The sequence below is a fragment of the Leptosomus discolor genome, chromosome 1, assembly GCF_034619465.1.
Source record: "Leptosomus discolor isolate bLepDis1 chromosome 1, bLepDis1.hap2, whole genome shotgun sequence".
In the NCBI taxonomy this organism is placed as follows: domain Eukaryota; kingdom Metazoa; phylum Chordata; class Aves; order Leptosomiformes; family Leptosomidae; genus Leptosomus; species Leptosomus discolor.
In genome coordinates, this window is record NC_141391.1 from 129486003 (window position 1) to 129556802 (window position 70800).

The window sequence follows — 70800 nt, forward strand, 5'->3', positions numbered from 1 at the left end:
TGCAAACTAGCACCCTGAGCTTCTTCTCAGTCTGAAGTCAAAAGAGGCTTCTCACGGGCTACCATGGGACATCTGAGTCTCTAAGCAGGGACTAACTGTGCAACTGAATACTTAAAAGCAAACCAGTTTGAATCCTTTCACTGCTCATTGCCCAATGCGTGTTATCCAGCATCTGATATGGTTGAATGGATGTGTTCCCTCGCAGCATCTTGGTCATGGAAAAAGATGCTATGTAGGCTTTGGGTTAAAAGTTAGCTAAAGCTGGAAGATCATGGGGAATAGAAGAGCTTGAGGGTGGGCCCCAATGTTTCCACTGGCAGGAGTATGCTGTCTATCTCATGTGCACCACCTTCAATCAGCTAAGGTTCACCTGAAAGGGAAGTTAGGCCCAGACACAACCTGGCTGCAGATGTCTGGAACTGGCCTGGATTCTGCTCTGGTGTTTCTTTGGGGTTAAGACCAATGGTTTGGCTCAGTGCCATGATCTTCATCCTCAAAAGTTTGGGCTCAGACCTTGATCAGCCTTTCCAGAAGTTCAGGAACTCGTGAGTGTTGATGTCCTGTATCAGATCACCTGCACTTACCCAATCTTTGGCCTGAGCTTTCAAGAAGAAAGAGGTTCAGACAGGGACTGTGGTGTTTGGTTTTGCATTGCATTGCCAGACAAGAACATCCTGTTGTTATATGGAATCACTGAAAACTTAAACAGCATCCCTAAAACCTTCCTCCCCTCCCAAAGCTTTTTGCTGCTCCTAGCAAAACTTGCAGGATTGAGTGGTCTTGTCAGAGTAGCTGCAAAGGGCGTTGTGTTTAATAAAAGGACTACACTTTACAGTGGCCTTCCCTATGTCTTGCAGTGAAATTTGGTCTTTGGATGTTAAGTGCTGGGCCGATGAGCATGGAGGGTACAAACTGGCTCCCTGTGTCCCTCTGGCAGTGAGCAGGCAGCCACTTTTCTCCTGCTCTGGGACACTTGGAGCAGATTCCCTGCAGATTCCTATTGTCCTTACTAAGGAGGCATGATTTGCAGCGGTGCTGGGTGCCTGCAGGTGCCGCCCACCACAGGGGCAGTCCCAGTGGCTCAGCACCATTGAGAATCAGGCTGGGGGGTCCGGGCAGGGGCAGGGGGAGCCGGGCAGCGGGGAAAGAGGAGCAGTGGTGCTTGCTGACGCTCAAACGCAGGTCTTCTGATGGAGGGACCTGCCTGAGGGGGAGGCCTCTTAGCCCCCACAAGTCAAACTGCACAGAGTCACAGTTAGTCATCGTCATCGTCATCATCGTCGTCGTCGTCATCATCATCATCATCGTCATCATCGTCGTCGTCATCATCGTCATCGTCGTCATTGTCATCATCTTCTGTATTTATCTTCCCAGAAAGCACGTCCTCTATCCAGTCTTCCAGCTCCTCGGCTGTGGGCAGGTCATCGTCGTCTCTGATCTCCATCCAGATGCTGTCAGCCTGTGGGGACAGGTGATGGGGGATTAGCCACCCTCAAAGACACAGGGAAGAGATGGGGTTCACTGCTATTGTGTGGGGGTAAGGGTTGGACCGTGAGTGGGATGCAGGGGTGGTGATGGCATTAGCTCCCTCCCTGCCACAGCCTGAGGGCAGTCTCAGCTGCAGTGTCTCTCTGCCCACACATTGGGATTACCACTTCCCCCTGAAGTGCTATTGCTTTTGACTAGGAGCAGTCAATGGGTTTACGTGAGTGTGCGGTACTGTTTGCCCTGGGTTAGACGTGTGCCCACTGCCTTTTCTTCTGCTGCGTTGCCTACACCTGTAAGCAAAAGCATCATCCACCTGATGCATTGTCCTCATCCTGTCTGGCCAGTTTTGTAGACGTCAGGTCTACATAAAGAGACCTATGCCAGCTCCCCCCGCATTACCTCAGTTCACAGGACATCGTGGCATTTCCCTCCTTCCTTCCAGAGCTCTTTTGGGACCTTCTACTTTGAGCCTTTATACCCTGCTGTTAGAACCCTTCTCCCTAGCCTCTTTTACCATCACCTTTGCTCTGGACTTTCCACACATGATAGTGGTTCCTCCTGTTGGAAGAGCCTTTGCTTGGATCATCTCAACCATACTCCAGCTGAAGAATGGTGAAAAACACTGGTGCCCTGGACTACAGGTGTCCTGCTCTTTCTCCCTAGCTGTCTGCACTACTTCCATAAACTGGAAGGGATGGGGGGGATTCAGTGTGAACATGCTGTCTAAAATGCAGCAAGAAGATGCTGTCTAAATTGTGGTTGTTATCGAGCGACAGGAAGCATAGCTGAGATGGTCTCTGAGGCCTGGAAATGAAAGGTTTTCTCTGCTTTGCTATAGGTTCCTTGGGTAAATGGCTGAGTAAGGTCCTTTCCCTTCACCTCCATAAAATAGGATCAGCCTCCTATTTTGCAGAGGTGCTGTGAGGTTGTCTCATTCAGCATTTGATGTTGCAGAGGCAAGTGCTTTTCATATGTCAGAAGGTAACTACCAGCTTTTGCAAATGCACCCAACTTCTTTCCTTGTCTGTGGTACCTAATTCTCTTTGATTCATGGCTTTCTAAAAAGCCAGACCAATTTCTGCTGAGGGAAAGCTGTTTCTCCCTTACAATATTTTCCTCCTAAAACACCAAAACGGTAATTAAAAAAGAGCCACAGAGAGGCATGCAGCTCTTGCTTCATGCAAGAGATCCTGTCCCCAACCTCAGGACTGTTTGTGTGGCAAAAAGTGACACTTTTAAATAACGGGAACAGGGGTGGGCCCATTGCACCTACAGAAGATGCTGTGCAAATAAAGCAGCAATATTTTGTAGAGTGTCATGGCCCTAGTCCTGAGCCACTACGATGTGACAGGCCAGTGGGGGCTGCTGGGAGCTCTGGTGTTTGTATTGGCAGGTTTTTAGAGAAATGGTGGGGTCACAGGGGTTATGTCTACTGAAGCCAACAGCAGTGTTTATTTTTGCTCTGTTTATTTTTACTCCACTTTGTACCTGTGTAACTTGGCTCAATGCAGTGATGTAACACTGAAATAACGAAATGAGCTCAGTGTTTGTTTTAGATATCACCCGTCAACCTAGAACTTTCCTAAATCTGTCTCTTGAGGAACAGAAAACAGACTTAAGAGACATGAAATAAAAACTGCAAATACTATAATCAACAATGTGAAACATTCACTATATCAAAGCCAGATAATGCATGAGTTTTTACAGTCTCTGAGTGACTGCTGGATAATAAGACATATGTCCCTGCCTAATACTGCTTTCTGTATGACCCTTTGGCACTGACAATCCTACTTCCATGAATTTCCATTGATAGCTGTTTAATGTAGCTTTGACATGACTTAAACATGGCCAAGTGCAGTAAATATAATGAAGGGAGATACTAAGGACTAGTAACAAGGGCAAAAGATTGGAAGACTTGGGCTGTATTTCTGGCTTGTCTGTTCATTTCTCTCATGATCTGAAGTGACAGATGCTATCTTGGAGGGACTCTTTATCAGGAAGTGTGGTGATATGATGAGAGGTAATGGTTGCAAACTGAAAGAGGGGAGATTTAGATTATATGTTAGGAAGAAGTTCTTCACTGTGAGGGTGAGACACTGGAACAGGTTTCCCAGAGAAGCTGTGGCTGCCCCCTCCCTGGCAGTGTCCGAGGCCAGGCTGGATGGGACTTTGAGCAACCTGGTCAAGTGGAAGGTGTCCCTGCCCATGGCAGGGGGCTTGGAACTGGATGATCTTCAAGGTCCCTTCCAACCCAAACCATTCTGTGATTCTATGATTCCCTTTTGTCTCTCCCTTGACAATTCTGCTAACAAGCCTTAACCTACTGGGTCCTCTAATTTCTCTAGGTGTCTGTCCCATGGTCTGGCAGATGCTGCCCTGTTACAGGTAAAGCACTTCTCACATCCAGCCAGTGCTGCATCTGCTCCCTGATCCCAAGCCAGCCTCTCATTCCCCTCAATATGACGGGCAAAATCCAGGGCCTCTGCTTTCTTCATAACACCATCACTTTTATCTCCCTACCATGTCTCCCTTCCTATGATCTTTCACAACTTGCTACAACAGGAGACACAGCTATCTAGTATACCCTAATTATCCCTCTTTTTCTGGGGATGTACATGAAAGAGGACATGGGGGCCAGAAGCAAGGTCACTGGTGGGGCCAGGACCAGCGCCCAGCCCCGGAGAGTTGGTCTAAGTCCCTCTCTGCTCTCTTCTAATGAAACATCAGGTTTCCATACAGCTGAAATTTCAAACATGAAGTCAAGCACCAAATTACAAACACTTCTGCAGTGAAGAGATTTCAGCTTCCAGAGACACTTACATACCCACACAGGTTCATTTTAAAGACATTAAAACACCCAGTGTTTAAACATCAAAAATAAACTTAGGTAATAAGTGAGCTGGGCTGGAACACATCTCATTATGTGCTCTCTGATCATCTAGACTGTTACTGTCAGCAAAAGAAAAAATTATTTCTCTCCATAGTTGTGTCAGGGCCATGATGCACGCTACATTGCACTCAACAGCTCTCCCCAAATCTCTGCTGTTGGGGCTTGGATGGGTCCCTCCCCCATCTGCCTTAAAAGCTCACAGTGTGCCAGCAGCCTGACATCAGTCCTATGGCTTGCTGGCTTGAAGGCAACCATAGTGTAAATGGTAGCTGCTAGAAAGCTGGCTTGATAGCACAGCTGTACGTGCTGTGGGTACCACCACCACTGTGGCTGTGCCAAAGCAGCACCTGCCTGTGCAGCTCTCCCTCTGCAGCGCTGCCAGCTGCGGGACAGTGTGGAAACCCTTCACTGACACCAGGCATGGGGTGGATGCGTCTCCTCTTCCCACCCAAATCCCTCCAGTACTTCTTGCACATCAGTGGCTGAGAAGGAGGAGGGCCTGGATGAACCCCAGTATACCCTCTTTGCCCCAGCACGATCCCTCCATTACCAATTTATGTCATACTCTTATTAATGCTGTATATTTATTTGGTTTATTTCAAGCTGTGCAGTTTCTCCCTGTCATCTGTTGGGGACCGTCTTTCGCTTCTACGCTCAAGCTGTGCCATTCTGCTTCTGCTGCAAAAACACTCTCCTTTTTCACCTCTTCTCCCCTAAGTGTGGCTGTCTTTCCCCCTACACACACCCTTTTACTCCACAACCCCACCCCGATTCACTCAGAGCGGGGCATGGACAAAGGTGCACACTGTGGGTTGGAGTGGAAATGTGAGACCTTGAAACCGAAACTGGACAAAATCCTGAAGCGCAGACCACAGGGGCTGGTCCTGTCCACAGCATATGTGGTTTGTGTGCAACTTGTCAGCAGAAGCACGCTCAGACTGAAGCCCTGAAGCTCAGCATCAGAGGTATTACAAACCCTGCTGCACGTGGGAATGATGAGGTCTTTACACATTTTCCTGTGGGAAAAAGCCTGGTCTACCTGTACTTAACAGCAGAAACCCCACTGATTCCAGTGGATCTCAGATCCCATCCTTTCTAGCACCCTAATCTTGGGATTGCTGGATTTTCTGGGCACATGCTACTTACGTCTGTGACGTTCACCACCCCGATCTGTGGTCTGAACAGGTCAATCTTGAAGGTCTTCTCCCAGTAAGTGATCAGCTGCAGGAGTGAGAAACAATGCTCAAAGTGTGTTTCCAATACCTCATTGCATCAATTCAGCCAGCCGGGCTGCAGTGTGGGGAGCATGCATCGATGAGTGTGTGGGAGAGAGGAGAGGCTGAACACAAGCTTGGGCTGCCACACACAGCAAAGGAGGGTGACGACTTTGGGCATGTTCCTAAGACACACCTTGATGGGAGGCAGACCTGAACGAGCAGCTCGCAGGGATCGCCCACGGTCCGGTTTCCTGTCCTTCCCTGTCCCAAATTCCCCGGGGCAATTCCTGCGCTTGTGCACACACACACATACCCCCACATCCATGAATTAAACCAAGAAAGGCAAAGAGCCCCTGCCACTCACCAGAGGAAAGTCGTCGGGGTCAATCCAGACAATACTCAGGTCGGGATTATCGGTGTTGTCCCTGGCAACCTGCTTCAGGATTTCCAGGAACTCAAAACCATCTGAAATGATATACGAACTGCTGCAGCTCTCTCCTGCAAACATGCAGGCACTTTTTGCTTGTGGGGTTTTCAACTTCCCTCGCCCCCCTATGCATAAAGGCATTGTTTATAGTTCTCATTAAAATGCTGTCTCCCAGCTCTTTCTTCTGATAATAAGGCTTTTAATTTCAAGCATCCTCCCCGGGTATTGAAATTAGTTACACATGAATTAAGTCTCGTAATCCTTCCATGGAGTGGAACAATGTCACTATTTTCTTGTGGCGAGAGAGGAACTGAGCTCCCGAGAGGCCAAAGCTTTTCGGCATGCTGATGGCGCTGGGAAACACCAATGCCACGGCTTTTCAGGAGCTGATGCCCGTGGGTTTCTCGCATGCCCATCACACACCTAGCCCTCAGCACTTTCCCGGAGCCACACAGCAAGATGGATGCAGAGTTACAGAGCAAATCCTGGCACTGAGATGGAGGGGTTGACTTTTTTTCCCCAGCCAGCCCTATGTTTATATCCAGAATTTGAATCCCAGTTAGCACACTGGTTAGTGTAAACACCCAGAAGCATCCCAACTCCCCATCCCAGCAGGCTGGGGCTCCACATCCCAGCCAGGGCATGGGGCTCAAAATGCAAACAAAGCACATGAAACTACTCTTTCTTGAGTGGTGGAGAGTCATACAAGGAGGAAAACAGCCTCCTACCTGGGTCGTCTTCTTCAGCGAAGGCCACAATGTGGATTCCTTCCATGTCATCCTCCTGGAAATAACAAAATACTACTGATGGGCCAGGGAGGGAGGACAGAGCCCAGGTGGTTGCTGGAGACGAGGAGCGGTGGGATGTCTTCAAACGAACAGGACGATTGCAAAGGAAGGCTTGACTGGAGCCCCACCACAACAAAAGAAATGGGAGCTGAGGCGAGGCTGAGTTGTGGAGATATTAGGCGTTGAAGTGGGTAGTTTTGGTAGCATTGCTGAAACCCTTCAGCTAAAAATGAGATGGACACTATGATGACAAAGGCAAGGGAGGTTCTGATGGTGTGGGGCAAAACCTTGCCTGTGGAGAAGGTCAAGGGCTCTCTAGTATGGGAATATGGGCTCATCCTTCATGCCTGAGGCCACCTACCCTCCTAAATTTGCAACTGTCAGGGGATGGTTTGCAGGGAAAAAAATAACTACCTACTGCTCAGCCCCCAAACATGCTCCTTTGGGGCTATCAAAGGAGGTTTCCTCACAATATGAGAGGCAAGGTAGCTCACTTGGGCCCCTTTTGGGAGGCGAAGGGTCCCGGCTCTAGGTGAAGGTTTCTGTGAGTGGTGAGTTGAGTGGGAGGCTCATTTCGGGGCTCCAGTGAGTAGAGGACAGAAATGATGGCCTGGTGGACTGCTTTTCTCCATGAGACACGTGAGTAATGGCTAATGATATTGGCAAAGGCCAATGGATCTGCTGGCCAGTTCATCATCTGCCTGCTATGAATGTCATCTCTGAATTATTCCACGGATTGGATTCGCCTTCCTCATCCACTGACGGTCCCGGTTTCCATTTCAATTGGTTTTAATGCAAGAAAAAATTCCCATCTAAATGCTAATTTCTTTTCCCTTTTGAGCCCAGAGGTGACAAAGCCACCATCAAAAACTGAAAGGAAAAAAAAAAACCCTGAAAGATTAAGTGGAAAACATTATCTTTAAAAACAATGGTGGATGCTGGGCCTTTGCTGGCGTCTTCAGGGAATACATTTTCACCGGGGCATTCTAGGCAGATTTATTTGGGATTCAGACCACTTACAACTGGCAAAATCTACACTGTTGCTTTTTCTCTATATTTGCCAGCAGCATTGTCGGACAGCAAAATTAAAAAAAAAAATATATATATATACGTGATATATAATAATATATATAGCTATATAATATAGTGCTATTCTGACCTTCAAGGCAGCAAACAAAACTGGAGTAACTCCAGTGAAGGCATTGAGGATGTCCTGAACTTGCAGCGAGATCAGAATCCAGCCTGTTGTCTCCTGTAGGTACGAACACCCTGCTCGTAGTGGAGGCAAGCTCTGTATTCCCAGGCTGCTGGTAAAGCGAACATCCCACCGCTGACAATTCACACTTTTCCTGAGGTTATTTTAGAATATGTTCAGCATGAAAGCAAAACCACTGCATATGAAATTTGGGTCCCACTGAAGCCCCAGGAAAAACCTTCGAGGAACTTCAGTGGACCTAGGAAGCTATCTTCTATACAGAATATGTATTTCAAAACAAAATGAAAAGCTATCATGCCTAAGTGACTCATAACTCCTGGTTCAGTTTTATTACCCCTCGCCTTGTTGTATTAAAGACTCCCAAGGTTTTTGGGCCTTCAAAGTCCCACAGCATTTCATATTACATGGCCAAGCAAGCAGGCAACTGAATGACATTACAAATATGCCGAGCTTTTTGGAGGAATGACTGCATCTTCCTTAGTGCCTGTAAAGCACCTGTTCAGCTTTGTTTTTCAGTGTTCAGCTGGCGCTTGAAGGTCCCTGACTGGCTATTAACATTGTACTTATTCACAGCAAAGGGAAAATTTGTTATACGCGATTTTTCTTTCATTTTCACCCTTCTCTTCCTCACTGTTGCAGATCAGGAGAGTCCTCTCTGTGTGATCAGTGCCAAACTGCTGGTTAGTTCTTCACAATCGCTGACTTGCGGCTTGCTCACACTGTGAGAAGTGCAATCAATGCAGCATTTGCTCCTTAATCTATATAATTAACTGAACTGCCTGCCCTCACTTGCATTTTGAATTGTACAACTGCTCTGGTACAATTTCCATGAGTCATCTGTCCAGTACAATCTCCATAGTTTGCCCAGTGAGCAGGCCACGGAAATCACCCTACCACCAGCAGCAACGACCATTAGATGAGACAGAGCACCCTTCCATAGCTGTATCGTGGCTACTACAGAGGCTCCACACCTGCCTGGCGCACTTGGTTAGCTTTCCCTGTTCCCTCTATGGAGCAAATGGGACTCAGCTCAGGTGTCCACCACTGTTGAGCAAAGCATTTGAGCAAAGCATTTGAACTCAGGCACTGGGCATGACAGTCAAGGCTTTCCCTTCTTCGCAGAGGAGGGAAAGTGGCTTTGAAGGAAAGGAAAGATAATGTTTTGCCCAGCCAGAGGCTGGAGCTCTTGAGCAGCAGTTTATTGTTGGAAGCTAGCAGGGGATGCAAGGCTTCCCACCCACACGTGCTTACCCATGTCTCAAACATGTCCTCCGGGCGCAGCTTCCGCAAGGTGGCCCTGAAGGGAAGACAGAAACGCTCTTTGAGAATGTGTCCAGAACTGTCATACGTGATGCTGACAGTCTTGTGGAAAAGGTCACCGTGGCACATTTGATTGGTGGCTGGAGTCAGTGCTGTCGGCCCCCACGTTTTGAATGCAAGTACAGGGGCACAGTAGGTCAACTTATGCTTTTATTTATGGTGATAAAACCCTGCCCTTGCCCCCACTACAGTCATTGCAGACGCTATTTATGCTTTGGAAGATGAGATGCCTCTCTATGCTGGGATGTGCTGGTGAATTAGTCCCACACATGGCAGATTGTTCTGTCTGTGCTGAGAGCATGAGGTGACCCATTCACTTCTGTCTTGCAGTCCCTGGGACATTCCTAATGGGCTTTGTTCCCCTTTTCTCCTGGTTTTACCCCAGCATAATTCCACCACAAAAATCCTTCCAAACACTACTGAAGCGAAGACAGAATAACATCTGGGAAGAAAAATTTAGATCTTAATAACCACTGGCAAGAAAATTTAAACCATAAGACTGGCTAAAGCAATTTTTTTTTTTTGAGAAATAGGTCCTAAAGTACAAAAAAAAAATTAATAGTAAATATTTTCAAACACATCTGTAACACCAAGCCTGTCAGAGAGCCTGGCAGGCTGAGAGGTGACTGGGGTGTTAAAGGGGAACCCAAGGAACACAAGGCCACAGCAGACAAGCACAAGTAATCCTTTGCACCTCTGCTTGCTGTGGCATCAGGTGTTCAGGGAGGTTCCCCCAGCAGAGACGGTCTCCCTGGCTGACCAGCTCTGGGGGCTGCTGCAAAGAGAAGTGTTGGTCGATGAGGTCTTAGAACAGATCGGTAAAGGGAGTAACAGCATGTTGCCAGAACCAGTTGGCATCAATGAAATGTGTAACCTATTGCTCCAGCTAGCCTCGCTACCAGAGCAGTGGAAACAAAAAGCATTTTTTAGAGGTTCCTAAATGACCTGAGGAGCTACAGATCTGGAAGGGCAACTTCCTTATGGGCACAATGCTACCAGCAAAAGTAGAGTTAACAGGCATTTGAAGGAATATGACATGATAGCACAAGAGATGTATGGCCTTTAAGAGGAAAGTCAGGGCCATGGTTCTACTGGAGTTCCTAGAGCAAGTCAACGAGTGGGTGAAGGTATGCTGGTCAGTGCAATGAGTTGCTTTCAGAGGACCATTGGATAAGATCTCTTACTAAAGGTTCTCAGAGAAACTGAGATGCAGTTAGATCAGAGGGGTGGTCCTCCTGTGGATTAAGGACATTGGAAAATGAAGGGTGGATAGGAATTAGCAGTTTTCATGAGAGAGAGAATTAACCAATTAAGATTCATAGCATATGCTTTGGCGTTATCATATGCATAACATATTCTCACCTGGTCTGATAAAGGTGGGAAATAGGAGTATGGCAGCATTTGCTTATCATATCCAATTCTTTGATGACAAACACAGGCCTGACTATGAGGAGATACAGAGGGAACTCCTGAGACTGAGTGTCTGCATGTAGAAAGTAACACACTCGCAGAAAACCAACCCTGACTATACAGGTGCAACAGTGGGTTCTAAATTAGTTATAACTGATTATTGCCTCTCAGGAAAGGGGCCCAGGTGTCACAAATTGAGAAAGCAGCAGCTCCAAAGGCAAAAAGAAAGTTACAAACAGCTGGGAAAGGACTAAGGAGCAAAACACCTCATACCGTTATGGCAACAGACAGCTATGCTATGCACCTCCTTAGTGAATGTATGTGTGATTCTGGTCATCCCATCACAGAAATGATATGGAATAACTGAAAAAGGGACATGGGAACATGGCAGGGGTGAACGAAGGTATGGAACGATCTCTGTTTGGTGGAGATCAAACAGATAAGAACTCTTTATCTTGTAAAAGAGGTGACTGAAGAGGGATTTGGCAGAGGGTCTGAAAAATTTGGAATGGTTAAAAAAAAAATGAATCAGAGAATGGCTATTCATTGTTCCTCTTATCACAAGAGCTAGTAGGCGCACAGCAAAATTATTAGGTAGCAGGTATCAACTGAACAAATAGGAATGCTCTTTTGATGCAATGCATAATTCAGCTGCTGAACTCATTACAGATGGATACTTTCAGCATCAAAATAGAAATGAGATAAAAAAACAACTATAGAGATTGAAGAAGTAGCCATTAAGCACAAGATCAGGCATACAATTTTTGACCCAGCAAGTCTCCTCATTGCTGATTGTCAGAAACTGGAGATTATATCAGGTGAATACATATTATGTGCTTATGCATACTTGTAGCCAGCTCTCAAGATGCTTTCCCTAGCTGTTCTCTGGGGGCAGCTCTTGGAGAAAGGAAACGTGGTGGGAAGGATTTGATTGCACCCACATATACTGATTCCTGTGGAGTTACTCCAGATTTACTCTGGTTACTTCCCTATGCTGGAAGGAGCGGGGTAAGTTGGGTTTAGGTGAGTATGGGGGAGAAGAATTCAGCCCCCACATCACTACACCACAATTACAGGGAAAGAGAATGGGTGGGTGAGGGAGGGGTGTGTGGGGGAGGTGTCCAACCACAGCCTTTGCAGCCATAAACTCAGAGGCCTCTTGCTGCAGGCAGAGGAACTACCATATAATTTGTATTTGTGCAACTGAGTGCAAAACCTGGGCTGAGACCTTGGAGTCGCGGCGCCTGGCCTCCATCCCCAGCTGGACACCCATCTGCTGTGCAGCCTTGGGTGAGTCACACCACCGTGCTGAACACTGGCTTCCTGACCTGCTCGGGAGAGGAGGAATTTTCCCACCACCACCTGCAGATGCCCAGGGAAGCATCAGCTGAGAAGCTGCATACAGGCTCCTCCTGGGCACTTGCTTCAGCTCCTGTCTTGAAGTTGCAATAAAAGCTCATCAAATCCCAATTTCTGTGCAGGGCTGGAGGAAGAGGTGGTGAAGCCTGTCTGGGCACATCATCTGGGAGACCTTTTTGGAAGGGTGTTTTAAAGCATGCCAAAGGCCCTGGGTACTGCTGAGCACTGGGAGCTTTCCCCAGTGATGCGACAGGCCTTGTTGCTGGGGATGGAGAGGTGGCAGCGGGGCTTTGTACCTCAGCAGAGGGATAGCCCCTGCTTGCTGGCTGGAGTGAAGTGAGAAAGTCTGCTGTGTGAGGGGGAGGAGGCGAGTGGTCCTCTACACCTTCCTGCAGAGGAAAAGATCCTGGTAAGTTGTCAACAGGGAACCAGCACGTAGCGGCTGCTGAAGTTTTTCTCTATAGGCCTGATCAACTCTGTGTCTCACTAATTCCACTCCAAGCCTTTGTCTTTAGGTCCTTTACTGGTGGCAAGGCAAGAAGAAGCACTTCTGCTCCAAGAGACTCAGCATTAACTGCTGGGAACATATTGCTGTCACCCCAGATTTTTCCCCTACCTTGTCAGCACGTTGACATGTTTGGGATTTGAGGCACCCGATTTAATGAAAATCCTTTTAATTCCCCTCTGAGTCTTGGCACTTGGAAAATACACGTCCCACCCGCTTGCTCCTACCAAGCAGTGCATAGCATCTTGAAAGATGTAGGACTGGTGGGGTTTCCACTGCAACATTGTGCTGGTGGAGAGCTTGCCTTATTAGGCTACCATTTAGTTGATTGTGTTTAATCAGCCTCCTGATGCTGCTGCTGCTCGACAGAAAGAGCTTGGGAAAAAAGATGGGAAGAATTGAAGTCAAGAAGTCCAGCAGGTCAGCAAAGTGACCTGCGAGTACATGGGAGATAGAGGACCCCTTCATATTTTGGGAAAAGCAGTGATCTGTTTCCAAATCTGGTGACTCGTGGATTCAGGAGATAATGTCCTGTCTCTAAACCCTGTGTGTGAACAGAAACCTCCAGCTCAGCCCAATTTGGGGTCCCCTAACTATATTGATGGCCCTGCTTTTCTTGAACTCTTTTTTGTCGCTTGAATGACTGCTGGGAAATGCAGTTGGAGGAGCAGAAGATAGCCTATGTGACTATCCTACACTGTATTTTTAAGGGTGTAAAAATACAGCACCTCATAGGTATTTGTGCCCTTATATTTAATCCTGTGTTTTTACACAACCTTTCCAGTCACTTCCAGAATGTTGATAGCTGAGTCTCTAAACAACTGTGCAACAAACCTGATCACAAAAAGCATGGAGCCTCCACAGCTCTTGCTGAGTTGATCAAATGCTGTAGGTGTTCAGCACCATTGCCACATGAGGCCCAACACAGCCAAAACAGCAGTGGTTTCCTCTCTGTGCCTGCAGTCAGCAGGAGCCTCTTAGTCCCTCACAGTTCCTCCAAGCTTGGGGTGAGCTCAGAGCCTGCCTATAGATATATCTGACATCAGGAGAGGGATATACTCATCAGTGAAGCTGTTTTGGGGAAGGAGGAGACTGGACAGAATTTGGGTTTGGCCCGAGAGGCCTTGGTGAATATTATCTTCTGTACAGACCTAAATTAAAAGCAAAGGCAAATAGAGCAAGGTTTCCACTCTCCACTACCTGCAAGCCTCACTGCTTTTTGAGAAAGGACTAACCACAGAGGAGGAGGAGGGAAGCTGTGTTATCACAGCGCTGTGGTGGTGGGCTGTGATTGCGGCACAGATACTTGCACCTCTGGGAGTAGGAAAAGACCAGCCAAAATGTCAAACCTGGGTCAGCAAATCGCCAAAAGGCTGTCGTCATCCTCATTTTTTCTGAGAGGGAAGCCCTAGAGGGGCAAGCCTGTGATGACAGACACCTTTACCTGCTTCTCATGGCCAGGAGCGTTCTGTATGCTACATACCTTTTGTGCTCCTTCACAAATTCTACCAGCTCCTCTTCTGTGTAAGGCTTATCAGGGATGTGAACAGGCTCATCCATAAATGGTTCATAGAAGTCCACCTCGTTCATCTTCAGACCTAGTTTCTTGGCAACCTGTTGTGGTGCAGATGGTCAGAGGTCAGTGAGTCTGATGTGCCTCTCTGCCTACCCAGAGCCTCTCCCAGTGGCAGAGCTGAGGTCAAGGTACTTGCTCTCTCTCGGAGCATGCACTCTTAGGGGTGGCCAACAAAATATGAATGGATCTTACCCTGGTTGAAAAACCACTGATGCTCTCTACAATACTGATCTCAAGCACTGGGGCAGAGCAAGGCCAGAGTCAAGGTCCTGCACACCCAATGGGCCTGGTTTCCAAACCCAGGTCAGGACCTGTCTCCACACTGCAGAAATGGCTTTTTATCTTGCAACAGGGCCAAATCCAAATGTAGACACCAATATCACAAATTACAGGAACACTGAAAATGAGAAGCTGGAGCCTAATATTAAATCTGGGAACATCCTAAGCTTCTAGAAAACAGGTGGTGGAGTCTGTGGGGTCCCATGGAGGTCCATGGATGCTTACCCCTTTGTCGAAGGTGGCAAAGAACTTGATGTACGGCTGGAAGTGTTCGGCAGCTTCTTCAAATGCCTTATAATCTGGAAAGAGAAAAGGGGAATGAAGAAAAGATTTCACAGACAGCTGGCCACACTCTGATCAGCACAGAAGGCAACAGGGCAGAACAAAATACATCAGATAATGGCGCTATGTTTCTTCCACCCTTCCAGGGTTTACAAACAAGGACCATTTCACAAAACTGTTCTATGATTCTATGATTCTATGTAGAGCCAACAGGACACATGTTGTGCAGCCCCACAGTGCTCAGGAAAACTATAGATCCCGGCATGCCATGCTTAACTGGGGCTGAAATCAGCAGCCCTGTGAAGTAGGTCCAGGCATTAAAATTCTAGCCTGTTGATAAGGGTGTTTGCAGCTGCCCTTTTACACAAGCAGTAGTTCAGTCTGTGAAATACATGGAGTTGCTCCAGCATTAATGATTGCTGGCATTCCCTAAACAGTCACCAAGTGTGATTAGGCTCCTGCTGCAGGAGAAGGGGGCAGAAACAAGGTATGTTTTTACTGTTACTGGTACCAGGTCCTCAGCTGAGGTCAGGAAGGAAGCTCTCAGCCTGGCAGGAGCTCTTTATGACAGATATTTCCCACCTTTCTTCAAAATACCTACTACTGAACAGCGTTAAGGTCACTGCCCTGCCCAAGATGCCCTGCAGCCCATTTTGAGTGGAGGAGAAAGCTGAAGGGAGAGGTGGATGGGTTGCTGTGGTGCATCAGACCTGGTGATACACTGCTTGTTCAGGTAAGAATACCTGTCTTTTTGCTAAAGGCGAGCCTTGCAAGTAGGGGTTGCATGCTGCCAGCACTGCCTGGAGAGCAGGGGGAGCAGTCGGGGCTGGTGGAGGAGACTGCTGGGGCTTGCCAGAGAGAGTCTCAGGTGAGGGTTTCTCAAGGCTTGTGCAAGTTGATGGCTTTGCCTGGAATAGTCCCTGAGTTGCACATCCCCCAGGGCATGGGACCAGCCTCTTCTCAGTCTTGGGGTTCAGCAGGGAGAAACAGGTCAGGTCAGTGCCTCTGCTGGGCTGCCCTAAGGTGTCCTGCTTACTGCTGCCATATGTTTGCTGAGTTAGTATTTAATGTGTGTCCCCTTCTTTCCCTTTGCCTCGCTCCCTCTTCCTTTGACCTTTTGGGCTCACTGCTCATAAGAGGGGAGCTTTGCTCTCACCCAGTATAATTGTAACCTCAGCTGATTTTGGGTGGTGTAGACTTACTTTAACTTCAGGAGCCCCTGGATTATCGCCCCCATCTCTTGCCAGCAGACACCTTGCAGAAGGATCACTGCTGTTGATGTAGGAATGGGCTCATGCATAGCAACAGCAGAAGTTTGCCTGCAACCCCACCTCATCCTCCAGCAACTTTGGCACTATCATAGCCTGCCATATACCCCTAACACCCTTAATGTTCATGCAGAGGAACCAATGCCTGGCCCCCAGAGCCCCCAGCCAGGCTCCAAGCCCTGCGAGGAACATATTCATCTTACGTTCAGAGTCTTCTCCTTTGAAGTAGCCGATGAGTTTGATTTCCTCGTCAATTTGGTCAAAGGCCTGAAGCTCCAGCTTGTTGTTTATGATCTCCACAGGGTCTTCTAGCAGCTGCCATGACAAATGCATTTGATAATGCAACGATTTGCAGCACCAACCTATGCCTGGCAGGGCGTGTCACTAGCAGCCTAAGTGGTGAGAAAGAAGTCGCCCAATATCTCTGCTGCTGGAAACCCTACTTGGTGATCTCTGCCTTAATGTGAGGAAACAATAGATGCAGGTCACCTTCAGAGGGAGCTGTTAGTAGGTTCACTGCATAGGTTGAAGCACCAAGAGGGAAGCTGAGAGAGGTCTCCCTAACCCAAATGGATGCTGAGGGACCTGCTGTGATGAGAGATAAGGAGTAGCAACTGCAGCTGGCTTTAGTGAGGCTGAGAAGAAGGGAGAGCACTTGAAAGAGGCTGGTATGGGGACCGTGAGCTTCTGTGAATGATGGGTATATTTGTTTTCAAGTGTCATTTGCTGGAATAGGTCATTGCAAAGAACTTGCTTTCGGAAAACATTGAAATCAGCATGCTATAGGGTGGCCAAATAGTGTTTTGGAGCAGTGGAAAGTCTGGATGTGAATTTTCCTGTCTGATCCTTCTATGCAGAATGGGTTAAACCCATGCCTTGGCCTCAGACATATCACAGTGTTGATGCGGAAGTTGGAAGACCTATCTGCCACTTCAGCCTGTCGTTGATCCACACTTTGTTTCTGTTTTCCTAAGTAGCCACTGCTGCGGAAAAGATTCAGTGTGATTATTTTGCCCGCCAATACTGGTGTAAATCAGGTGTGGTTTCACCAGAAAAAAAAAAAAAAAAAAAAGGTTCAGGCAGGCCACTGTACAGCCTACAGAGGAGCAGAGAACCTCTGGGTTTGTTTTCCCTTGAGATCAGGCTGCCAGGGTACCACAGATGTGTTTGGTTTTATATCCCTGCTTCGCTGAGTACTTTCCCTCTTGAGTGGAAAACGCTCAAACAGAAATCCTTGCTCTCTTCCTTTGTTCACAGAACATGATTTTTCAGTGGCACGCCACAAAACACAGCAAGCAAAACCTCAAAAAGCACCTTATGCCGCATCCCTTGCGAGTGATGCTCTGGCATGAGGCTGTGCCTCTGCTGTGTCCACAGCAGCATGTGCAGCTCCCTGCTGCCGTAGTGGCCTGAGCCAAGGGAACCAGGGATCCCACTGCTGCTGGTGTCACAGCAAAGCCCTGCTCTGTCTGTGGCCCTCCTGGGAGGCGGGGCGGGGAGCAAATGCCTGTTTCTGTCCCTGCAGCCACTTGCACGTGTTTTGGCCAAAATACCTGATGCACGCAGACACAGACATTGCCGTAGGAGAGATAAGGTCCTGGGGAACTGTTTCTGTTCCCTGGCTGTGCCTCTCCCCAACAGCACTCCGGCACCACAGGTGACCGTTTAGGCAACCTGCCACCCTGGGAAACAAATCTTGCCAGCTCCACTGCTTGCCTTACCTCCCTTATCTGGATTATGGCATGGCTGCTTATAAAGGGAGCCTCATTTCAAAGGAAAGCCAAGCTGCTGTAAAACGTTTTCACTACAAAGCAAGGACTGCATTTTTGGGCTGTTGCCTCTCCTAGGAATAAAATGTAAAGAAAGAGAAGTGCAACATTGATGAAGGAGTCAGCATCTCTTTTGCATTTAGGCACAAATGTGAGTACACAGTTGTGTCTGTGCAAAAAATGGCCCAAGAGTATAAAGTCCTAGGGCCTTGATCTTCTCTAACTCATGGCAGTGCAATTCAGTAAGTTCACTGAAGAGACAGTAGTACACTATGTTGTTTGTGCTGTTGTGTCTAGAAATGAGCAAATAGTTTGCAGCATATACCTTTTTCAACCAATTGATCTCTTTTTTGTTGCTCTATGAGAATTCTACTTACTGGATTTGTTTTTAATTACTCTTCTTTTTTTAAAAAAAAAGGTGAAAGGTTTTGCAAATGGCAAAATGTTTGCATATGCCAGCCTGCTAACTGAGGTGGGTGACTAGCAGTTAGTTATGTGGGATTGTTGCGTGTTTCCAATCAAATACTCCATAAACAGAAAAGAGAGTGGAATGTCTTTAAGATGTAAGTGGTTGGTGGCATATAAAGGTACCAGCTTTCCTGGGAATTCCTGGTCAGACAAGTATTTGGGAAGCTGGCAAATGTCATCTTTACTATTGTGTGCCAAGCAGGGATGGAATTTCAAATAAAGATAAACCCATGGTTTTTAGCAAAGTGAGTATTTGCAAGGTCTTCTCTGGGAGGCTTTATCTAGCTCTGAGCTTATCTGTGCTTACATCCAAGAGGAATTCCACCAAGACATCTGTGGCCAGTTCCCCATCAAATTCAATCAGCCGCTCCTCCTTAAACACATAGAGACTTCCCTCTTCAATCAAGCCTGAAAGAAGGAGACAGAAAACATAATGTGGTCAACACATCACTAAAAGTATTTTTACTACAGAGTATCTTGCTTGTTATTCTAGCAATGCCTCCCGGGAAAATGCAATTGCCAGCTCGCTGTGTTGGTCAAGTTAGAAACAACCTGAGCAATCTCCCAAATGATGTTTCACAGCATGAAGGACAGACCTCAGCCAGAACGTGTGCTAGCTTCTTCCCAAATGTTGAACTTTTCATTCAGGCCACAGTTTGGCCTCAGCTGGAAAAATTCTTTACCAGGAACTTGTTTTAGCTTGGCTATCTATCTTCAGTAAATAATACTGGGCTCTAACTGACAGCACAAATTTTAACAACATATCACTAGATGGAAAATGGATTTTGATGTGGGTTGTTCTCTCTGCCCAGAGAACATAAACAGTGACCTGAGAGCGAAAGCGAGCTTCAAACTCTCTGAGGCTTAGCTAGCCTTGGCAAAAGGGTTAGAAACCTATGGTAAAGATGTCGCAGATGACAGGCTGGCAGATTTGGATAGTATATCACTGGACTGAGGACTGGGTGCCACAGCATCTTGATGGAGGTTACAAAATCAGCAGCACTAAGCTCCTGCAATGCACGGTGGCAGGGTATCAAGGGCCAAGTTTGTGGTAGTTTGCTCCTCCTTGGAGAGGTTGAAGCTGAGGCAGAAGCTCCCAGTTTTAGTTTAGCTTCCACCAGCACACACAGCCTCTAATTTAGGAAAGAAAATTAAAGTCCGATGTACAGTCCAGGTTGCTTGAACAGTCTCTGACCTTAAGCCTAGTGCTATATTTGTGTGCTGTTGTATTTATGTGCCATAGTATTTCCATATTGATTTGTGGTCTAAAATATGAAGGCATTGCTAGCCCTCGGAAGGCAACTTTCCAGGCGTGGGCAAGGCAGCAGCCTTTTTTCTTTACAGCAGATTTCCTCTTCTGCTCTGGGGAGCAAGTCAGAAGGGTAGGCACCTGGCTGCCAAACCATTGCAAGGCTGTGCCTCCCCTATTAGTGGCCAGGGGTCACCCTGCCATGGGGATGGTGACATCTGAGGGCCTCTGTGGTTTCCCTGTAGATTTTGGTCTGCATTGCTGTGCCAGACCTGTCTGTGTACAAAGAGCATAGAATTACTCCATGGCACCTATTTACAGTTTCTGCTCAGCAAGCTGGGAGCTTCTACCCTGTCACTGCTATGGCATAAATTGGATTTCTTTTTCGCTTAGTTTTGTTTTGGCACTCTCAGCCAGGAAGTTTTTCACTGGAAGTGTCTTGACTCATCCCTCTCATCCTCACCCCCCGCCTCCACTTGATCCAGCCCATGTTGAGGTGGGCAGGTGGTCAGTGTGCAATTGCCACCATCACCCTTTCCATTGTGGTGACAAGGATTTGGCTGTCCTTTGTGGGGCTGGCTGTTGGGCGTCACTCCTGCACTCTCTCCAACTTATTCCAGAGATATCAGACATGGGACTCACCTAACTTTTTGGCAAGTTTGGCGTCCTTTTTGGAGTCCACCATCCCGAAGCCGATGCTCCTGGGCTCCAAGACCTGAGCCGCCAGCTGTGGGAGGAACCAGGGAGCCCAACATTAACAGCATTAACACCACAGGGTAGCTACAGGACAGACACAAGTGACCTATATTCCGCTTTCAGGCAGCACCAATGTCGGGATGCATCACATGCTGCCTCCCTGCTGAGATAACACTGCCCAGAGGTCACAAGGGTTGGGTTTCTTCCCACTGTGTCACAGCACCAAGTTTGCTGGTGATATCACGTGCTATTAACTTCTGTGTGACACTTGGGCATCAGGAGAGTGGTCCTGACCAAATCAGGGACAGCAAGCCACCAACATGAAGCAAAAGCTATATCCTCTATAGTGCTTTGGTGGCCTCCTGCAGGGGAGCATGACATGTGGGCACCATGAACATTTGAACTCTGGAAGTGCTTGGTGCCAGGCAACAGTGGTTGCAAACTGGAGGGAATGCAGGGCACTGCAGCATCATGTTTCCTTCATACATGTGGTGGGGTGGCCAAAGCAAGCTCCCAGCAAAACAAAGCAGAGGGACTCCTGGATTTGCAAAAGCTGTTTCTTCTCCTATGAAATGCTTTCAGTCACGTCTCCTGTCCAGGATTCAGTGACCCCCACCAGTCCTCGTCCCCTCTTTTTCCTAAAGAAATTAGTCTAATCCCAGCCACACTCGCGTTTGCCTCCTCGCAGCTTTGTAAAACCACTGCCCCCCGTTCCCACCATTTTTGACGAAGGGGCCTCTTGAAGATATCAAGTTCTTGCCTGTTTTGTGAAAATAGATATGTGAGGAAAGGAGAGACGCTCTGCAAGGGCCCCGTGGTGGGAGTGGCCCCGGGTGAGACCCTGTGAATTCCAAATAGGCTCCACAGAGATGCAGTGACTCTGGGAAATGAGCCCCCTTACTCATCAGATGACTGACTTAGCCCCATCACAAGCATGCCAGAGACCCTACAAGGCAGCAATGATGCTCTGAGACTGTCAAGCCACTGTAAGAGCTCCCTCCTCCTCCCTCTCCCTCCCTGCTTCATGAATGTCTCTGATGCTGATGGTCTTCTTGCTGTCCCCCCTCCCAGTCCTGACAGATGGGGGAGGATGAGGAGTCAGGGGCCTCTGGGACAGGAATGTCCCTACTAGGGCACAGCTGCCTGCACTCAGCAGTGGGAGCCTGGAAGGGGGAAGAAGAAAAGCCATGACCAGAGAGATGGTGGGCTGATTTATGAGGAACACCCTCCCGCAGGACCCATTTTGGCACCCTCCCCCAGCCTCAAAGCCAGTTTGAATGTCACCCAGCAGCGCTGCCCCCATGGCCATGCGGCCCCTTGGCTCCCCTGCTATAAATAACCTCTGCCTGTGCCCAGCCGCTGCGACAGTGAGCGGCAATTAAAGGCGTCGGGGAGCAAAAACCACAGGGCAGCCCCCCACCTGCACACTGGGTTGTCATGGGGCCGGCCAACTCCCCGTGCTGGCAGCACCCAGCTCTTCCCCAAAATCCTGGGGGATGATGGCAGGCACCTTGGTGATGAGGGTTCAGGGACCTTGCTTTAGCAAAGGGGAGCGACGGAGGACGTGGGTGTCTTCTCCCTTCCACCAAATACAGATCCTCAGGCCTGTCCCAAAGCCCTCCAGAAGGACACATTCTCCACCAACCACCACAGCATCACTGCAACCTTGATCCCTCTGCTGCTACCTGGCCTGTTGTCTTTAGGGGGAAATGCTACCATGTAATGCAGAAGGAGTGCTCGTGCTATGCAGGAAACAGGCAGGCTCATTGCTCTTTCCTTGCTCTCTGCCAGTGCTTTGAAATAAAGGTGAGGCTGCACATTCAGGGCTTGTGCTTACAAGGGATACCGCCTGAATGGGGCAGAGCACTGGTCGGTGTTTGCACATCCATTGACAAGGCATCTGAGCGCTGGTCTGACCTGTCTGGCATCCCATCTCCTGGCTCAGGCCACGGCCATCTATGCTAGAGCACCTGAGACCAGCTGGTACCCAACAATGCAGGGAGAGATGGACACCTCTTATGAACTCCCTAGATATCTGCAAGTGGGTGGTGGTTAGAGAAGCTGTTTTCTGTTCCCCATTACAGGGATCTGCCTTTACTGGCAGCCTGTAGGATCACCAGCTTTCAGGGATATTGTCAGCATGTCCCTGCTTGTTGGCAGTTGTGTAGACCAGCAAGAGGTTCCTCAGAATCAATGCCTGAGGCTCTGGCTGCACTGTGACCAGAGGTAAAACACAGAAAGCCCAAGGAAAGAAGACTGTTCGGTCATGCCTGGTCCAGTCCATACTTGATCTAGCTACTTATTTACAGCTATGTTAGCCATGTGCCAGACAAAGTCAAAGGAGTTTAAGCCAAATAGTTGCTGAATCCTGCACACAGGAGATGATTTGGGTTTCTTGGGAGTGTTTGAAGAAGCTCAGAAATGTGCAGAAAAGCTGCAACACCTGCTACAGGCAAGTGGTTGGGCATGAGTGGGGGTGTTTGCAAAACAGGAGGCATTGATCAGGAGCAATATGTGTCAGCATGCAGTGTATACAAGGTAGCTCTTCAGAGTGGTGTGGGTGCATCTGTGTAGCTGTGACCACGGGAGCTTGCTGGAAAAGAGTAAATGTGTCAAGAAAACGTGGGTGATGGGATGAAAGCTTTTTTGTGTGTGTGAGACCGTGGGAGCGTGCATTTCGTTAGGGCTCTGAAGGAAAAAAAGCTCACAGTAATGCTGGAGGTGTGCCTGTTGGTGTGGCAGGGTTCATGTGACTGTGTCTAGTGAGACTGTGTCTAGGTGGTGTATGTACCACAAGTATGGGTGTTTGGAGATGTTCTTCTGAAGAGGCTCATCCTGAAAGAAGATGTGCAGCAGTGCATGTATATAAGAGAATGCGTGTGTACAGCGTGTGAGTGGACCTGCAGCCTGCCACCTTCGCTGGGACTTTCATGCCAATGAGATGATGAGGTGAGTAGTACAGCCTGTGCCCATCCACAAAGCACTGGGGTCTTGCACTGAGGAAATCTTTATGCAACATGAGACTCTCGGGAACTCTTTCCACTGTGGCAGCGCCTGGAGGCAGGAGACCTTGGCAGGGCATCATCAGTACCTATGGTGGCTTTTTCAAGTCCAGGTTATACAAGGGATGGACATTGCTCCTGCCCTGGCTTTTCATGCCTTCCACTGCAGCACATGAGTCTGACCAGTGCTTAGGTGAGGACATATTCGCACACCTTTCTTTGAACCCCATAAGGCAGCAAAATATAGAGTATGCCAGAGGCACAGCAGCTTGGCTAGTTGCCCCCTGCTCATTACAGTATCAAGCATTTATATATCCCCTTACAGTATTTTCTGATTCCATAATGCTAGTGGGATTTGAATGCAGATAATGTTTCTAATCTTGACAATCCTCTTGGCTCAGGACCTTGGGACAGAGGCAGCTGTAATGTAAGAACACAGCCCCTCCTCCTCCCTCTCCTCCTTCTCCTTTTAAATTCATATTGCTTGAAGTTTTGGCCAGCCAGGCCAGCCTTTGTGTCAGCTTCTATAGTGAATAATTTAACTTCAACAGCTGCATGGGGAGATGGAGGGGAGAAACTGCCCTGGAAGAACTGGACCTAACTGGTCATGCAGTCCCTGAGGTATAGCAGGAGCTTTGGGCAGGCAGAGCTGACTGAGAGCATGAACAAAGATCCCAGTAGCTTGTAAGCTCATATCCCATGCACATTCTTCAGTCTTCCTCCCATACACATGAAGCCTTTGCAATGCACAATTTCTAGCCACAGGATCACAAGCTGTGTCCTGTGCAGCCTTGGGAAAAAGAGGTTTGAGTTCAGGAGCATTCCTCCTTTCTCCCACTTCCCTCAGGTAATAGCCATACTTGAATTTGGGTAAGCGTGAGGAAGTGCATGGCCCTCTGGGATGTGTGAGACGTGCCAGCCCAAAGTGAAGCTTGAGTACCACCAAGTAAGCAAGCACCACCTCATCTTGGATGGTGTCAACAGTTACAGGCAATCTGAATAATGGGGATGCAAAGAAACAACTCCCTGACAGAACATCTCAGCTTCACACCTGCTATACCTATCTGAACCTAGGTGTGATGCTGGGAAGCTTTTGTGAGATTTAAGAAGTCCCACAAGGTCATTCTAAAATCCTAGGTTAGAAAGCATGTCACTGGCTGCCTGACTACGCTCCTATTCCAGCTGCAGACAACATTCATTGATTGTGCCAAACATTGCATTCAGTGTCAGTTTTGCTGCTAAATGGCAGACAAAATCCAGCAGAGAGCGTTACAGATAGGGGTGAGAGGGGTGGGTGTCTCAGCATGGTCAGTTTTCGCTGTGGAGTGACATTACGACTTTCTGGCCTGGATTTTCTTCTCACTTCTCTAGCACCTGCCTGGAGCTCCCACATACAGTAGGGCTTGTCTTCCCCAGCCGCTCAGGCTGGGAGGCAGGGTGCTGGGGACATTTGGGTCTCTGAGAGCAATCATGAGTAAACTTCTCTTAAGCATGGGGAGCTTTCTGTTTCCCTAGCTGGCAGTGGTGGAAGAACAAAACTCAAGCAATACAAGGAGGAGAGAAACAGAAGATGATGAGGGAACATCCCTCAAGCAATTTACACTTCTCCACTGTTTCTCTCCTACTCTGTTTAAAGCTACAGTTTATGTTGATGGTCAGAACCTGGTTGGTATAATTATGATGATTTCATATCCCAAAATGTTAGGGCTTTGTTTTCATGAACACCAGGAAGAGATGGAAAAAGTCTAGGATATTTCCCCAAAAGCTTTGAATCCTTATGCAGGAGTCATGCCTTCATGCTACGGTTGGCTTCTCTGCTGTTCAAGCTGGTAGGCAGTTTGTTACAGAGCAGAGGGGGTTAGCTCTCCTTCCTAATGTTGTGCTGTCACCTCTAGCATCCCCTTGCATAACCCACTAGTTACATTTTGGGTTCTTGCATCATTCACGTAAGTGAATTAGGGGTCCTGAAGCATCGTAATGCTCAAAGAGAAGGGGCAGAAGCCTGCTGAGCAGCTGCCAATAGCAAGCCACCCTGCTGGCAGCACAGACCAGGGGAGAGCACATTGGTCCCATCTTCCTGCCCTTTTCCACCACCTGAGCTGCCCAGAGAAGCTGTTTATTGCTGAACCTGCCCTCCTAGGGGGTTGCAGCTCCTCAGACTAAAAGCCAAGTCCCCAAATATGGAACACCCAAAGGTCACTCCTGAAGAGGTGGCTTTCACAGGTAACACTCCAAGAACGCTGCCCCAGGGCTTTAATTGCCGCGCAGCCTCTCGGCCCGCTGAGGCATACGATGTGCTCTTTGGCTGCCTCCCTAAAGGTTTCGCATAGTTAGGGCTGTATTTTTATCTGTACCAGGCATCCCTAATTTTAGCGAGCTGTAAGCCAAAGTGTAGCCTCCTCAGCCATGAGCTAACTGGGGCCAATGCCTGTGCCACCCAGCACCCATGGGTGCAGGGGCCACCTGCTGTTTCTCCTGGCCAGTCCCCACTGGCACTGCATCACAGATGTTTTGCCAGCTCAGCTGGGCAGCTTGCACGCTGAGGACAGCCCGAGGCATACGTGCCTGCGTGCCTGCGTGCATGCATGTGCTTGACCCAGGTTGTGGGGTCTGGGATGGTGCTGTCCTACTAAGCTCCCCTTTGACAAAACAGAGGCCAGAGGTGCAATCTGGGGGCTGTCCTCAACAAAAGTGAGGCCATCGCTGCCTTGTTGTATTTCTGGCCTCAGAGAGGCTGCTTCGAAACCGAAGGCTGGATTGCCCACGCAGGGCACAAGCTGGTTCCTTTCAGCAGTTGCTGGAGGAGGGAAGCGTGCTTGATACTCAGCCCATTCACCTCCGCAGACCATTGCCCATGTCATTCCTACGCCCCCAGCTCCCAGGAACAAGACAGATATCTCGAGTTTCTGACTGAGTGGGTGTAAGCCAGTGCCTCTGAAACCCTAGAGAGTCCAGGATGCTGCAGGCAAGAGCCAGGAGCTCCCACCCTGCACCCATGGGAAGGATCAGTGAAAGGGGGCCCTGGGGGAATGGAGGGGGGTTCTTGAAACAAGAAAGTCTTTTTACCCAAAGAGTGAGCAAAGAGAAATAAGAACTGTGGAAAGCTTTAAAAATATGTAGCCCCCTTTGCACAAGGTTCGAGGTGTCAGAGGTCTGCTAGCTGACAGCAGTCTGTCTCCTGCCAGGGCCGGACAAGGTTCCCAGAAAAAGGACGTATCATGTACAGCAGCTGGCCTTTGCCAAAGCCGTGCCAGAGAGTGCACAGGAATGAGCACCATCAGCACTGTTTAGGAGGGAGCGCTGGCCGTCCTGGGGCGCTGGGGAGGGCAGGAGCAAACGCCTGCTCTGTGGCCCCCCCTGGGAGCTGAGTTCTTCACCATCACTGCTCGTCCTATTTCCTCGGGCAAGTTTTTGTCTCATGTATGTAGGCAAATCCCAATGTGAAAAGGGAAATTAAAAAGGAGAACTTGGACCTTGCTAAGTCACTTCTTTCCTAGGCCATGGATTCCTTGCCTGGATGCCTGTTATTTAGGGACAGAGGCTGCAAAAGGACATCTTTGGTCGTCAAACCCAGCACCATGTCATTCAATCTCTGTCACAACCTGGTCAACGTCCATTTAAAACTCATTGGGCTGTTCTTCCCTTGACATCTTCCTCCTCTGGTGATGAGGGACTTCCTAGTTTCCAGACTTGCTTTATTCATAGCCCATTTGTCCTTAGGCTTTGTACTTAAATAGCTCTTCTCCCTCTTGGGTGTTTAGAGAGAATTATAGTATCCCCTTTCTATTCTCCCCACAAATGAAGCTCAGACATGAAGGAAGGGCAGTCACAGGCTTTGATTAGTTTGGTTTCAGATGAAGGGCACTGGCAGACCGAGCTCTGGAGTAAGGTCACTGTGGGTGAGCATGGCATGGCCCACCGTACCCAGCCTGCCTCACAGAGCAACAGCTGCCCCAGCCCACGGGCAGGCTCCTGAGAAATGTCAAAGTCCAGGGTGGAGAACATGAAATGATAACTATAAACACCACCCATGTCCACTGAGTAGGTGAGTGTGAGCTCAAGAGAGTCCTTTTGAAGTCCCCTACTCAGGATGGGGCAAAGGCACTTCATTACACAAGAGTGAGACCCTGTCTCCTGGGAACTCTCTCCCTTCCTGCCTCTAGCAGGAAGGCACTGGGAACCCTCACTGGCACTTTTTTCAGGAAGCTGACGAGAGTGGAAGGATGGCCATGACCTAAGAGGATGGACTTTTCAATGTTTTTCCCCAATTGCATTTCTGAAGGCATGAGTGACACCATGCGGCTTAAGGTCTTGCATGGCACCTACAGAGGTTGTCTGCAACAGCTGGACAGTGAGAAATGCTCCTAGCTTCAGGGCCAAGAAAGTCTGCAAAGCATAAGCAGACTTGTCCTTGCACGGTGTCAGCAAGCAAACCCAAGCTCACAGGGTTCTGCCATGTCTCCAGGTGACTTTTGCGTAAAAGTTGGGTCTCTGGATGAAACCAGCTTGATTTTCTTTAGATACTGTGATTACAGCTGGTCTCTGCTGTGGGAAATGCTGTCAGTACACCGCTCTCCAATCATACTTTGACAGCTGAGAAAGGTGCATTTCAAAGAGCGGTATGGCATTGAAAGCCGGGTCTTATGCTAGATACTGCTCATGCAGCCAGTCCAAACTCACTGCTGGGAACTGACAGGGGGACTTCAAAGAAAGAAACTGGGCAATAACAGGTAAAGCAGTCTTGGAATTTTTTCTGCCACTGTTATACAGAAAGACCAAATCCCATACTTGTCCCTGGATGTCAAAGTGCCCATCTGTGAAACGGGGAGCTCTCTGTAATTGGTTTTTGTGACTGGTCTGTCAGTGAGTGAAATCCTCCCAGGTGCTACTGCTAAAAAATCAGTGCTTTGCTGGCTGTTGATGAATTGAGACCTACTTACGTGGTCTCAAAGGGCAAAGTAATCAGTGCACACTTTTTCATTTTCTTTCCCTTCCTTCCTTATTTTTGCATTAACTTATCTGTAGTGGAAGCCACTGATTTAGTAACCATGGAAACCAAAACACCTCTTTTATTACAGGTATGTGCAAGGCACCTGCACTGTAGGCTTCCACACATACCTATCCAGCCAGGTGTGCCTTGTCTCCCACCTTGAGGACTTGTTCTGCAGGGACACAGAGGCCATACAGTTTCTGTGACACTCAATGGACATGTCTTGTACAATGTGTATACCCAGCCCAGGAAACTGTTGAGGCACTCTCTCGTGAACACACCCATTTTCAAGGAAGAAGACTGAAATCTGAGTCTGTGAAACAAACAGAGAAGGGTGCTTAAAGAAAGGGCTTGGCTTTTTTCTTAAGTTATTTTTATTTTTATTTTTATAGTCTACCTAGAAATGGGGATAAACAGGAATCTCATCTCCTGGTTCCTGTGAATTTCTAGGATAAACTACACAGTCCTAAACTTGTAAACCTTTTTCCTGTTGTATCAGAAGCAGAGAAGGACTTTTTGCTGTATATTACATGGCTCTGAACTCTCACGGGAACCATCTGTTTTCAAGAGATCTCAAGACCATGTGGGTGGAACTGCCCCCAAACCTGACTTTGCACCAGTTTTTCCATCCTGAGCTCGAAGCTCATGAGAGCAGCTGCAGTAGTTTCAACACTTGAAAATAAATCGTTGCTCTCAAGTGAACTGGGAGGAGCTAGACCTTACACTCAGTTTAACCCTGGCCTTTTGCTGGATCTAAAATCTGTCTTTCCCTCTCATACCACAGGTAGCTACTGGCTATGGGTGGGCACTGGGAGGATCTCATGCAATGTAATCTCATGGACTCAGATTCCCAGGTTCATAGGAGAAATTTTCCCTGAGGGTACAGGTTTGGCCAAATACGTTAACAAGTTTCACTTTGTTCTGCCATTTATTGCTAGAGGCTGGGCTGATCCTAGACCTCGTCTGGAAAGGGGAGTACCACATCCCTCTTCTCCTACCTCTAATCAGACTGGTTTGTGCTAGGGCAGTTCTCCACAGATTTTCAGCCCAGTGACACTGTTGCACTGAAGGCCTAAAATAGCTGGTCTTGACAAATGTCTTTTTTTTTTTTTTTTTTTTTTTAAGGTTATTACACCTGCACACAGACGACAAGGGAAGAATAATAGGGGAGCCAGGACTGAGTGAGGTTCAGTGGAGGAGAGGGTAGCAGAGTGCATTGCAGGCAGCCTGCTATGGTAGTGAGACAACCTCAGTTGCTGGAGAGAGCTTTAAGTGCAAAAGGAAAGCCCCTAACCCCACTGCTCATCATTCGTGCTACATGATTCCTAGAGACAGGGGCTAGTCCACTGGAAGGTAAAACTATCTCAAACTTTAGGAGACTCAGAGATGAGAGGCAGAGGGGAGAAAGTCTGAAAAGTGGTGATATGAAACAGGATGAAATACAGTGGGGGAGCCACAGAGGAGAAGAAAAGCAGAACAGATATTTCTCAGCTTCACAGCTTTGTTCTTTTCCTCTTTTGCTTCTTCTTTATTAAAGCTGACACCTTTTAGGACAAGTAGCTTTTCTTCTTACTTGTCTGTTAAACAATTATTGTGAAGCCTTGTGCCTGCTTCTTCACTGTGCTTACCTCATGGGGCATGCAGGGCTCTTGTGAACATCGCCACAGAGTAGGAATAGCTACTGTTAGCTCTGGGACTGTCTGGTTCAACCTCTGCATTGCCCTGTATGGAGGTTTTTCCCCACTCAAGCCGCAGGTGCTTTTCAGTAGTCGGTGGTGCAGAGTGGAGGCATAGGAGAAATGCAAGCAAAGGAGCTGTGAAACAGTCTGCGCTCATGCTGTCTCTGCCCTGGGTGTCTTACAACAATCCTTCCCCAATCCTTTTCCACCCTAGCCAGAAATCAGCAGGCAGCTGCATCTCCAATCATTGCTTTGACTGTTTCCCTGACAGCCTAACCCAACAGCCCCCAGCTTTCCCACCCTCACCTGAGGGGCTGGCACTGCCATGCTTGATTGTCCCCAGACCCTGTCCTCACCAGGTAGCACCCAGCAGTGTAGGTGGCGGGAGCTGTCAGCACCGCTTCATGATGGCCTTCATCTTCATACCCTTTCTAAACTGGAAAGGGACCCTGGGCTGCATGGCCAGTCTGGTCACAGTTCCCAGCATGTCTGGGTGCGGGGAGCTAAAGACCCCGTGTGCTGTCCCACTGTAATAGCTTAATGATGTCCTGCCTTTTCTGGTGATGGATGGTGTGCTTTGACAGTGTCAGTCAGTCAGTCCTGCATGCTGGGCTTTTGTCCTCGAAGGAAATTTTTCCTGTCATATCACTTTCTCCTCAGTCTGTTTGTAGTTATGGTTTGGTAAAGTCTTTAAATATGTGCTTAACTTTACTCACGTGCTGTCAGGTTTTCAGCTTGATTTCCCAAGGATATGAGACACGTGTGATTCTCTGCTCTCTCCCCTCAGGTGTGTCTGTGAGCTGACTCCCCTAATAATTTTTCTAGCTATTGGCCCTTTTCAGCCAAATTTTCCAGAGGCAGGGATCTTAGCATAATGAAGTTATTGAAAGTTTCATGAAGAGTAAGGACTTAGAAGGAAAGAGACTGAAGTGCTACGAAAGAAGGAAAAGTCACCATGTAAGCTCAACCCCTGCTAGACACCAGAGGACCTGGGTAAGAGACAGCCTCACAGGCTCCTCATTCGTGTGAGAAGCCCCAGTCAGAGCTTGTTACTGACCACAAGCTACATATTTCAAGGAAACCATTCTCACGGTCAAGGGACAATATACTTCTAGATTGGAGGAGTGTTTGTCTTCACCCATCTTGCCCTTCTTGGGTGCCTTGTGGCTGTGGATTTTTTCTACGTGCTGACGCCTAAACTAGTGGCTGGATCTGGACTCCAGAAGGAACAGGTTGGCACTGCTGGGACTTTTGCTTGCTTCAGCAACATGCCATGCCATCTGCTGCCTGGGCACATCTGGGAGTTTCTCCTAGCAAATTTGCAGGAACCTGGACATTGGATCTCTCTTGTACTTTTCTTAGTGTCTAAGATATTTCTTCAGGTCTTTGGTCTTTGGAGTGATAAATTTCTTGTAAGGTACATGTGGGAGAAACAGAAAGGGTAGACTATTTGATTTTTTTTCTCGATTTAACATCCGTTAAGCTCATTCCCTCCCATGCGCACACACGCTCATGTTCGTTAGGCAATAGGACATAACAACTCCACAACCCAGCTCAGATTTTTGCTTAGCTCCACACCTGCCTGTGTTTTGAATGAAGGCTCCCTATTATTCCTAATGATGGAGACCAGTGACGTTTTATAGATGGGAGGCTAAGGACATGATGTTTCCCAGGCTGTGGATCTAACACCTCTTGTTGTAAGTCAGTAGGTAAATATTCAGTACAGTAAGATGGAAAAACATGAGATGCTCCAGAAAGGCATCTTACCACAGGCAGCATCTTATGCTGGGAAGCCCCCAAGCTGGCCAGCAGGGAACACCAAGGGCTGGAGTGTTTGCCCCTTAGATACTTTATTTCGGGCATAAAGGACTTTCCGCACTCAGAGCCCTGAACCCTCTACTGAAATTAGATACAGAAAGCCTTCCTGAGTGAACTTTTCCCAGGTTTGGCTGGAAGGAGAGACCCTGTCACTGCTCCTGTGCCTACCCAGCAGCTCACTACTCTGAGTACTTTCTCAAATTACGTGAGAGCTGGGTTCAGCTGCAGACTGCCTCCAGGGAGACCGATCCCAGGCAGTTAATCTCCTGTGTGAATGGCTCCACATCTCAGCCACGGAGCCACTGCAGACCTTTCTTTCCCTCTTCCTGTCCTGGTGAACATGTGCTGAAGTCCCACAGCTGGATGACCTCTGGCAGAGGGGATTGAGAGTGACCCCATGGCACAACATGTTATGGTTTGAGGTCAGGGTGGCGAATGCTGTCACAAGAGAGATGAGATTATAACCTGGCTTGCCCACTCCTTTCACGAGTGCTCCCATGGTTGAGTTAGTATAGAAATTGGGAGCACTAGCACCTTGCTGGTCTGTGTCCTACTCAGGGTAAGACACATCGTTTCCTTTCTGTTGTCTTCTGAGACCGCCTCCTTGCCTGATTCCCTTGGGTGACAGAGGCAAAGGAGTGCTCAGTCTGCAGATTGCTCTGTGCTTGGCTTGCTGCTGTAGTTCCCAGGCTGGGGAGGGGGACTGTGAAACTTCAAGACATGACTAAATCAGCATTGCAAGTGCTTGGGAAATTTTGAGGTCAAAGCCACAAGTGCTGGTTGCTGCATGGCACAGTTAGCCAGTAGCTGAGCATAAGTGGACTGGAGCACTACAGTTATGTAAAGTCTGCTGCAGATCTAATCCTCAATCTCTTGTCCAAGGTCACATAAGAAGTCCACGGCAGAGAGGCAATTTGAAACCAAATCACCAGAGTCCTAAGCTAATGTACTCACTGCTGAATCAAACACTGCAAAATAAAAGCTTTAAGCCAGATTGTATTGTAGTCATCACACCCTTGGTATGGCTGATGTTAACTTGGTATAGGTGTCACAGGGAATAAAACTGATAGTACACAGCTTATACCTGCTTCTGTCAGATTTCTATAAATATGTATTTAGCAACCGCTTGCCATCTATGGAGCACGAAATAGCTATCCTATTAAATAACAATGCAATTATACTACCAACCATAAACATTTCAACTGGAGCTTCAGCATTATTTTTTCTTTTCTTTCTCAAATGTTATTTTAGTGCTCACCTGGAGCAAGTAACTGCTTCCTGCCAGATGAGTAAAATCTGGTTAGTTTTTGAATCTTTCTTGTTGTCAGGCTTGCTGAAGAAGTCAGTAGACTTTGAACTTGACATTAGATTTTTTCAGGTCCCAGCCCTCAGCAAGTGTATTTTCTACCTCACATTTTCTGTAATCCTAGGGGTGCAATGCATTTGCTCTCTGGATATGATAAATAAAGATTATGTGTTTCTTCTGCAATTCTCACTTTCTTTCCAAATGTGTCTTTTAGTTAAGAGGGAATATTTCTAAGCCTCTGGTAGGAAACAAGCACCTAACAATCCAGGCTTGCAGCTGTATGATTCCCTAGATTACAGCTACACTGAAAGAAAGAATGCTATGAATCTACTTCACAACTTTTACCATGATTTATTTTACAGAGGATTAATAAAGCATTCTTTCACCAAAGAATTAACAACACTTTTTTTACAGCACAGAAATGAATGGTTGCATTAACAAGCGGCTACAGTCTGATTCCAAGCAGGCAACTAAGTGTCAGAAAAACAAAAAGGGATTTAATGTTGCACTAACAGGGGGCTTTTGAGATGGGGAGCTAGGACGCCCCTTTGCAGCACAGTTTGGTAAGGCTTCTTGGCTGATTACTCCTAGTGGAATAGAAAATGAGACTGAATCCAGTATCCAAACGGGGATACTGGCTTGCACAGAATGAGAAAGGATTTAAAAATTTCATGGACTCAGGTCTATGCTGAGATTTGGGGAAGCTCAGCTGAGCTGAGTTCCTGTTGCTGAGGTTTGCAAGGCTACTCGTTATTGCCTGGGTTTCTGATGCACAATCCAGAAAGGCTGTTTCCCAGCAAACAACTCAGAAGAGCACAACAGAGGCTTCGCAGAACTCAGGGGCTAACTCAAATCCAGGCAAACAAACTCAGACTTTTGAGTGCTGTCCTCCCAGCCCTGCACAAGACCCTTTGACTGCCCTGTCTCACGGCTTCTTTCCACAGCTCCAAACACTGCTGTGGTATTGACCGCGGCTGGGACGTGCAGAGGTGCTTACCTCCAGGACCATCTCTGTCATCTGGAACTGCTTCTGGGAGACCTTGTCAGAGCTCACAGGCTCATGGAAGAGCAGACAGAGCATGTCGTACTTCTTCAGGGCCTGCTTGTAGTTCTTCTCATTCAGATCGATCACTCGGTCTTTCCCATCGTACGTGGGGAAATTCAGTCCCTCTTCTGCTTTGCAGCAGAAAAGCAGGTAAAAACCTGCCAGGACCCAGCAGGTTGCCTTCATAGGGGATCCCTTGGAGAGCAGCAGAGGGCAGGTAAACGTCCGTCTCCTTCTTAATTTGGGAAAAGGGGAAGACTAAATGCTCCAGGTGCAGTTCAAACAAAGTTTCTCTTTCTGCTGCCTTCCTAGTGATCAGCCCAAACGCCGCAAGGCTGGTGGGGAGCAGCAAACTTTGCTGTCCTGTGCTCACAACAAAGAGACAGACAGGAGAAGCTGTCAGGCCAAGCCCTGGATACCTTACATAGCTGTGTCCAGCTCCCGTGTCATTAGGAACTCCATTTTTAGGAAGCAGTTGTTTCAGGCTAAAAATAAACCCTGCAATGAATAAAAAGGACAGATATGACACCATTGAGGGACTTGCTGGCACTCTGCATCATCTGAGAGAGAGGGAGCAAGCAAGAGGGAGGGAGGGGAAGATGTCGATGCTGGGAATATGCAGGCAGGGTTTGCAAAGGGACAGGCTTCACTTGTACAGAGAACCAAGGCACAGCCTGTCCTACTAGGGCTTAACAAAAATAGAAGGTATTTGCTGCATTTTTTAATAAGGGTATCTCTCTTTGTACCCCCTTGGGCATCACGGTGATTAGGCTTCAGATAACATATCTTGAGTTAAATAGTTTCAGAGGCTCCTCTGCACTGCTAGAGGAAAAGTCCCATTTCCTCAGCAGCAAAGGAGGTGAGCACTCGTGGGACTCCCTCCTCCTCCTCCTGCCTTGGGCATTGGCCAGAGCTGCTGGCTGACATTCAAGCTCTTTTCTGAAGCACCTTCTCTGCTTCTCTGCTGCCAGGAGAATTGCCGGCCCTTGGGCCTGTAATCCCAAAGTAGAGGGCAGCTTACGTTGCAACCTCCTGTGCCCACAGCCGTTACCAAGCCCCACATGTAGCTGGTGAGTAGTTAAAACCTTATCATACTAAGGGGTATGAAGGACAGGAGGCACGTGCCCAGGCCGGTGTCTCGGGGTAGGAGGCAAAATGATGGAGAGATGCCACCATTGCTGCTGGCCTCCCAGCAGATGGGACCTGCCTGCTGGTCCTGAAGGAGTTTTTCATAAAACCCTGTTGCATTTCCCAGCAAGCGGTCCCGCATATTCCTTCCTCTTCATTTCCCAGGAACAGTGATGGGTTCCTCCATCCCTGGGAGCTCAGTGCTGGCTGCCACTTTGCTGTGTTGCCTGCACCCCGCTGCTGGGGGAGAACTGTTCAGTGACACAGTCTTCCACCTCTTCCCCACCTCTGACCGAGGTGTCACTGCTGCCCCATGACTGGCAGCGACAGGCAGGTGGAGGCAGGCCAGCTGGCCGCAAGCCAGCACCGGGGCTGACGTGGATCCGCTGGAGAAGGCATGCTGAGGGGCTGGCAGAGAAGAGCTTGACAGGGTGCATGGGTCTCGCCCCCCTGACAAAGTGATGTGCCAACACGTGGCCTCATCAGGCCTCCTCCTTGCACACTGCTGCATCACAGCCTTGCTCCATCCACGCTGAGGAAGAGACAATGTCCCTTCTTGGTTTGTGAAACTCTCTTGCCAGCCATCTCTTCCCGTTGTATGGCTGGGATGTTTCAATGTTTGGGGCAAAAGATGAGCATTACTTAGCAATTACACACATCTCCTGGGTGACTTTTAGGAGCACATGTACCCCTCAGCGTTCACTTCCCACCTGAACAGCCCACGACACACTGATTGAAACTCTGTGGGCAATAGTTTCCAAGTCTGTCTTATTTCCAAAACCTCCTCCAATAACAACAGTTTCTGGCCGTGACTTTTCAGAAGTTCAACGTTTGCCTGCAACTTCATGTCCTAATGACAAAGCCTGAGGAATGTGGGTAGAAGCCAGAGCAAAACAGCCTCAGAAATCCACTCCCTACTGAGGCACCCTTCAGGGGCAGTGATTTCTAGAGGGAAACCTGACAAACTGGATACATCTGATTGCTTTCAGTGGGAGACCCAAGATTTGTGTCACGGTGGATGGCAATGGCTGGCTAGGCTTTTGCTGAATGTTTAGGCTGCAAAATGCACAGCCGAGCTTGTGGGATGACCAGGCACACACCCAGGCTGGTTGTTTGCCAAGGGCCCCATGGATTTGGGGTGCAGGAACAGGTTTCTGCTAGCATCAGAGTGTGTTTTAAAGCAGGCGCACATCAGACAAGGCTGTAAAAATGAAATGTTCAGGGCTACTCCAAAACTGGTTACCCAGGCTCCTGTCCTCCTTTTATTCTTGTAGATCTTCAGCAATTGCTCCACTTTCATGTCGCTCAAGCTATTTTTGAAGTGCTTTCTCTCTAGTCTGAATAACTTCTTAATCTGCCTAAAAATAGACACAATCTAATTTTCATTTTCTCCTCTTTTTGCTATCAAAAAAGGAACAAAAAGGCTTATTACTCACAAAAAGTGTTGCCTTGTTAGCCCCAGACCTACCTATTTTATCTGTCCGTGGCACGAGTAGCAATGATCTGTGGCTGTTAGGCTTCACCTCTGCTCCAAAGGGAATTCTTCCAGCAGATTGACATTGGATGTCACAGTCACTGGAAAGTCCATTTCTTTGTTTCCCCACTCAAATCTTCAGTGGGATTGTTAGTGCTACATCCAGTGGACATTTTCTGTGGTCTTCTAAGCTCTAGCTGCATCTACCTTGTTCACTGAGTCAGAAGTAGTTTGAATGGCTGTATGCTTCCCAGGAGGCAGAGTTCGTGTGTTTGACTTAGGGATGAACCCATGGAGACAGTCATGGTGAATTCCTCAAATCTGAACAACATCCTCAATTACCTGAATTTCTTAATTCTAAAAAAGTTTAGTCAAAGCAGATGTTCTCCTTGTAACCCTGCTGATACAGATCTGAAATTCTGGATTCACGTGTTTTGGGATGTTCAGAACAGCGGTTTAAATACTTGAGTCTGAACAGAGCTGCTTTTACCCTCGGGAGCCTGTAGGATACCAGTAGCAGATCCAGGACTGAAGCAGACTCTCCCACACTCTGACAAAGGCCCTAAGTGATGTGTCTTTTTCTTCATCACCTCTCTGTGTCCTGATAGCAGCACACTGAAATGTACCCATCTCGGCCCCAGGAGCAAGTCTCCTTGGGAGTTCAAAGCTATCCATCCACGCTCAGATAATGTTTTATATTGGGAATTTTGGGGCAGGCTCACTGTCAAGAAAAGGACAGTGTGTAGAATTCACGGATTTGGGGAATCTGAGTTTTATCAAAGGCCCATTTCCACAGGATGCTATCATAAGGTTTCTGTGTGTCAGAATCTCCCCCCGTAGGGTAGGAGCAATAGCAGTTCCCCATAGGAGAAGATGAGGGGGACAAAGAACTCTATGGAAACTTGGATGTTGCATTCACAGGTTCACTACAAATACTTTGTGCTATATTTCTGCATAGTCCAAGGTCTTCCTGATCCTATTTGGCTGCCCATAATTCCAACACATTTGTTTCTGTGGGCAGTGCCATGCAAGGGAACGATATGGGCAGCACTGTGTCCTGTGACATTTGCCCTTCAGCTCATTCCCTGCCAAATCTGGCATCTGTTAGTCTCTGATATAAGTTGACTGCATGGCTCAACCTCCCGACTCTGGCTCCTTAACAATCTTTTAGTCCTGCCTCTAGAAATCAATATGATGCTCTTCCCTGGTGAACCATCCCACCACCCACCTGAACGCTCCCTGAGAAATGAGCTGATAGGGCTCAAGGCCCATCCACCTGGGCAGGTGCCCACACCATTCAAACAAGGTTCAGAACTGGCCCCAAAACTTGAGGCAAAGAAAGAGAGAATTAAAGGAAAAGCTTACTGTGGTGTTATCCACTATTCTAGGCTCTTTGGGGTATATCCATTGAGCAAAATCCTGGCTCCAGGGAATTAGGTTGCAAAACCAACCCTGACATGCATTGAAGTAGGACTTTACTTTGTTTCTTTTTGTGAGGATAGGTGGCCAGTGGCAGTAGTACAACAGAAGTGCTCAAAATAGTACAATCTCAGCCCTTCACTTCAGGCTTGCAGAAACGCTGTTTGGGACACAGGATAAATAAGAATCTCCTTCTTGTTGATTTTTTTTTTTTTTTCCTACTTGTATTATGTTAGGGATATACACTTGCTGCTCCTCCCTCCTGGCCACTGCAGCTGCACTCCATGCTGTTCTCACCTTCATTGTCCTTTATAGCTCATGCGGTGAAAGAGGTCCCCAGCCACCACTGATCCAAATGCTTCAGTGAGCCTTTTTTCCAGGGCTTCAGGATTTAAGGTTCTGCTTTAGCTAATCTCTTTTCAAGCTTCTAAGACCTTGTATGTTTTGCAAGATAGGAGTATTCAGAAAATACGCCTTTTGACACCAGTTAGCCAAGCAAGGTCACAGCTTATAATAACTTTGAGCGTACTCCTGCCTTTAGGGTGGGAGCCTCAGAGGTGCGCTGAGCCTTTCTAAGGAAACCGAGAGGATCGCTATCATCTCTAGGAAAGCTCTGCAGTGCAAGAAAATCTAGTTCTCTCTCCCTTCCCTTCAGCCCTGAAAGGTGACATGGCGCTTTACATTGCCTGTACTCCTATGCAGTCATGTCAGTGATGGCAAGTACAAAGCAGAGAAGTTGTACCTTTTTTTTTTTTCCCATTTTAAACTGTCAGAGATCTTTTCAGCACCTGACAATGCTGTGCCTATTTTGCCTGAGGTGTGCCAAGACCTTCTGTGTGATAAGTAGATGCTATAAACCCTCCCATTTTCTGACACACAGACACTGGTTCTGATAAGGAAAATTAAACGCAGCACAGAGAAAAGCACTTGTACAAAATTATATGGAAGTTGTAAAAGGAAGGTCAACAACATGATTCAGGAGTCCTGACTCACTCTGAGCCATGTAGGGTCTATGACATTTAAACAAATTCTTCTCTTTTTTAGACATCATGTCCCCCCAAGCAAAGTTGCTCTGTGCTACCTTATGGGGATTGTTGCACCTCTCTGTCTTTGGGAGCTGGCCTGGCGCCTGTGTCTTATACAGGTCAGAAAGTACTTTAGAAGGTCAAAATGGACTTTTCCAAAAGGGTTGGGATGGTTACCTCCTGATGGGTTTATAAACCCTACACAGCAAGAAAGGATTTAACTCAGACATCACTTGGGGCCAAAGGGGAATGGGCCCATGGGCATGGGTGGAAAAGAGTGGGAAAGAGAGCAATAAAGTGAAAACGAAAAGCATAAAGAAAAATGCTGGAAGCAGAAAAGGCTACTTCTTCATGCAGAGGTCTGACAAGGGATATCTGAAGGTCTTCTGATGCAGTGGCTAGGGGACCCATCAGATGGACTGCAAAAGGCTGCAGAGAGCCGGCAGCGGGGCACAGAGGCAGTGACTTGCTGGGAGCCCTGTCAGCCTGCAGGAGCGGGGTATGACTTATCCACATACAACCCACCCTGGAAAGGGTGGAGGGGCTCCTTGGGATGGCTTCCTGCAGGTAGCACTGGGATAAGCAGATTTTCTGTATTGTTTCTGTTGCTTTTACAGAAGCCAGCAAACAGATGCTACTTCTAATACACTCGGATAGTTTCAAAGAAAGAAAAGCTTAAAAATGGTATTATATGAATCACAGCTGGGGCGACAGCTTTGTGCCTGGCTGTACCTGCATTGCGTTAGACATGTCAGAAGAAGCCTGAATCCTACAAATGAGCAGGCAGAGAGATGGTAAAAAAAAAAAAAAAAAAACTGAGCTGAAAATGTTCCAAGAAAGACCATTTCATAAGCTGCAGGCCCAAATCGTATTTGGTAAGCATGTAGGGCTACACTTAGGTGTCCCACTGCTCCCTGTGCTTTTGTCTGCAAAACCTCCTCTCTCCTAGGATGGAGTAAATGGCACCCTGCCTAGAGAAGCCAGACCCAGGTTGATTCACTTAGCCTTTATCAGGAGCCCATGCCTGCAGTTTGCAGGACATTGCCTCTGTGAGGCTGGGCACAAGGGAGCTCTGTTTGTGGCTGTTTGGGTCCGACAGGCAATGCCTTTTCAGATCCACAGGAAGGCAGCCTTGTTTGAGCAAATAACCAGTGTTTGGAAGCAACTTTTGAGCTAGTATCTGGTCTTCTGGCTCAGCCTAACCTGAAAACAGGGAGATATGACAGCCATAGCCTAGTTAGTAAAATCTTTGCCTTGCCAGTAATCACAACGTGTCAGGGCCCTACAGATGTGCCCCAGAGCTCTGCTGATCACACTGCAGAAAGCAGCCTGAGCAGAGACCTGGCCATGCTGCTGCCTACAGTGGGCTCCTGCCCACCTTCTCTTCTGCAGCACCTGGGAGCGAGGAGGGGACTGACACACATTTGGCGCTGGGGCTTTCAATCCTTTTTTGATATACAAATTCCTAAAATAATTGTGGTGTCACTGCAGATCCCTGTGTAGCAATTTTAAGCTGACTGGAGAGGTCCTTTTCTCTAATGCACCCTACTTCAGAACAACTCCAGTGCCACATGCTGAAAACTCTCTCCTAGGACAAATCCCATGACATGTCACTGCCACCCCACCCCATTTTATGTCACCTTCCTGTGCTGTGATATCACAACTGATGAGCTAAACAGCTGCCCCTGAGACAGGGGCACAATCTCCCCCCTGGGGGAAAGGTGCGGATGGGTGCTTCAGGCAGGACAGGAGGTGGCTGTGGGTAGGAGATGGACATTCATGTTTTCCACTGCTACAGGCTTCCCATCAGGCTTTGGAAAAATCTTTCTGTGTCTCAGTTCTCCATCTAGACTGTGCCAGCACAGTTTGGGGGACGGTATGGTGTTGCAAGGTGTTTAGACATTAGAGTGAAGTGAGTTAGTGCTTTAGGTAGGCAGGGAGCTTGGGCTAGGTCTGGGCTCCTGAAGGTTTTGGCATGCTGGAAAGCTGGAGAAGGGGATGCAACTGCTGCTGGCCACGGTTTTCAGGAGAGCTAGTTCAGAGACCAGGCCAGGCATGTTCCTGTGAGAGACACTGAGAGCTGAGCTCTGAGCAATGGCTGCGAAAACCCAGTGATCCACAGCCAAGCCGTGAGCTGGTGTGAAAGTGTGGCCCAAAGCTGGTCCCCCAAGAGCTGGGGTGTAATGGGTGCAGGCTGAGCTCTGGCCCAGGGATCTCAGCAATTACTAATAACATAGTAATAACATGAATATTAATAATAAAATAAAAGAAATAAACCACATGATCTGACACAGTATGTTCCCTTCTGGAAAACCCTAGGGCACACAAAGTCTGGCCATTTCCATCACTCCCCTGCCATTTTCTTGGAGGGGGTGGGATCACTGGACTGCTGCCTAGCTTTGGCCATGATCAGTATGTCTGAGCATATGTCTGTGTCCCTGCCTGCATGGGCCCATGCACGCATTAACCACCAGCACTGCTTCCACCCAGCCCTCTGAGGTCCAGGTCTCAAACAAGAATCCTGCACCGGGCAGGGCTGGGGTGGCCAGGCCTGGGGTGCCACTTGCACCTCGGGTTTCTCCTAGCCACGAGAGCACTGGCGTATTTAATAACATCGTGATGATTGGAGGGGTGTTTAATTTAGTGTCATGGTGCCGGCTGCTGCTGACAGAGCTTTGCCCAGCAGATTTACACCTGTTGCACTGGCATGGCAGCTCAGCTCTCCTTCGCTCACGAACACTTACGCTGCCCCTCAAAACCTTCCCCCTCCCCTGTCCAGACTGTGATGCCTGCCGGGCTGCAGCTGGCAGGGCTGGGAAGCGCTGGGGTGAGCTCACTGTGCCGCCGGGAACCTCATTCCTTTTGGATGATGAGCTGGACAAGCTTAGCATGCTCCTTAATTTTGTGAGGGGACAGAAAGGATCTACTGCTCTTGAATTTCTCCTCCGTTTTGACCTCCGTCTTCTCTAACTGGACTTTGTACAGTCTGGGATGGCCTCAAAGCCCTCTAAAAAGTCTGCTGGCATCTGTCAGGCACATGCATTTCTAGGCTGAATAGCTTTCCAGGCAGTACTGATGTCTTACAGGCAGTCCTTTATGCATGCTCTGGGCATGACTTTTTTTTTTTTTTTTTAATGCCAGGCAATTTTTAAATTCAAATTCTTCTATGTGAATAAGCCCTACTGGCAACAAACCCACCATGGATTTTGGTATGTAGCTGGGGTAGAGTTACACACAATGAATTCAGAAGTAATGACTCAGGTATCCCTTTCCCTTAGATCATTAAGTCAGTCTAGAAACCAGGAGATCTGAGAAGTGTCTTGCTTGTGATATTTTTCCCTGACATGGCAGCTTCTGAGTGCCTATGCTCAAGCTTTTACCTGCAGCCACAAAAAAGGGAAAAGCTTCTCTATTAAAGTTTCTGTTTGAAAAAGGAAGCTGAAATGCTTGAGTAATAGCATGAAACCTGCCGTCAAGAGCCACAGAAGGACCTGAAAATCACAAACTATATGATGATATCGTGGAAGCTAGCAAAAAGTTGGAGACCTCCCTCGTTCCTTAGAGATGGCTGAAAACTGCTGGTGCAGCTGACGGCGGGAAGAAGCATGTCTCTGCCTTACTGAAAATGAGCTGCTACCCACAATTCAGGGTGGATAGCAGGTTTTTGGCTGGAGGAAACATTTCACAGATCCTTTTGAACCTTTTTGCACCTCTCCTTGGAAATTGTCACCCACACTTGAAGAGACACTGGCTTGTGCTGCTGAAGAGTCTCCTCATCCTGGGACAGAGCACTTCTGAGCGCCAGAGGCAGGAGCAGGCAGAGGTCCTACCTGGCCCATTGGCGGTGTCTGCTGTAGGAGGCTGGGAAGTGGAGGCTGAGGCTCCACCTGGTGAGGCTAAATGCTCAGAGGAGCCATGCTAGAAGGAAGAGACCCCAGCAGCAGCCTTGTGCACCAGCCCTGTCCTGGGATACAAAAAAAAAAAAACAAAACCCAACAAAAAGCCCAGTACACCTGAAAACATGCAGCCAGCACTTTCCTGGAAAAAAGGCAGTAGCTGTGTCTCTCCAAGCCAGGGGCCAGCAGGGTGTTGTGCCAGAGCATGGCTTTGCTTTTCTTTCTAACCTGAGGTTTCTAGCTAAGCACCACCTGGCAGCACCCCCGAGCTGCAGCCTGGGCCGTGGCTTCCATAAAGGGCTGCTGGGTTCGCTTGTATTTATAACACTTGCCTCCGCTGTGGTGTGCCAGCTTGCAGAGGTCAGCTTTCCCCCGGGTGCGGGGAGTCATTCCACACAGTGTGCTCCTGTTTCCATCCCTGTGTGCCAAGGGGCCTCCCACCCACTGGCAGAATGGACCTGGGGGTGACGGGCTGGGGGGCATGGCAGAACAGTCCAGGGCAGGGAAAGGGGACTGGGCAAAGGGGGTGCACAGGAGATAAGGTGTCTGGTTTCTAGTGTAAGCTCTAGGAGATGTGCGGCTTTCACTAGTGGTGCAGGGAAAGTGTGAGCCACTACATCCCCGTGGGAGGCAGGCTGTCTCCAGGACAGTGAAGAGCTTTCTTCTTCAGGTGCATTTTAGTGGGCACCACTAGTAAGGAGAATCTCAAAAACAGGGGCATGGTTCCTGCACTGGATACGGCTTGGACCATTCTTCTCCAAGTGACTTTGGACTTACTTGTACAGCTGCCAGCTGTACAACATAGTACACTCTGAGCAGAGTTGTACCCAAGAGAAGATTAGACCACCAGATGCCAGCCTGTGGCCAACATTCAGATATTCCTCGTGATTTGACAGGGAGAGCAAACTGTGACGTTGCTCTCAACAGTCCCTTAATGAGTGCCATGGCCCTAATGAAGGCTGGAGACCCTTGAATGGGGGATATTTTGGTGGGCAGTAGATACAAGTCAGCTTGGAGGATATGACAGGTTTTGGGTAAGAAGTGAGGTTTTTTGATGATGGTGTTCTTCGTCCTCTTCTGTCTCAGAGCACGTGAGTGGTGTCAGGAACCAGCACTGCAAACTCAGCTCTTCCACCTCTCGGGAGCTGCACGTCATGGCTGTGTGTAGCATTCGCACACTGAAGGCTGCAACTAAGCTCCTACAAAGCTCCCCAGATTAGCAGGTGTGGATATACAGGGCAGGGATGGAGTAATTTGAGCTGAAGTTACTGCTAGTTAGTGCAGTTAGGCAAATGTCATATGTGAAAAGAGGATCTAAAATGATCTAGCACAGCAATTTGTGCTCCCTTCTTATCAGCCAAAAGCAAGCAACAAAGGTGGCTTTAAATTAGTAAATATAAGCATTCTTCCTTGGTCAAGACCTTTTTCTTTCTTTCTTTCCTTCTTTCTTTCTTTCTTTCCTTCTTTCTTTCTTTCTTTCCTTCTTTCTTCCTTCCTTCCTTCTTTCCTTTTCCTTTTCCCTTTCCTTTCCTTTCCTTTCCTTTCCTTTCCTTTCCTTTCCTTTCCTTTCCTTTCCTTTCCTTTCCTTTCCTTTCCTTTCCTTTCCTTTCCTTTCCTTTCCTTTCCTTTCCTTTCCTTTCCTTTCCTTTCCTTTCCTTTCCTTTCCTTTCCTTTCCTTTCCTTTCCTTTCCTTTCCTTTCCTTTCCTTTCCTTTCCTTTCCTTTCCTTTCCTTTCCTTTCCTTTCCTTTCCTTTCCTTTCCTTTCCTTTCCTTTCCTTTCCTTTCCTTTCCTTTCCTTTCCTTTCCTTTCCTTTCTTTCCATTTCAATCTAGTACAGAGGGAAAGATTCCCAGGAGGATTACAGAGCTTTCCTTATGCTATCTGGGACATTTTGTCAAAGATACAAATGCCTGCCTTGCCATAAAGTGACATTTTCTGGACTACTTATATTACGATTTTGTCTGAGTTAAAGCCTGCAGATTTATGAACCCAATGTCCTTTTAAAGACCAATTTCAGGCTGCAGTCACTTCTGGACCACTATTTCATTTGCCAGTAGCAGATTCTTGGGGTTTAAGCAGGCAATCAGATATTTAAGGCTAGTCTTGTGAAGACGTAAAACTTTTTTTTTTTTTTCCTGCTCCTACAATTCATTCTGATTACTGTTTGTCCAGATTGAACCCACAAAGCAGAGATTTAGGCAGCTAAATGAATCAGAAATTTATCAGGACAGGGCCTGATTCAGTGATGAACTTCATGTTTTTCAAGTCTGCTGAAAACTTGAAGTACTTAATACTTAAGTAAGTCCTTTTGACTCCCATGTGTTGTGAACATACACAGAGCTGTGCAGCTGAACGGCATCATTTATGCTGGCAGCACAAACCCAAATAACTGCACATGCCAAAAAGGGGAAGACTACCTAAGAATCATCTTGGGCAGACCCTCAATGACATTAGTTGAAGTGCTAATTGAAAAATATCCAGCTAAAACTCTCCAGTGGCGGAAAGCACAGATCCTACAACATAAAGTACTTTACAATTGTGGTTTAGTTTGACAAAACCATTCCGATAAAACAGTGAAAGTATTTATTTTGACATTTTTATTTGCAATTTTTTAATTTTTATCCAAAATTTCCTTCCTGTACTTAACCTGTGTCTCAGATGACAGCCAGGACACCACTGCTTCAGTGTTAGGCCCTAACCCCCCCATTCACTGGAAGCATTGTAAAAGAAACCTGATGAGCCTGGTACCCAGGGAGAGGGTGCAGGAGTGACCAAACCTGCCCACAGTCCTCAGGCCCTGAGGGGCTTCCCATATTGAACTCTAGTGGACCAAGCACTGTGACCAGCTGCTGTCTATAGCTACCCAGGGACAGTAGGTTGGGTTTTTTTTGCCTGTAAATGGCTGGGCACAGGTGGGGAGTTTATTAGCATAAATAAAATTAGGAAACAGCACTCCATCCATCTCCCCACTGATGCTGACCTGCTGCAAGACATTGACCTTCTCTGAAGTGTTAGCCTGTACAGCCCTGAACCCAGCAAAAACACTTAGGCCTGTGCTTAATTTTGCATCCCATTAGGCCTTTGCACTAGAAATTAAGCATGTGGGTCACTGTTTTCCTGGATCAGAGCCCAACTCCTGAAGGTCTTTCAAGATTTAGCTTGATAGAGCCTCTTAAATGATACGGTGCAATTAACATAGCAGGATTCTGCTCTCTTTCCTATTAGTAGCTGGTTTGTGATGGGTAGGCTGGGCTGCTCAGAAGTATACATCCAGGTCATCAACAGTTTCTCACCAACTATCAGCTATACACATGTCGGTAACTTAGAATTAACAAAGTCTCTTCCTGGGTGCCTTTTTGTAGCTGACCAAGGCTGTCCCTTCTTGCAGACGCAGTGCCCACTTGCAGAGGTCTAAATTAAGGCCCAAACCCTGCAGCCCAAAAGTGACTTTGATGTCAGAAGACTGAAGGCAGCTGCTGCAGGGTGATCATGTCATCAGCCTGAGCTGGTGGCTCTCAAGTCCCTTGGGTGGTGGGATATAGCCCCCTGTGTCACTTGCATACTGATGTGCCTGTCACTGCAGGAGACAGGGGTCGATCTCTCCATCTCCTCTGACACAGGCAAAGTAGGTGATGGGATGACCATGTCCTCTGAGTGAGGTTGCCCTGTTGCTCCCTGCAGCCCGCTGTCTTTGACTAAAGTCAAAGTCCTAAAGTCCCGCAGGGTCTGCTTCCCTAAAGAGGAAAACAGCCAACAATTATCTCTCCCTTGTATTCCCAGAAAACCGAGGAGCCCAGCTCTGAGGGCAGACATCCGCGGCGCTGGGTACGGCACAAACACCAGGCAGAGAGTTAGGCAGCAACTTACCCAGCTGCCACACCAAGAAGTGGTGAGGGACACACAGGGCAGGACGCAGACGTGGTGCTCCCGGGCAGCACATCCACAGACACTGATTTCTCAGGGACAATGCAGAAAGACACCTGCTTCGTGACGGTGCCTGCCCAGTTCCACGCTGCCGAGTGGACTGCATCACCTCAGGTAAGGGCTGGGCTCGCAGGGCAGCGCATGACACGGGCAATAACCCAGCCCCTGCCTCTGCCCGGCCACCTTTCCTCACGCAGCCTGCAGGCGTTATTTCACATTTTTGAGACACCCCACCACCGCCTTTTCATCAGCTTTAGATAATTGTCCAACCAAAAGTCATTGGGACATCCATGCAGGGAGCTGTTACCCACGCAGCAATGCAAATGCGTGTACTCGTAGGAAATCGCTGCGAAACAAAGAGACGCCATCCATTATTCCCACACAGCCCCCCCCCCCACCCCCTTTTCCGGCAGTGTGAGGGCCTCGACTCGCCGCTCCTCTGCCCGCTCTGTCCCTGCCAAGCCCCGACCTGGGGACCGTCCCCTGCCTGCGGCCGCCGGATACATCCCCCCCCCCCCGCCCCTCCCCGCTCCGGGCACGGCACCGCCGCCAACCGGGGAAGCGCCGGACGCCCGCGCGCTGCTGCCGCTATCGGCCGCCAGGTGGCGCTGCCGCTCCGCGCGTGGAGCTGCCCGCGCCCGGCGCTGCCCGCGCCCTGCCTGCGTCGAGGGCGAGCGCTGCCCGCTCCGCCCGCGCGCTGCCTGCGCCGCCCGCCCTGCCCCGGCAGCCGGGGAGGGAGGCCCGCCCTGCCCGCCGGACAGCAGCGCCCCGTGTCGAGGGCCGACAGGTAAACCCGTGCCTGGCAGTAGTAGCGGCGGTGACGTCGCATGTGGCATCGCATTTTCGTCCTCACCTGCTTTGACAGCTCGGCGCTTCCTGACCCGTAACGGCGTCTGTCTGACGGCTGCTCCTGCAGCCGGGCTGGCAACCCTTCATGGGGGCTTCAGCACGGCCCAAATCAGAGAACGGGCGCAGCTCAAGGAGGACCTTCACTTTGTTTTGTTGGGTGGTGGTTTAACCTCTCCAGAGGTCTGGGCTGCGGTGTGGGCCCCACAAACCGTGTTTGCGCAGCCAACGGAGTGGCTGCAGCGTGAGACGGAGTGGCCAAGAGTCAGAGGACCTTGGAGGTGACCGCTAGTGTGACACTCAGGTCTTGTCTTCCCGTTTTTGAAGCCTAAGGTTCCCCCCCAGCAGTTGCAGAAGGCAGCTGGAAGTCAAGATCCATGGCAAGGTTTTAGAGGTTCAGAAACCAAAGTGTAAAAAAGCTCACCCTCTCCCAACCGAAAACACACACAAAAGTCTATTTATTTAAATTAAATATTGTGATTTAAAGATGACCAAGTAACTTTGAGGGATGCAATTCTTGAACAGGTGGGGACGGGTCTGCTGGGGTTTAAAGGTGTGACAAACCCTTCTCCCAAGGCTGAATCCAGCAGCGAGGCAGACGCTTACCTTTCCCGCGGTGGGATATTGCACAATCTTCCGGCACTGGGGGAAAACAAGGTTACTTGGCCATTTGGGCTCTGGTTTAGTGTATCTGCTGGGCCCGCGTTTCGTGCCGACTCAGCCAGCCTGGCGTCACTCCCCCTTTGTGTAGAGCGGAGAGAGGAGAAAGTCGGGGTGAACCTCGCGAGGCAGCGAGCTGCGGGGTCTTCAGGCAGCTCGCCCTGAGCGCTCGCAGGCGCAGATGGCGTGATTTGCCCCCCCCCCCCCCCCCCCTCCGTCCCCCCGCCAAGGGCCGCAGGGTGCCCGCAGCTATGCTGGTGGGCGGCCGAGCAGGGCGCCCGCTGGGGATTTGCAGGCGCCCTTTGCAAGCCAGGCGCCAGCTATTTGAATGACAATGAGGCGAGGGGCAGGTTAGGTGGAAAGATGTTTCTCTGCCTGCATGGGCTGCTGCTGGCAGCTGCAGTCCAGCAGCCATCCTCGCCTCCCCTATCAATATCCTTTCCCCTGAGCTGGAAGGGCTGAGGGATAATTTAGTCTTTATGCTAGTTTGGACTTTGCCTGATTACCAGCTGAGCCTGATTACACAGGCCTTACCGTCCCTTCTGGGGAATAGTCCAGACAGCACGGAGGGGCCCCTGCTCCTCCTGCCAGTGCTGCCACTGCTGAGCCCTCTTATTTCATTTTGGATTGCAAGACGGGCTGCTTGTTCTCTCCGCTGTCCTCCCTGTGCACCCACCATCTGAGACCAAGTTTTTCTGGAGGGCCCTAAATCATATTCACGCACAAGGCTTGAATGCAAATGCACAGTGCCAGCTGCTGGGGAGCTGAGCTCTTGTGACTACTAATGACACGGAGCTGGGCTCTGGAGCAAGGAGCGAGGTGGACCCCACCTCAGGGTGAGTCTCCTTACACACCCCAGTTTCCCCTTTCTTTCACAGCTTGGCACCTAAACCTCAGTCTGTGCCATAGCTACACTGGGTGCCTTGATTTTCCATGGCAGGTAGAAACTGGTTCAAGCAGCAAAGCTGAAGGTCTAGTCAAATTGAACATCCCAGCTTCAGCTATTTCAGTGACAACAGAGCAAGTGGCAGGCCGGGCAGAGCTGAAGTACTGGGAACTGGCGGCAGCTAGCAGTTGCAGTCCAGCAGCCAGCCCGTCCTCCCCCATCAATAGAGGCTTGCCACTTAGGAGCACTTGGATCAGCCAGACACAAGATTCAGATCTCCATAAATATTAGCAGTTCTGCAGAGTTCAGATAAAGGGAAGTTTTGGCTTTGGACTTGTGCAATTTTCAACGCTAACATACAGTGTTTTACCTGCTGCCTCCAGCCCTTTTGTATTAGCTGTGATCCAAGTTTCAACACCGTAGATGGGTTAGGATGGTCATGGTCCCACATTCATTTGGAGGGGAATTATGCAGGGAGATGGAGGAAAATAGCACAAAACTAGAGCCAGCACCAGTTTAAAAGCATCCCTGCACAGCTGAGATATTTCTGGAGCAGCCTCTGTTACACAGAGGCGTTTTCACAACCTCTGAAGCTCAATGAAAACACTTGACCCTTGACTTGAACTGAGACCTCTGGCTATTGATCCCAGGAAAACTTAGGAGAGAGGGCAGTGGCATTCTGCCTGCAGCGGCTCTGCCTCCTGAATAGCTCCACCTGTTTTCAGGAGCTGTCACATTGAACTCTCCCTCCAGCCTCTCTGCATCATCTCCACAGCCTGTTGGTGACTAGGACTGTATGAGAGCTTGGCTCCATCATCTTTGGAGCTCCCTTTGAAATAAGTATAGGCTGCTCTTATATTGGCAAGTAGTCTCTCTTCACCAGAGTACAAGCCCAGCTCCTATAACCTTTTCTTATAGGTCATGTGCTCCAGGCCCCTTGTCGTCTCAGTTGATGCTTCCAAGTTTTTCGACGTCCCTCTGGAAATGGAGGGGGTTCCAAACAGGACAAAATACCTAGGCGCAGCCTCACAAGCACTGAGCAGATGGGGATAACAATTTCTCTTGATCTGCTGGACACCTTCCTCCTAATGTAGTCCAGAATGTGGATGACATTATTTGCAATGAGGGCACTCTGCTTGGCTTCCACTTTTAATCCCACGGTCCTTTTCAGCTGGGTAGAATCAGGTACATCTACACTGATGGATCATACAGGCCCAAGGAGCGCTCCTGGTGGCATTGGTGGGCCCCACTGCCAGCTGGCATTTGGGATTTGACACCCTGAGCCCCACTGGTGGTGGTACCCTGGGTGTTTGTCTGTTTTCAGTTCAAGTGTCTGAGATGGCATGAGAGCTGAGGTACAACAGGGTGCATCCAGCTGCTGACAGCTGCTGACCCAAGCACGCATCAAAGGATGGAGCTCAAGCAGTGATTGTCTGGTGGCACCAGGACACAGCCTGGCACAGGCTGATCTCTCCCATGGCACTGCAGGCTCAAGTAGCACGGTTCTATCCTGTGCTCTGAGGCACAGATGGTCTGAAAGAGACTCTTTTGTACCTGATGGAGCAAAACATCACATGCAATTTTGTGACAACTTTATTGGACCAAAGAGCTGTCTTTCAGCATCCTGTTTCCAAGCTTTGCTAATAGCAGCTGTGTAGGGAAAAGGTAGAGCTACCAGGAGGAGGATCACTTTGTACCTGTCAGGCTTACCTTTATAGCTTTGGGACGTTTTGGAAATACCCACAGAGAGGAGTTTGATCAATCTTCCTATGACACAGCATAACTGAAGCAGGATGACTCACAGCCCAAGCCATTGGCTGTCTTTGCAGCTGCGTTGTGAGCTCCTGTTGATTGTACGCAGGCACTTTTCCCCTCACAGGTAAATTGAAGGTGGAACATCTCCAAGTTACTGAAATGCTCTGTTTCAATATTTAGTTTTCAAGCAGCTTGTTACTTAGGCTTTTTTTAAGGTGAAGCAAAATAATTTCATTGATCTGAAACTTGTTGCTTCGCAAAGAGTTTTTGTAGAATGTGAAATTTCAAATTCCAGGCTGCTTTTGTGGTATTGGGTGAAAGCAAGAGTTGAATTTGTAGAAATGCCTTGACCAAAAAGACGGATGAAAACTAAGGAACCTCAATACTCCTAGACTTCAGCTGACCCTTCTGAGTGTTAAATTTTATTTTTCTGGATTGTTAGGGGTTTTTTATTTTCTTCCTTTGTAAACAGGTTGTAATGGTTTGGCTGAAAGCATTGCCATTCTTTGCTGGGAAGAGTGAAAGCTGCTGAGCCATATCATGTTTGCCAAGCCCAAACCTCAAGCGTTTTGCTTTGAAAAGCTTGGGGGTCTGTGTTCCTTGATTGGCTGACTAGCTTTTTGAGAGCAGGATCTATTTTCTTTTCCTGGTGCCATGCAGATGTGCTAATGGGCAAAGTGCCAGCCATCATAGTATCATAGAATGGTTTGGGTTGGAAGGGACCTTAGAGATCACCTAATTCCAACCCCCCTGCCATGGGCAGGGACACCTTCCACTACATCAGGTTGCTCAAAGCCCCATCCAACCTGGCCTTGAACAATTCCAGGGAAGGGGCAGCCGTAGGGCAACCTTTTCCAGTGTCTCACCACCCTCACAGGAAAGAACTTCTTCCTAATATCTAATCTAAATCTCCCCTCTTTCGGTTTGAAACCCCTTGTCCTATCATCATGCTCCCTGATCAAGAGTCCCTCCCCATCTTTCCTGTAAAGGCCCCCTTGAAGTACTGGAAGGCCACTAGAATGTCTCCCCGGAGCCTTCTCTTCTCCAGGCTGAACAACCCCAACTTTCTCAGTCTGTCCTCATAGGGGAGGTGCTCCAGCCCCCTGATCTTCTTTGTGACCCTCCTCTGGAGCCACTCAAGCAAGTCCATGTCTTTCTTGTGCTGGGGGCTCCAGAGGTGGGCACAGCACTCCAGGTGATGTCTCATGAGAGCAGAGTAGAGGGGGAGAACCACTCCTGTCAACCTGCTGGCCACACTTCTCTTGATGCATGCAGGGTGCAAATGGGTTTCTGGGCTGCGAGCTCACATTGATAATGATGATAAGATAATGATTTTGTTCTTATAGGCTGCTGAAAATGGTGGTCGGTGTTTTGGTGTCTTCTGCTAACTGTTGCCTGCCTAAAGTGCCATGCAATTAAAGCTGATGTTCATTGCTTGTGAAGTGTGGGCAGACCTTAGTGGGAATGTTGGTAACTGCAGGTATTTGTGTGCTGCAGCCCCAGTCCTGGGCTGGGAGCACTGGAAGATGTGCTGCAGAGATATGGGGGTTTCTCCTGAACATTGCTTTGTACCAAGTGATGTGTGCTGGCCCTGGCTCCTTTTGCTGTGCTACTTGCACTGCCTTCACTGACAGTGCCTGCTTGCTGCCAGTTCGGGCCCATTAAGGTTTATTAGCTGTGCTGTGCACCACACTGAAGTGGTGCTGCTTCAGGACACAAGCTGTGCTTCAGCTAATAAGAGCAGTGGGGCCTGAGGTGGCATGCCACGGAGATAGCCTCCACCTTCATGGTACATCTCACATGCAACCTGGACCCACTGCTCACAGAGCTGCCTGTAAGCCTTTATCTTGCTCTGTGCCAGTCCATGGTTGGGTGACAGGGAGGCTGCATTTGGGCTCTGCCCCTGCTGCTCTTATTTGTGGAAACTGGGCAACCATGCATGGAAAAAAGTCGGCAGAGGGTGCCTTGCCAGCCACTCGTCTGCTGGCAATAACCCGAAAAACACGTGTCAGTACAATGATGTTCAAAGGAGATGTGTGGCTATGAAAACCTGCCTCTGCATGCCCAGAGAGCACGTGAGAGCTCACAAGCAGAGGTACTAATGCTTCTCTGCCTTGGCCCCCCTGTGATCTTTCTGCAAACAGCCCTGCGGGGAGAACCATTTCATTTTCTGGTCTGCGTTCCCTACGCTTGCAATACCTGGGGAAAAAATGACAGCTCTCTTTTCTTGAGACTACATGTCAAATGCCTGAGGCTGTAATGAAATATAGATCTACCTGATGCTGGACATAATACATGGGTGTTTCCTTATACACTAGAGGAAAGAGCCTGCCATGCCTCCAGCTCACAGCAACCTACTGCAGCTGGAGGAGAGCCACTCTCAAGCTTTGCTCACCTTGTTACCCAACAGCTAAATAAAGATATGATGTTTGTTAGGGTATAGTGAGGCTCCAGAGGAAATATGATCAAATACAAAGGTCAGACGGGGGCTTTAACCAAGGACCCTATTTGGGGAATTGGTTCCGGACTCTACTTGTTTTCGCCAGTGCTTGTTTCAGAGCTGCCAAGTGCCTGTCATGCTTCTGATCTGGGGGCTCCTTGTTAAGCAGCTGCAGATGTCTAGCACGTCTCCCCTTCAGCCCTGACCCAGCTAGAGTTGGGGAGGGCAGATGAGCACAAACCGAGCCAGAGCTGACCTGGAGAGGAAGGAGGAGGCAGCAAGACCCAAGTTGCCCAAAAACCCTTTCCATGCTGTGGTGAGGGTCACCACCCAGGAAGGGGAGCAGGAGAAGCTCTGTACCTGGAGGAGCTTGCTGTGCTCGGGCAGAGACCTGCTCTACCACGGCTCCAAGCATGGTCTAAGCCCGGCATGTGGCTGCGGTACAGTGGCTTAATGAGTTGCCATGTGCGAGCAGCACCGTGGTAGCTGTCTGTATGTGCCCCATACCTGTGATGGACATGTGGCATGTGGCAGATGCTGAGGAACCCACCTCACCTCCCTGTCTTCAGAAGCCAAGCTAGTTCAAGTGGCTTTGGGTTTGTCACAGGCTGCAGGCAGTCACCTCCACTCAGGTGCTGCGGGGTGGTGAGCCACCAGGCTGCAGAACTTTGAGTTGCATGCCCTTCTCCAAAGTAAGGAGTCAAGCTTTGCTGGAAGATTTCTCCACATGCTGCCCGTGCAGGCATTCACTGCCACAGGAGATCACTGCGGCCAACGACCACGCACCATTCAAAAAAAAGCATCAAATATTTGTTTAAACAGTGCTTCCAAGAGCTCTATCAGTAAATATGAAAAAATATACAAGAGCCATGACTGAAACAGAAGAACTGCGCTTTGAAGTGTTGCAGCCTACCCTGGCTGCAGAGTTTGTGAGGAGATGATCTCAATGGACAGGTAGTCTATCATGTCTGACAGCAGGTTTTGAGCACCTTTTCCAGAAGAAGCAGCCTTGGCCCTTGCCGGGAAGCTGGGCTGGATGAACTTCGTCCCTGGTCTGGCAGGTTCAGCCTGGAACCTCTTCACATAGCTCACGTCAGACCAAGACATAACAAATGCTCCCAGCTCAGGTTTTAGGCTGATTTGATGGCAATCTTTCTCCTAAAACAGCCTCAACACCACATCGGTTGAAGGTTATTTTTTAAATTGTGCAACTGAATAAAAAGGAAATGACCTATGAGGGTTTTTGTAAAAAAAAAATATTTTTAATTAGTTGGTGAGGAGTCATCCTTGGTAAATGCCTAGTAGCTGGCTCGATGTGGGTCTTCTGTCTGCCTTTGTGTGCGGGTACATATGGTCTCTGTGGATGTGTATGGAGTGGAAGCAGTCCTGTTCTGTAGGTCCCCTGTGCTCAGGTTTGTGTTTGTGTACTGGGAGCGTTAATGAGAACAGACTGCCTTTCTTTCCCTTCGTTCCCCAATCCCATCTGTTCAAACAAAAGGCTGAAAGGGAGAGAGAGCCGAGACCCTGCTGGTCAAGAGGGGATGGATAATAACACATATCCTTGGGCTACATTTCAGCACATGCAACCCTTTCAAGCTGTGCTAAAGCTTTTATTCAGGCAAGAGAAAGAACAACCAATATAAAATAAGTTGGTTTTTTCGTCTTCTTTTCAAAAAAGCTGCATCAGGCCTGAAGGATGCTACATTCCATTCTATCCTTCTAATATTTTATAAAGCTGGATTATCAAAAAAGAGTCTAAACCAGCACTGATTATGTATTTGTGTGAGTACAGACAGAGCATGGTATTGGGCTAGAGCAAGCAACATATGCAGAGGGACCAGGGATGGCTTAGAAAGTCAATTTTCGCTGTGTTTGCACATGGTAACAGTTCCAGATTCGTGTAATTAACTATACATCAAAAGGGTGTGAAGGAAGATATATTCCTCTCCACCTTGGGGATTTGATAGGTACTTTGCAATTCATGGTTAGCCCCCCATTCACGTATTTGTCATTATGGTCGTGCCAAACAACTCATCTGAAGATCAAAACAGCTTTCTCGGGGACTGTTACTGCAAAAGCAGCACAAGAGATGGCACTTCGAATCCCAAAGCGGGTACCGAGTGGCAGAGAGGAATGAAACCCTGGATGGCGGCGCTGGTGCTCAGCCCTCTGCCAGCCGTTCCAGGGACGTCATAATGGTTTACAGGAGAAAAATGGTCTCAAATGCCATTAGTTTAATGCTTCATAATGTCGTTGTGTCTGTTTTAAATGCAATCACAGAGCTCAGGGGACAGCCAGGACTGAAATAAAAAAGGAGGAAAAGAGCTTCCAGAAATGTAACGATGGGAAGGGAAGCAGGGGAATCTTTGGCGAGTGAAGAAATGAGATTCACTGGTTCTTTTCCATTGAGCAGGTAGCACATGAGTAATCAGTGTAGGACTGCTAAAGGGATATTTGCCATGAGAACCAATTGCACCCAGGTTGCAATAAACACAGCAAAGTAATAGAATCAGTCTTGGGGAGGAGAAGAGAGAGTTTTGCAAAACACAAGATCTGGTCCTGGACAAGGTTTTCAGAAACAGTCATTTCAAGTGAGATTTCTAGTGCTATGTTAGTGGCTCTGCCTCGTTTTCAGAAATGGCACACAACAGAACCCACCAAATGTGTCCATCACCCCCTACCAATCCAGCAAGTTTATTGACGTGCATGCAGGTGCCTAACTCCAGGGTGCCTGACTCCCACTGGCACAAAGAGAGGGAGCCAGGAGAAATGAAACAGATCAAAAACAGTGAGCAAGCTGAAGCTGACCTGTTCACACCAATAGAAATGCAAATAAATGCACTTAGAAAGCAATGAGTACAAGCAGCGGTTATGCTCATGTAAACTTCAGAAATCTAAGTGTCTCACATGTAGTTTCAATCACACAGGTGGAGCTGTTTCCTTATGGATGAAATCCTCCCTTGGTTGGCATCTCCCATTCCAAGAGAGGCAGGTGCATGCTCCTTTCAGACTGGAGTTGTTTGGTTCCAGCAGTCATCAGTTACTCTTCTCCAGGGCAGGATTAAACAAGGTGTGGGGATCGTAGGGCCAGTCAGCACTGCCCCTTTGTGTCCCTTTCCTTTTGAATCCTAGCAATCAGGAGCAACCTGCTTCTGTGCATCGATGCCAGGGGCTTATATAATATAGACAATTTGCCTGAGCAGCACATCCCCCCTCCTCTCTACACCTCCTCTCACAGGGGATCCATCTCACACATAGAGTGCACGCTATGGCCGCTCTCTTGTCTATTGTTTGAAAGCAGACCCCTTGAGCCTGGCCTGCCAGCGCACTACTGGTATATTAGCAGGATGTGCCACTGCTGAACTCATCCATCAAACAACCGCAAGAGGTGATTTCTAGGGATTAATGCACTGGTGGCTGTATGCAGAGGTTGAAAGGAGAAGGGATCACAGTAGTAGTTGGTTTACTGAAAAGACAGAAAAATGAATGTGGAAGAAATAGGGCCCTTAGCATTGCGGATAGGTACAGATCATAGAATCGTATAGAATGGTTTGGCCTGGAAGAGACCTCAAAGATCATCTAGTTCCAACCCCACTGCCATGGCAAGGTTGGAATAGGTGATCAGATCAATAAGTGTTGCTTTCAGCTGCTCTATTTGCTTTCTGCAACAGCTATTTGCAGAATACAAGAAAACGCAGTTTTTGACAATGCTTTCTACAAGCCTGGTTGCATTATAGGAATCTGTCCCCAATGTCCTGCAACCTAGCCAAATGTAAAGCTTGAGGTTGAGATCTGCTGTGGTGATGTCTCTGGGGGTTTGCACTGGGGGAGCTGAGTTTCATCTGAAGGAGTTCAAAAGCAGTTTCTCAGAACGAGGCTAGAGAAAAAGAAACAGATGTATCTGTAGTTTAAAATTGACTCACAGTGCCTTTCTTTGAGAAGAAAAGCTTCTGTGGAGTAAAGACCAGAAATTTGGCTTGAAAGGGCCTCTACTGCAAGAGATATGACTTCTGTCATATCCTGAAAAACTGTCCCAGTTTGGCCAGATTGTGAGTCTCCAAAGAAAACCAGAGTAAATCTCATTCACACTTGCCCAATAGAATTTTTCAGAGTTTAACAGCCAAACTGTCTGTCCATCCTTGGTTATCGCGACCAACCACTGTGCATGACCAATCCCTACAGAGCAAAGGAGTGTTCAGCCCTGGGCTGCATTTTTCCTTGCAATGTGCTTAACCATGTGGGGCTGCTTTGGTGCTGGGTACACAAGAGAGAGTGTGAAGCGCAGATGGTGGGAATACAGCTGAGGTGCGCACAAGAAAGTTTCTTTTGCCTTTCACCAATGGCCAAAAGTGTAGCCGGATAGACCTACAGCATCAGGAGTCACTAAGCAAGGAGAAAAGCCAGTTAAGTAGGTATTTGCTGTCATAGGTGAAATAGAAATTATTCTTGCTTTAGTTCCTGATGTGAAACAAACATCTTCAAGGTAGTATTTTTCACTGCAGGCCATTGGGGACATTTTTTGTGATCCCCAAATATATTACCTGAATGTGATGTATCAGCAGGCTTCCGGCACAACACTTTAGAAAAACAGAGTGCTCGCTGGCATGTGTTCAACACCCTTTCTGGGAAACGTCTCTTCCTTTGACTGTCATTCGGGCTGTATTTCATATCTTACCCCCCTCCCAGGAAAACAGCAGCAAGGCTGGTGGTATAAGATACATAGTCTGTAGAGGTGATATTTGGATATGGGGAAGAACAGATGAATAGCATGACTGGTGGCTCGGAGCAACTTTGGAAAAAGCTGGAGTTTCCAGCTGAACAAGCTGTGTACTTCTTATGGTGGAAATGATGTGCCTGAAAAAGAAGTTAACACAGCCAGGTAGGCAAGAAAAATATGTTCAAAGAGATACATCAAAGGTGTTCAGGAACTGAAAAAAATCAAAAAGAAGAGCCAAAGGTGTTTCATGCTGGCATCAGAAGGCCAAGAAATCAAGGAAACTGATGAAGCTTGTCAAATATCTAGAGGTAAGTAACAGAAATAGTAGGGTTTCCATGACTGAAATAGTAAGATTACTGCGAATCAAATGTGAACAGAAATATGGATCTGTGTGAAACCACAAGGAGTAGAAATAGAGCAAGGGTTGAAAGGCTGGTCTCTATTGAGCGTCAAGGGTATGACTGACAGCAATCAAACTTGTAGACATTGAGGAAGATGCTGTTTATGTCAGGCCTGGTCTTCCACAGGGCCTTGGCACAGCTATTTCCTCAGATAACTGAGGAGAGCAGATATGGGGTCTGATAAACAGGATGGTGGCAGCAAGGTTACAGCACATGTAATGTGCTGTTGATCTTCCTGTTTTCCCAAAAGGAAGGCAGGCAAATAACCATGAGTTGCACAAAAAGAGAAATCAGAGGTGTTGGGCACCAGCCATGCCTGAGTTTTATGGAGGCTGAAGTGAACAAGGCTCTGAAGCAAAAACTCGTCCTGTAGATATTGCTGACTTTGAAAAGGTCTAAAGTACCCATTCCAAAACCAGTTAATTATCAGCAATCAAGAAGTGGAACACATGGAAGCAATTTTTCCTGGATGCAATATACCCGACATCAAAATATCTGTACTCCCCAATCTATTGGATTGGCTGCTAAAGTACTCGCTGAAGAAAGACACAGACCCGGATTTGAATGGATACTCAGCACTGTTACCACTGAGTGACACCACCACAGTGTGGGTTGTCACATGGTTAATAGGAAACTGAAGAACAAGAAAAATCCTGACAAAAATGCTGGGTATCGGAGTCCCTGGGCCCTCTAACACACAAAAAGCCAAGATAAAATGAGTAATATGTGATTCAGGGACCCAGGAGCTCCTATTATGCATCCTTATGATAAGAGGCAAAGTTGCAAATGGTGGGATTAGCCTTACCTCCACAGAAGACTGTTGTCAAATAGACTTGTCAGATAGATGGATACAATGAAGAAATAAGGAACACCTTCTCATAACACCAGTAAAAGTTAAGCTGGAGTGAGGCAGCCATCTTTTTTGGAGGGTCCTCAGGCAAAGACAGCAGAATCATGATGAGATGGTTGATGTAACATGACCACAACGAGAAGACCTACTGCTGCTTACCAGCTGTGCTGTTGCTCTCTCAAACACATTAAGACACAATAGACTCAGCAGTGTTGGACCAGCTAATCCAGAGACTAACTAGATATTTCTAGTTTTTGTAGGTATTTATTTTAAGTTCTGCGCTGCAGGGATCTCAAGCAGGGACCCTGTTATGTGGTGAACCACATCAGTAACTGACTTTCGGGACAAGCAGGCAAGAACAGCTGTGGTGCAGCACATACAGAGACTCATGTCATACTGTACCATCCGCTCCAGGAGTGGATGATGGTGACCTCCTTGCTTCTGATTACTTGCTGAAGGATGCAACCTTTTACTTGCACTCTGTAATTAGAGAGAGTTTCTGCTCTTATAACACAGTGGCCAGCAATAAAGCAGAGGCTAACCCACAGCTCTGGATCAAAACAGCCTGGGATGTTGAACCGCTTGAAAGCTGGTCCCTAGTTTGGTGGGTGGATCTAATAACACCTTAACAAGCTGACTGACTACAGATGGGCAAACGCAGTCCAGCTCAGCTCCCTTTCCCTGCTTCAGATGTCACTGCTGGAATCGGGGGTTAGATCCCTGTGTGACTACTCTCAAACAGTAAGAGCCAGTTCTTCTTTCTCCGGAGGCACAGACCAGAGCAGCTCAGTCACCTTATGGGACTGAGAAAGCACCTGTGTTAGCCAAGGTTTTATGTACCTCTCATGGAGGGATAGAGCTAAGTGGGACTGGCTGGCTTCAGAGGCAGGGTGGGACAGGGCAGGCTGTGAATTCTCACGCCGGGTGGGTCAGGTCCTTATACTGCTGACAGAGCGTTTGCAGTCTAAACACGTAAAGAGCGGGAAAGGGAAGCATATGTTGTCTCCCTGGAGGATGTGAGACACGGAGAAATACCAGACTGGCTGTGAGATTCAGAGATTCAGAGAAATGGCTTTGCTGGTGTCAGTCAAGCCAGAAGCTGCGACTCTTAGAGAAACTCAAGGAGTCACCCTGCAAAGTAAGAATGAGCCAATCTGGTGCAGACAATTCTCTGAGCGTGACAGTGGTATAACTTTCACTCGGCAGAAATTCCCCTGCTGAAGATGCTATTGTTTTGAATGCAATTATCTTTTACAAGGTTCTTCCAATCCACCTAATCATCTTTATCTTAATGTGCTTCTCCTTTCTACATTGTCACGTAAAATCCATTTCCTTTCAATTTACTTCAGATCTAGCTGCATCCAGATTACTGCAACTTGGACACACGGTAATTAAATGCAGTTTGTCTGAGTAGAAAGGCAATGAATGCTTGTTTATGCTAGCAAGCAATGCAGGTTTCTCTGTTCTATCCCACCAGTGTGGCTTAACCCTACTCCAGAGAGACTGTGTTTTAAGCTATATGCAAGCTTCACCATGCATTTAGTCCTTGGACCATCTTCTGAGATTGCTGATGAATGTCCCTTGGGTTTCAGATTCTGAGACCTTGAAATATTCATCCCACTAGGATCTGCCTCAATAGCTCATGCTGTGCTGGCTCTCACCTGAACCTCTGTTTCTGATGGAAATATTTAAGAGACTACTGACACCATCTGCATGGTTAAAAAAGGTGCTAGAATCCCTGTGCGACTGACAGGGCTTGACCCTGGCCTTGGCCCCTCATAACACTATGCACTCTGGGAGCTTGTAAATCTTTACTCTGAATCCTGTTTCATGTAGTACTTTCACCTTTTGGATGCTACTGAGAAGCAAATTGTTTGGTAGCAAGGGTCCTGGATGTCTTGAGATGATACAGAGGAGGTATTATGAGTGTCTGTAGGTCAAGCATGCACTGTAAACCCACCATTGAGAGCTGCTTTAAGAGTGGTTCAAGAAAAGGTCAAGTGAGGTAAATTCACCTTTACAGAGTAAGGTTCAAATCTTGGACACTGTTACAGGATGAGCAGAGCAGGGAACTCTTGCACTGTTTTACTTTGTACATTGTCTGAAGCTACTTCATGGGTCAAGAAATATGGCAGTTCTTCTCAAGAAATCCTTTGGTATTGATGAGCTTTGTGCAGGGAGCCCCGGACTAGGGGGAGCCAGGGGGGCTGCTCTGCAATTTTTTAAGATACTTTCTTTGAAAGCCATGCTTTTTCTGATATAGGCTGAACTAGAGGGTGTAGACTTTGACACAGTCATATGACTATGTACAGGAAAGAGATTTTTGCCTTTAAAGATAATTTCTGAACCTCTGGATTGTTTTTATATTCTGTTTACGCATCAAGAATCAGGGATGAGCATCCTCATACCACTTTTGGAGACTCCACACCTAGCACCTTGCTAGTTGAGCAGCAAGACCTGGCTCATACTGGAGATGGCCTCTGGCCACAAGATTTAGGCTAGTTTGTTTATACAGGGATTGTCTGAGTAACTACAGATGGTGTCTGAGACCGCTTGTCTGTCTGAGACACCTTTGAATACCTAAGAAGCCCCAGTGGTATGACCTTAGGAGATGATTGACTGTTCTCCCCATGGTTCATGTACTCACCTGCTCTCACTCCTCTTTATGCCAGCATTTTAACCTCCCCTTCATCTTCCTCCTCCTTGTTTCTCTCTCCTTTCTGCAGCTTGAATCTAAAGTACTTTTGATAGGTTTTGATGACCAGGATGGCTGAATCTAAACTCCTGAATCTCTCTTCAGCCCTTTCTTCTTTTAAACACTTCACTAGATTAATTTTATTTAAGGTCTCCTGAGCTTAGCTTTGCTTGGGGTAATTCAAGCAAGGTAAGAACTTGTAACTTGACTAATAGGACCTACCTGTTCAGAAGGTAGTCCTGTCCAAGTAAAGACTAAAAAAATGTCGGGACGAGAAGATTGGGACCAAATTCAAGGCAGGACCCCATCCTGCATTTGACCATCCTACAGTTCCATGATTATCTTCGGGATCCTTAGGATTGTTACTCTGGTGACAATCGTAAGTAACTCCATTGAGATCGGTGGAACTGCTGTAAGTTTACGTTTATGTGTCTGACATCAAACTCCAACCCTTTGGCTTTCAGGAAAATTGCATTTGTTTTGCTTATTGCCCCAGGGAACAAGTCCTCCTCCCTCCCTATCTGAAAGATCATATTTATCTTGTCTCATTGGCTCACTGGGGTCTCACCACACAGAGAGCTTTTGTGTTTGGGCCCAAAGAGACTGAGGCTTGAAAGAAGTTGGCATCTGTCAAAGCTCAGTATCCTTCAGATCGTGAAGATGTATGTAAGAGCAGCTGCACTGAGCCAGACTGAACATCCATCTAGCTCAGCATCCCAGTTCAAATGGAGGCCAAAGCCAGATGCCTGGGGAATATCACAATAGTAGAGGTATATATGATACTTCCTTCTAGAAGACTGCTGGCCTTGAGCTGTTTATGGCTTGAGGAGAGCCTGAGTTGGAAGCAACTTCTACATGTTTAAAAATCCTCAGCTGATTTCTCTTCCATGAGCTTCTGTCTTTGAACTTCTATTGCATTTTTGCTTTCACAACATCCCGAGGAGGGAACTCTGTGGCTTTACTGCACATGGAATGATGAGACACCTCCTTTTGTTTGTTTTGAACATGGCACCCTACAGTTTCCTTTGATGCCTCCTGCTATCAAATTATATTGGAAGAGACAGGGAACAACTGATCCCTTTCCACCATCCCCTTCTTAACTGGGATACAATGGCTTTCTGTAAAATCACCACTGACTCCATCCTTTTCACTTAGTCGTTTCTCCTATGGAAGCTACTCTGTGCTTTGGGTTATCCCTGCTGCCATTCTCAGATGCTTTTGGACTTTTACTGTATTCTTACTGAAAGAGTGGAGGACCAGAGCTGCACATGGTATTCAGGATAAAGACTTCCTTTGGTTTTATGCGATGGCATAATGATGCTCTCTGTCTTGTTCTCTCCCTGTTCTCTCTACAATGATAATAATATCTAACATTTCATTTTCTTTTTCCACGTCGCCAAGAACCAAGCTGATGTTATCATGAAACAATATATCATAACTACAAGATCTTGCTTCTATGGTTGGCTCAGGACCTATCAGTTATATGTGAAGTTGAAATGTTCTTACTTGTGTGCATCACCTTATCACTTTATTTAGATTGAATTTCTTGTGCTACTTTATCAGTCTTGCACAGTCCTTCTGCAATTTTTCATGGTCAGTCCTTGTCTTTATTATCCGGAATAACAAAAGTCCAAAACAGGTTTGAGGCTCTATGCTATAGGAGTAGTTTCTGGGAAAGTCTTGAAGCCAGTCTTAAATCTTGAAATTGCTTAAATGGGCAGAAGACCCTTGATGCTTGGAATACTGAGTCTGAGATGTGAGAGGGAACTGTCTTTGAATGTTGTGGCTGCACACAGTCAAATTCTGCTCTCTCCAGCTCTGCTCTGCATTTCTTTTCTTTCTTTCTTTGTTTTTATCTTGTCTGTGAGCCCATGCTGAGCTTTAGCCCTGGGGTTTGCGAATCTTTTTGCCACTTCCATGCACAGAATAGTTTTGAGCAAGGAGAAAGGCAGAGGACTTCTCTGAAGGATAGATGATATATGACAAACTCCTTGTCTCTTGGTCCTTGAAAAACGTTACTGTGCCAGTCCATCCCTCTGGCCATGATTAAAGTTGTGGGATGTCTCCTCAGTAGTCTTGAATGTCTAATTAACAACATCTTACAGTTCCCCCTCTGCCTGGTATCTGTCTTTTCCTGGAGTGAACTTGCTTCTAAACCCTTGAGCGAGCTGCTGCTACTTCTGGCTTGCTGGAGCATCTTGTCCCCATCCATCCATACTAGCAGCTCTACCCAACCACTCATATCCTTCTTCCTCACACTTCCTGCTGCCATCTTTTCCCATGTTTGCTGCCTGCCTTTTTGTGTGCTTTTTTTCTCATTTCTCCATCTGCTTGTGCCTTAGGTTCACACGTACACCCCATCACCCTCATGCAAAATCCTTCATGTTATGCCCAGTCTCTGATGTGGCCTCTCCACCTATGTGACCTGGCTTCTTCTGCCTTTCTCTCTTTCACCCTCCACTGCTTTTGCTTTGATTTAAGCACTTCTAATGACACCCCTTCTCCCAGGCCTCCTCTGAATTGTGCCCAGAGTGGCTTTCTCTTCTCTGATCATGTTTCAGTGAGGAACAGCAAAACAACTGTCACCTGTTGCTTTCCAAGTGACTCTATGCCCTGTCACTCCAAGAGCTGTCATTGCACACGCAAATGTGTGAGTGTGTGTCTGTGTGTGTAGGAAAGCTTGTGAGGAAAAAGCAGCGACAAGGAGGAGGGCGGGGGGTGGTATTAAATGGCTAAGAATGTCTGAAGCAGCTGGGTGGGTGTGAAAGAGTGCAACTTCTGTAACTGCTCTCTCAGGCCAATTGGGTAAAAGTCTGCACACATTAGAGAGGAAGCAAGCGACCAGCCCTGTCACTCTGCCCCTGAGCTGGAGCACCAAGCAGCTCCCCGTGGGAGCAAGGACCAGCTGCGCTGCAGGACGTGGGCTGGCGGTGGTGGTGGAGGAGCAGGACCTCTGTGCCGTCGTGCCGTCGTGCATCTCCCAGGGACCTCGAAGGGCAGGGTGGCTGTGGGGAGGCCAGGAGGAGCGATTGGAAGGAGGGGAGGCAGGAGGGGAAGCAAGGAGCTGCTCGCAGAGCTGGGCTGCAAGGAGCTGGTGGAGAGCAGTGGTGGGCAGAGGAGCCTGCTCTGGGCGGACAGAGGGGGGAGCATCAAAGCGCGCAGCAGGGAGCCGAGAAAAAAGCAGTGTTAGCTGGCCCAACTTTGTGCCTGTGCTTGTGTGTCTGAAAGTGGATGGGATCTGAGCTCTCTTTCATTTTAAGCCTGAGTTATTCCAGCCCAGTGACTCAATTTATTTCTGTCTCTGCTCCTGACATTTCTCTTTCAGGTGGCTGCTGCCTGGTTTTGGGTGGGGCTGTGGGCTGGGGTGACTCATGTTTTCAAGCTCTTATCGGCATCAGTATGATGTTCCGCTTTTCTTTTCTGTCATACGGCATCCCGCTCCCCTCCCCTTCTTCCCCTCCCTCTGCCGGCTCCCAGAGGAGGCGACAGACGGTCCTGTAATTTGGTTCCATTCGCTCGACTGGAGCAACACCTGCCCCCCTCTCTGGGGACAGGAGGGTCTCATCCCAAACCATGCAAGGAGCCAAAGACGAATCTGAAGCCCACATGCAAATAGAGCCCAAGATAAAACAACACGGCCATTCTGGGCAGGAAAGGCAAAATCCATCACCAGGGGAAGAGGCAGGAAAAACAAAATCGCCTCTGAAGAAATAAAATAGAAGTGCCAGGAGATTGCCTTTTCCTTTTGGGTCGGTTGCTATTGTGGTTATTGATCTGTCCCACCCTGGAGAATAAACTGAGAATACTGAAAAATAATGGCTGATATTAGAACACGTTCATTCACCCTAAAAGGACTGGGTTAATTGGGTTACAGGATGGCTAGATGGATAGATACATGAATAGATAGATAGAATGTCGCTGGTATTTCTCCATGGCTATATAATGGAAAAGATCCATTTCTTTGTTGAATTTCATATACAACATCCTCTTTAGCTCCCCACCCCCACTCACCCCATCTCGCTCTCTCATGCACACACACACACACTCTTTGCTAGAAATACAGCAAATATACCAAATCACATCCAAGGCCCTCAGAATTTCTCTGCTATTAGTATCAGTGGTAATATCCTACCTGGCTCACTCAATCACATTAAAAAAGCCGAGCCACAAGACACTGCTTTGTGGCCAATGAGTAGTGTGGTCCTGAATGCACACATACCATGCACTTTGCTGGTGAGTGATGATGTATGTCTAGAAATCCTTCTTTTTCTATATATATATCTAACAGCAGCATAAATGCAAGTCTATACTTTCGAATATTTTGCACTCTAGATCTTTTAATCTCTTAGGAGAGTATGTGATACTCATAGAAACAGTTCTCCCTTAGCTGTACAGTCCTGGGGAAATCAGTACATTTATTTGTAGGAGTTACTTTTGGCTTGCTGTCTGTCCTTGTTTGCTTTATGAGGGTCAGGATCTGTTTCCAGGGTTCAGATGAATGCACTAGATGCCCGATGATACTGATGTGGATGTGTATTGCGCCCCATGCACATGTATGTCCATATAGGCCTGCAAGCGTGTTTTAATACGTGTTACCACCTTATGTTAAGAGTGCACCGTTATCCCTTGTACTGGGGTATTCTAGATCTATCCATTGGGACTGCTTCCTCTCTGTGAATGCTGGAGGTTTCCATACGGTGTTTTATATACTGGATTGAGTCAGGCTGAAAGCACCTCTTTTAGCCTCAGCTGAAGGTGCAGAGGTAGTGCTCTGCCTTCTCTGTCTCTGAATGTGCTTTCTTTCATGGTTTGTAGAATGAGCTCCTCTTTAAATGTGAAGGAAAGGTATCTGAATGTGGCTTTAATCTTAGTTTTAGTCCCCAAAACCCCAGGAAATATTAACTCTGTGTTTCTTCCCTGCCAATTGCTGGATTTGCCGTGCATGATATAAATTTCATCGAGCAGTTCCACCCCATTCCTCCTATAATATTGTCATTGAAGGTCATTCATTCCTGTATTGCTGAGGAAACACAGACGTAGGCAAAGTAACTTTGATTACATAATTTGACTTTATTGCTATCTAACGCAGACTTGCAATGAGGTGGAGTTAAAGTTGTTTACCCATTCTTCATAAATCCCGCCTTTCAAGCACTTTTAGCCATGCAGCCTTTTTATTGCATTGGCCTTGTAGCTCATACGTGCTACTCAGACCTTTCTCAAGAATAAAAAAAAGCAGTGGGAAGGGGGAGCAAAACCTACATTTTGTTTTCAACAGTCATCAACTGCTAGATGAGAATGAGTTTCCTTTTTGGTGCCAGCAGGAAAAATAGGAGTGGTTGGGATGATGTTATGGTGGTGAGAGGATATAAGCAAGGTGGTGAGCAGATGGAATTGAGACAGGGCTTATAGGGAGAAGCAATTTCTTCCATCAGATAAACCTTTGGAAGAAGGGGACATATCTTCAAGTCAAGTGCCCTGACCCTTCTGCAGGTTGAACTTGAGACTCAGTCCTGTGGATACCACCAAAAGCGAAGCCCTTCCTGCCCTCTCTGAGTGCAAGCAGGCTCTCCGATGTCTCAGGGGATGGTGGGAACAGGATGACCCAGAGGATATTCTTGCTTCCAAACCTGAGCTGTTTCCACACAACTCCACACTACACTGTCCTATGCTCACAACACAGGGCTTCACTGGCTCCTCACTTGGGCACAGGATCCCATGGCTGGAAACCCGAGACCCTGGGCTAATAACCGCTGCTTGGTCTGCAGCATCTTCACTGCACAGACCCAGCTTGAGCGTCTCTCAGCCTGTAACCTGATGTGTTTGCAAGACCCCCGGGGGGGGGAGTGTGGCCAGGGGGGAAAGTTGGGTTCACACTCCCTTATCCCACCGCCCGTGTGCTTGAATCAACCACCAGTGACTGCAGTAAGGTAATGCAGAGCACTCTCTTCCCTAAAACGTGCATTCCCACTCTCAAAAAGGAAATAATATGTTAACCTTTTTATTAACTAAGCCCTCCCAAATGTTGGTAACACGAAGGCTTGCTGGATGGAAGGATTTATAATATCGCTCAGGCAATTAGCATCAAACTTGACCCGGTGCCCAGGTGTTGACAGAACCTAAGAAACAAGCCTGTCCCAAAGAAAACCAGCTCCAAAGTTGGTGGAATTGTTTCAGCCCCAAAAGATGCAGGGTTTGAAAACTGTGCATTGAACTACCAAACCTGCATGTGCTCCTTTGGGACGTGGGAAGTGTGCATTGGTAGGAAGTGGAATTATCAGCCTCTCTGACAGATTTTCTTCATGGAGCTTTTCAGCCGGTCAAGCCCACACTTAATTAAACCACTGTGCAAAGTGTCAGCCATAAAAATGGTGTGGGGGGCAGGGTTTTGTCTCTCCAGCAAGTAACAATGGACGACGTAGCCGCCTCAGTCAATGGCAATATTCAAATTATAGGTAAAATTAACCCCTTGCGGTAAACAAGAAAAGGATTTAATAAATGAGATGGCACAGAGGTCTCAAGTTACTCACATAATGACCTTCCTGGTTTTGAGGCTGTATCTGTGCCGTATTTCAGATTACAAGCTTTGGCAGTGAAGCCTTATATAAAGGAGCATGGTTGAGGTTTTCAAAAATAGGGAATGGGCCCAAGATTTTTACTTAGTTTCAGTAAAATTGGATCTGGCCAGAGAGGGATCAAACCTGAATTTAAACAAGAGAAATAAAATCCAGTGCACTCAAGCAGGACGAAATGTGTACACTTTGATTGCAAAGTCAGACATATCAAAGAGCAATGTGGCAAAACAGGTGCCTGCAAGCATGGATTTGATTTTACAGTCTGAACTTTGAAACGTGCAACCAGATGCCAGTCATGATGTGACCAGGAGAAAGCGCCAGTAACGGTCCTGTGCCCCCTATGCATTTGGGCAGTGCAGCCAGCTGAGAGGAGCTGGAGCAGGGGAGCTGTGGTAGAGGGAGCAGCCTGAGTCTCTCCTAGAAGAAGCAGGTAACCTGTTGAAGCTTTCCGACGCACGACTTGAGAAGCCTTTGCAATCCTTACTCATAAGGGCATCACACCTCCATCTTATAGAAAGACCAACAGGGAAAAAAATTAGGAAAAAACAGCTTTTATTTGATACTTTTATTTATATGCAAAACAGCTCACCATTCATGAGAGATATGAAAAACGCATCAGATAGAAACCAGATTTATCTATTTTCACTACAAAATATTGCATTATATAAAGCAACAGAGACACACAAAAAAACCCTGAAAATACTAAAATCTTTGGATAGCAGATGTGGTTTTTTTTTTCTTTTTCTCTTTTGTCCCTAAAATGCGCTTCTTGTTTTAAGAGATTCACAGCAAAGAACATGAAACATTTTCAGGTTATAGAATTTTTTTGGTTGTCACAAAGGAAAGCAGTCCTGGATTCACTTTTCTTTCTTTTTTTTTTTTTTTTTTTTAGGAAAAATGTCCTTTCCTAAAAATATACCACACACATACACGCCCACGCTCACTCCCACACACATGCATGTATACACACACGCACATGTACACCCACGGAGAAACTACTTCCCTTATAAACGATTTGCAAAGTACTTTTCAGACATAACTATAGATCAGAATAACAACAAGTTTTAAAAAACCTCTCCTAGTTAAGTGCTAGTGGTTGTCGATCCCACACGAGGAAAGAAAGAAAAAAAGGTCAAGAACAAATGCCTTGATATATATAAAATATACTTATAAACAGGGAGGAAGGGGAGGTTTGTCATACACAAGTGCAATATAATTGGAGGGAAAAAAATAAATTAAAAAAAAAGGGAAAGGAACACTGTATTGATCCCAACAAACACTCATAAAGTTAAACATAATATTCCACAGGAGAAAGTGTAAACACCCGACTATAGAAACCAATTGGCACAAAGTATCCAAAGTAAAATTGCCACCACTCTGAAAAATAAATAAATCTCGAAAAAAATAAATTGTCAACTCCTTCTACCATAAATAAAAAATAGTTATTTTTAACTGCACCCATGAGTCACACGTTTAAGGTCACAAGTAGATGTTTTTGGATATATATAAAGGGGCACTTGACAGCCTGAAGAAACAATCCGGTTTTACACTTCTCTCCGGAAAACGGGCTCTCCGCCGGCCACACCGCCACCCGTGCGGGGAGAAGCCCCGGGGAGAGGGGACTGGCTGTGGGGACACCCCCGCCCCGCCCGCCCCCGGGGGAGGCACCGCCAGCCGCCCCCCCCGCCCCCCCCCCCCCCCCCCCCCCGGGCCGGACTCGGGCCTCCGGGGGTCGCGTCGCGGGGGTCGGCCGGGCGCTACACGTCCAGGACGTGGTTGAGATAGGAGATGTAGCAGATGGCGAGGCGCAGGATCTCGATCTTGGAGAGCTTCTTGTCGGGGGGCAGGGTGGGCAGCAGCTTGCGCAGCTCGGCGAAGGCCAGGTTGAAGGCCTCCACGCGGATCCGCTCACGCGTGGCGTGGGCCGAGCGGTATTTGGCCGTGGCGCGGCGTCGCCGTCGCTTCTCCTCCCGGCTCAGCGGCGGCGGGTGCAGCCCGGGGCGGCCCCCGGCCCGGCCCTCCCCTCCGCCGCCGCCGCCGCCCCGGCCCTCCCCGCCGCCGCCGC

The 70800-nt window shown here is 47.9% G+C and overlaps 2 protein-coding genes across 2 annotated transcripts in view; both read right to left on the bottom strand.

Annotated features, from left to right (window-relative positions):
• Positions 1-1255: 1255 nt before the first annotated feature.
• On the bottom strand, positions 1256-34263 carry CASQ2 (calsequestrin 2). The gene is made up of 11 exons (XM_009949473.2): positions 34000-34263; positions 20154-20238; positions 18570-18670; positions 16229-16340; positions 14701-14774; positions 14104-14234; positions 9278-9323; positions 6751-6805; positions 5960-6060; positions 5525-5599; positions 1256-1459 (listed from the first exon to the last, which is right to left on the bottom strand). Exons 1-11 carry the CDS (start codon positions 34231-34233, stop codon positions 1256-1258), a joined length of 1218 nt encoding a protein of 405 aa, XP_009947775.1. The 5' UTR covers positions 34234-34263.
• A 36229-nt stretch (positions 34264-70492) lies between these two features.
• Positions 70493-70800, bottom strand: part of NHLH2 (nescient helix-loop-helix 2) — a 483-nt gene continuing 175 nt past the window's right edge. The window contains exon 1 of the mRNA XM_086464433.1: positions 70493-70800. This exon is cut by the window's right edge and continues 175 nt beyond it. Coding sequence (XP_086320559.1) covers positions 70493-70800 — 308 coding nt within the window.

Excerpts from the sequence above, each read along its gene's own strand:
- CASQ2 (XM_009949473.2), bottom strand. The coding sequence starts at position 34,233 with ATGAAGGCAACCTGCTGGGTCCTGGCAGGTTTTTACCTGCTTTTCTGC. Across the intron at positions 16,341-18,569 it reads TGGTGGAATTCCTCTTGGAT|CTGCTAGAAGACCCTGTGGA; the intron begins GTAAGCACAGAT and ends TTGTCATGGCAG. Across the intron at positions 5,600-5,959 it reads ACCCCGACGACTTTCCTCTG|CTGATCACTTACTGGGAGAA; the intron begins GTGAGTGGCAGG and ends TCACTCCTGCAG.